The 56,412-nt window shown below is 39.9% G+C and overlaps 2 protein-coding genes across 6 annotated transcripts; one reads left to right on the top strand and one right to left on the bottom strand.

The window, feature by feature from the left end:
• Positions 1-5,599: 5,599 nt before the first annotated feature.
• On the bottom strand, positions 5,600-20,516 carry ALG12 (ALG12 alpha-1,6-mannosyltransferase). 5 transcript variants are annotated; one of them, XM_030960277.1, is made up of 10 exons: positions 20,442-20,516; positions 16,566-16,755; positions 16,288-16,420; positions 15,640-15,813; positions 14,120-14,314; positions 12,693-12,796; positions 12,003-12,226; positions 11,130-11,299; positions 10,869-10,944; positions 5,600-6,917 (listed from the first exon to the last, which is right to left on the bottom strand). In XM_030960277.1, exons 2-10 carry the CDS (start codon positions 16,728-16,730, stop codon positions 6,686-6,688), a joined length of 1,473 nt encoding a protein of 490 aa, XP_030816137.1. In that variant the 5' UTR covers positions 16,731-16,755; positions 20,442-20,516; the 3' UTR covers positions 5,600-6,685. The 5 variants fall into 5 exon arrangements, with proteins under 5 accessions (XP_030816137.1, XP_030816139.1, XP_030816136.1 ...); XM_030960279.1 differs by lacking the exon at positions 20,442-20,516 and adding an exon at positions 18,139-18,910 and having other exon boundaries at positions 16,288-16,436; XM_030960276.1 differs by lacking the exon at positions 20,442-20,516 and adding an exon at positions 17,889-18,904.
• A 355-nt stretch (positions 20,517-20,871) lies between these two features.
• Positions 20,872-35,588, top strand: CRELD2 (cysteine rich with EGF like domains 2). The gene is made up of 10 exons (XM_030960924.1): positions 20,872-21,118; positions 22,123-22,205; positions 23,411-23,521; positions 25,749-25,840; positions 26,856-27,032; positions 28,237-28,335; positions 29,956-30,033; positions 30,780-30,875; positions 31,716-31,856; positions 33,401-35,588. Exons 1-10 carry the CDS (start codon positions 20,948-20,950, stop codon positions 33,457-33,459), a joined length of 1,107 nt encoding a protein of 368 aa, XP_030816784.1. The 5' UTR covers positions 20,872-20,947; the 3' UTR covers positions 33,460-35,588.
• The last annotated feature ends 20,824 nt before the right edge of the window (positions 35,589-56,412 follow it).

Genomic DNA, 56,412 nt, shown 5'->3' with positions numbered 1-56,412 from the left:
TCACTCAAGGCTTGAATGTAAATACAGGCTATGACTTAAAGCATTATGGAGTCACATCAAACAAGGAGGAATGCTGGCAGTGAATAAGCTCACCTGAAAATCACAGCTCTCATCACAGCTCTCAGGACTCAAGAATCTTGGCTCCTCTGAAGGGAGTCTTTGCTGTAGCTCATATCAAACTCCCTGCATGGAAAGCTGTAGTGATGGCATTTTGTAGTCCAAAATCTACTTCTTAGTCATACAGATAATTAATTGTATAGTCGTGCTTTTTGTCAAAACATCCCGAGAACACAAGAACTAGTCACTATTTTTAAAAGTAAAATTTCATCGTTAGTCTATTTATACCTGTGATTTCCCTTTTTCATTTTGGTTTCATTTGGATTTTTAAAGGGCTTAGTTCTTAAGACCGCACTGTTTCAGTGTCAGCTTGGTTAAGAATGAATTAAAGGCTTATGTTAGAATTTTTTTAAGATAATATGCAGGCCCAAAAGACCTTAAAATTGAAGCACTTAAATAAAAATAAGGGAAACTGAGAACATAAAGGTGCTGTTTTCAGTTGTAAGCCTTGATCCTTCTATAGGAGTTACAGGAGCGTCTCCTTCAGATCAGACACTGCAGCCTGTCACAAAAGAATGATTCCAAAAGAAGGGCTGAAAGCTTTCATTGAAGCTTGAGGTAAGTTATTGAGTGACTGTGTTTTATGTTGGGTTTGCCTTATTATTTTTAAGGCAAATTCTCAATGGTTGCTAAAATTTAATGGTTTTACAACCCTTCTTATATTTGTAATAGATAAGATCTCCCCCCCCCCCCCAATTTTTACAGTGCTTTCCCTCAGACTAATAGTGGGAGTTCTCATCAACCTGTGTTTGTGCACCGATCCCTGTGGCAGCAGACAGTTCCCTGAGGCATAACATGGTGACCCTGCAACAGTGATACATAAACAGATACTTTCAGTACATTAGCAGCTTCAGAAATAAATTTAGTAAGCAGACACTTTTTTTCAGTGTTAGCATAGAAAGTAAAGTGTAGATGATACTTGGTCATCATAAAAATCGTAAAGCTTTCGCTTCTTTTAAAAGTAGGCAGGTGTGGCAACTATACAGAAAAAATAGTTTTTAGTAATAAAGGTAGGAAGGGGAAGAAGTTGAGATCTGCAAGAGCCTTTTCAAAGAACTCAGGTCTTGTGAAGGGTATATAATGGAAAGTGTCTATTGAGATGTATATTATGCTTCAGAAACCTGAGATAATGCTTCCCCCACATTTGTTTCTTTTTATATGGGGCCTCTTTCCCTGCTCACCAAGTCCAAGTGAAGGAAATCTGTTTGCAGAATTTAGTCAGTGAGCATTTACAACCAATACTCATAGTTTCCCCTTGCTTCCCAAAAGTAGCTTCTGAATTTATAAAGAACTGAAATCTTAACTAGAGCAGTGTCAAGACCAGTGTAAGGATGTAATTGATTGAATTGATGACAGCTCAGAGTAGGTGTTTATAGTTTTTGAGATTTCTCCCTTAAAGTAGCTATTTTTTTTCCCGCCATTACTCAGAGCTGACCGTATTAAATTTTCATTTCATTACCTCCAAACATAGGAAAATTAAATACACACACACACACACATATCTATAATACACAATTAACAAATAACACTTTCTAGTTTTAGATTATTTAGATTTTGTAAACTAAGCATTTTACTTTTTCACAAACATATTCATCTTTTGCTTTATTCTTAGCAACAAGAAGGAGTGATTCTTTACCTTCTTGGTTTCATTGCAAAGCTGACCCAAAAGTGATTTCATAAAATGAGTATGCCAACCAGAAATAGTGACCACAGTGATGTCCCTGACTCAGGTATCAACTTGGGTTCTAAGGATGGGATCTTTGCTTAAGTTGTCCCTGACTCTTTTATTTAATCTATGAACCAATGCCTTCTTCCAGCTTCCTAAGTTGGCAGTTTTAAAGGAAAAGGTGGACTCCATTTCAGGCAGCAATTTTTATCTTATACTTGGCACAGACAGATGAAGCCTTGGTACAGAACCAAGGACAGCTGTAGCTGAAATAAAGTAGAATTGGTGAAAGACTGCCTATAACAGTAAGATGCAGAATTTCGAAAGAAACACTGGCTTCCCTTTATATCATAAAGGTATGAAATGAGCAACCAAAAAGTAGTTATAGTTGCTCATGGTTATCTAAAGAGCTGATCTAAAGTAGCAGCATACAAAAATGGACCAGTTACACTTTGAAATCCTACATATATAAATAGGAAATGAAGAAAACCTTTGTAGAGATATTTGTTATTTAGCATAAGGAATTTTTGCAAATATCCTTTTAATCTTTGGTGTCACATGTTAAGCAGGTAGTGATGCATTTCATGTCTCACTGTTTAACAGCCTCTTAACATTAGTTTTGGCATAGTTGAGACTAATTATGTAACCAGCTCACTGAGATAGTTGTGGCTAAACACTCTTGCTTACATCAATGATAAGCTCTGCTTGATGAAAAATTTTCTTTTCTTGCGAACAGAAAGTGAAGTCACTTGTAGAAGAAGGACCCTTTGAATACTACAAAGGAATGCTCTTTGAGGGTGGTGCTAGAATGGGAGTATGTAAGTCTGAGCACATGTAGTAAAGGCAAGCAACATTAGGCTATGATTTCTGGAATTTCTGTGTAAGTTATTAAAAATGCTGTCAGATGCAAGGGAAACACTCTCTTTTGCATTGAAGTTGATACAGCAAACCAATGCTGAGAACTTGTAGCCATTTCCATGTTTCTTAATATTAGAAGAACTAGAAATATCCAGGAAAATAAGAATGGTCCTGGAACAACTGTAACTGCAGGAGCAGCAGCACAATCTCAAGCTTTGTTCTGAATGTGTAACCTGTATCACTAAGAGGATGTGTGAAATGGCCAGGGAGCAAGAAAAAGGAGTGTGCTCAATGTTTCAGAATGCATTGCACAAATAGATTGCATTGAGGTTGTGTTCTGATGGATAAACAAGGTTAGAACCTGAGATGTGATCTGTTTTTTTCCTCAGTGGTAGCAGATAAATGTATTTGATGTCAGATCCAAGACAACCATTCTCCATGTCTCCTCACCCCAATTTAGATCAAGAAGAAGACCCACAGCAAGTACTTAGGGCAGGTACAAGATATATATAGTCTGATTTTTTCCAGCTCTTGATATTAGAGACTTTGTGAACTGCAAGTTGTTCCTTGATCTTTAGTTCTTCTGATTCTTGATGCAAGAGTCACCTTTGTTTTGAAGCAGCTTTTACTTTCAGCTTCCAGAAATGTCCTCTATTGGCAAGTTCCACAACATTTTTTTCATGCAATTTCTTTATTTAGTTTTATAACAAGAATGTCCTACATCTCAGGCTGTAAGACTCCGATTATTCACCTTCTTCAAGTGAAATGGCATGGTGACATATGTTTGTCCAAATAATCTGTTGGACTTTTATAGGAACAAGCATTGCTTCCAAGAAATTAAATCAAACTTGAAAGAGCAATGTATGATGCTACACAACATTTGACTCTTGGGGAGTTTAAACAACACACCCTGAAATAAATCTCATTCTACACCAGCATTATAGATTAACTGTACTATCTTATTGCTTTATTTAGGTTAATTCAACCTTCAGTTACTTCAACATGCTCACCTTATTTCTGTTTTTATTAAGAAAAGCTGAACTTTATTGTAATCAGTCAAGTCAAAAGGTGTTTTTCTTTTAAGAACTTAAATAAGCATGAGAAATTTATTAAAGTCCTTTCAAAAATCCCAAGTTTTCAGTCACTGTCCTCCTACCTGCCCCATTCATTCTCTAACCTGATGCTTCCTCCTGATGCAGTCACCCAAATGCAGAACTTGTACTACCCCACTTCAAGTTTGTAGAAGGAGCAGGAGACTTCCTTTATGCCTTCTTGTATTTAAGGGAACTTAAACTCACTTTTTTCTTCCATGCAAGTACACTGAATATTAATTTATATTAAAGGAGAAAAGAAGCTCTGTTTTTCTTGTGGAGCTAAAGAAAGGCAACACAAGACTTGGAGATGAGAAAATTAATTTAAGGAGAGATGGCTTTAGTTTCTGTTCCAAGGATTGCTTGTTTTATTCAAGCAGGCTTTAGGGAAAAACTGCAGTAATCTTCATCCCAGTTTGCCAGCTGCCCCTGCTTATTCCAAGTGAGGGCCACCATGATAGTCATGGCCTGTGTCTGAGGCAGTTACCCATAGAATCATAGCTAGAAAGGAACACATGACTTGGAAAGGACACACAAGGATCATCAAAGTTCACTCCTGGTCCTGCACAGGACATCTCCAAGAGACACACCATGTGTCTGAGAGTGCTGTCCAAACACTTCTTGAACTCTTTGTCAGGCTTGGTGCTGTGACCACTTCCCTGGGGAGCCTGTTCCAGTGCCCAGCCACCCTTTGGGTGAAGAACCTTTTCCTATAATCCAAATTAAACCTGCCTTGATACAATGATGTTACAGAGGTCATACAGCCACAGGTACTGTGGTGTTCCATGCACTGCCTGGGTCACAATCTAGCCCTTTTAGCTACAAAACCAAAGTTGCAGATTTTTCAAACTAAGCACTCTCAATAACCACAGATGGAGGACAAGATGTAACAGTACACAAATAAACTTCAGACACTCTTCAAAACTGCAATTCAGTATCTCTTTCCTGTCTCCTTGTATGTATTTTATCTTTCTCTACCCCAAACAGAGTGAAACAGCAGTTTGAGCTGATTGCTTCTATTTCCATGGGTGATGAGGCTGTGAACAGTAGTAGACCTGAGCTCCACAGCTGATCACTATCACTGGTTAAAGTCCCACAGGCAGCATGCACACACCAAAGTCTGTGGAAGGATTCTATGATGTGAATATGAAATTCAGCAAGATGAAACTCTTCAAATACCTCGTGTACATATTCAGTGCCACTTCAGACAGTAGCTTCAGATGCCTATTCTGCAAACACAGTGGCCCTAGTTTTTCTCTGTAGGTGACAGAAGCAAGTTACTGCAGAGGGATTCTGACAGCCAGAGATTTGGAAAGCTGGAGCAACCACACAGACATTTGTATACACCTGGGCAGAATAAATTCAAGTTTGGGTTCTTGAGTTGTGGATTCCAGTGTGGGGGAGTTACATAAGTCAGTGATTAGCCTTAACATGAAGACCCACCTACGTCCTTAAACAAAATTTTCCTTTGTGTGGTTCCAAATTTGCAGCTATTTGCACATGTATTTCCTTCTGTCTCTTGGGAATTGTTTGATGTTTAAACTGGCTCTGGAGGAAGCTAGGTTTTCTTCCAAAGACAAGTCAAATAGATAATACTTGAATGATTTAAATTTCAAGAGCGGCCAGAGACTGGACCAACAAGTTCTGCAGGTTGCTTTTGCCAGATCTGCTCAGGCCAAGGAAGCCTGGGCAACAACAGCCACCCTCGAGGGAGCAGGCCCCACCCCACCAGATCAGTTCCACTGATATGTAATCTAGATGACAAAAAGAAAACATGGTCCTAAAAACTGAAACTTACACAGGTAAAGGTAGTTCCTGAATCAAGCAAATTTAAGAATAAAAAGAAAACAAACAAAACAAAACAAAAAAAAACCAAACCACTTTATTCCATAATTATATTTTACTCAAGTATTCAGTCAGCAAGGAATAGTTTTCTGCCCATGATACTTTCAATGATTCTGACATTTTACACTAATGGAACTTCTGTCATATTACAACTGGCCCTAACCAGAATTCTAACCTTTTTTCCTTGTTCCATTCAGCAATCTATGCAGACATCCTTAACAAAAACATCTAAAAAAGAAACTACAGAGCATGCAATCTTAACCTAGTTTATATAATGCAGCACATGGCACATCAGAGTACTCCTTTCCAAAGGGATTACTTAATAAAAAAAAAGGAAAACAGCACGTATCTTAAAGTGGGCATTTTCATAGGTAATTTTTACACTGCAAATTAAGATACCATTACAGCAGAAGAGGGGAAAAATTATTTTAAAGATTCTTTTTTTCCAGGAAATCCAAGTTACTGCTTTTACATTAACTGTTGGAATGAAGATAATCATCCTTAGTACTCAAATCTGTTATGAAACAGTGCTTGTCAAGAGGTCCAACTGCTTTTTAAGTGAATGTTTCATTAGTTTGGTAGCCTACAGGGCACAACTGGGTATTAGGATGAAGCAACGATGAATATGGCTTTCCTATGTTTATAACATGGTTGGGTTTCACACTGGCAATCTGACAGCTGAGGGGGTTACAATCCTGCAGATACATAAAGTAATACATCTTTGCACACACAGATTACATATAAAATTATTGCCCTAGCACAAACCTGTTGGTTTTGCATCTTATACAGGACAATTAGGACATACCTGTGCTACATGATGAAACAGACTACCAAACCAAGTAGACAGGTTTTACTTAATACCACTAAAATTGTAGGCAACCTCTATCAAACATACCTAACGATACAACTCAGTATACTGAGCATATACTGACTGGGAATGCACTGTATTATTAGTAAGAAACAGGACGGAGCTAAATACCAAGTGGTACAGAGATTTTCTGTGCCTCTCCACAGAAGCTGAGTTGCAGTGCTGGAATGACAATTTGCTGCTGTCTTATATAGTTCAATCATCAGCAAAAGCACATCAAAAGACACTTAAAATTCACAGTCAAGATGATAGAGGAAGTTTTTCCAACAGTACTAATTTCGGTTTCAAGTTTAAAGTAAAAGGAGGTAGTGCAGTAAGGTTCAACCCAATTTTACTGATGCCAGGTATATTTGCCAGTGGCCTGTGGGTTGTCTTGTAATGTGATATTTGAAGAGGATTTGTTTCCATCAGTATATGTGTGTAAGAAAACATCAACTGGTCTCCTGGTTTAACATCTTCTCTTTTGTCATACCTGTAAAGAACAAATAAGATTTATTTTTATTCCTTGCTTTATCTATTAAAGATGGCTATTATTGCAGAGGCATCCAAGATGAAACACAAAAATAAACCAACATTCTCAGTTATATCTCCTGACGAAATAGTACTAGAGGAGGAAATAGTATTTTTGAAGAATGTAAGGACTCAGTCATTCCATGCAAGTCTTTCTGCTGCTATTGTGATATAAATCACGACTCCTAGAAAACTTCTTACTAGTTCCCTATTTCAATTTAGTGGAGAAAGGACTCCAAAACCTAAGACTGTAGTTAACTGGACCAATTTTTACATTTTACTCTATAAGAATTGCATTTGGAGAAAGGTGGAGGTGGTTTTGTTTTGTTTTGGGTTTTTTGCTGCTTTTTTTTTGTTTGTGGGGTTTTTTAGTAATTCTAAAAAATACCTTATGTGGTACTTAAGCAGAAACCTTTTTCTTCTGGTAGTCATACATTAGAGTAGGAGCCTCAGAGAATAGCAGGAGAAGACCTCCTTGAATGCTGGAGGAAAGAAGGAGCCTGGCAATTACAGTACTAATTTGGCACTTGTTATTTCTAAGTTCAGTTCCCTGATCTACTACATGTTTGGGCAGGTCACTTTGGGCCAGCTTTTATAAACTGTTTAAGTACAAGAATACATATAAATTATATATAGAATTTTAAAAAAAAGTAACTACTGAGTTCTAGGACTATTTATTATGTACACTCAGAGTTATTTCTTAAAAGGATTTATGTTCAATCTAGCTGTTGAGGGAATTTACAGGATGAGAAAACAAGTGACTTAGCCATTTGGCAGGGATGTGAAAGATATAGTTTCAGCCAGTTTTCATCTGGTCTAAGCCCAAAACTGAAGTTCATTATCTCTTAAGAGCTGTATGAGCCCCTTTAATCTTCTAGGAATTGAGACAGACCTCCCTCACTGTCTCATGAGGACATGGTTCTACTTTGCAATAGTTATTTGTTCATTCACTGAGGAGAGTCAGGTGCAATTTATATCTTAAAGGTTAGGATATTCATACTGGACATGGCAGCCTGATCGAGTCCTCAATCCAGCAACTTCAAAGTAGAAGAAAGAGGTAAGTTCACTCCAAAACACTCCATAAACCACTGTTAGGCTCTGTAACTCAGTGAAGAGCAGTGCCCCATTCTTCACCTTTTCTGTTGCCCTGTTCTGTGAACTGTTTTCTACCAGCACTTGGAGCTCCCATTCTTAGGCACCTGAATCCTTCCACACATTTCACAGGCATCTTACTCAGGCCATGACTTTCCTTGCAGACATGGACACAGGTAAGGAAGCGGTGCAGTCCCAGCCCTACATACCCTTAAATCCACCTAGGATTAAATCCACCCTGCATCTTTGCAGGCCTGGCCTCTCATCTGCCTGAATTCCCTGAAAAAAATCTCTACTGACATTTTTATAATGCTGCCTGACAGGGAAGTCATTAACATTTAAGATATTTGAAGGAAGTACTTCACAGAAAACCAGAGGTATTGTGTGAATTGTTAACTAAAATTTTGGCAACTGAGGAAGGACCCCAGGCTGACAGAATTCATAAGTGTCACTAAATACATCATATAATGCAGAATTAGACTGCACACTGAACAGGTGTTTTCTACTTTTAAAACAATTGCATGCTAATTTCACCTGCTATTTCCAAAAATATCACAATAGCCCTTAGGTTGGTAGATATATCCAAACTGGCAGAAGGAACAGCATTACTTTGTAACAACCTTACCAACTACTAATTTCACATTTTCTTCATCAGCAAGTAAAAGGCCTTTCATCTGGCTGCATGCATTTCTAAATTTTATTATTTTTAAATACTTTAAGCTTACATAGCATATTTATTCAGGGTTCAAAGAGACTGCACTAATTGAAAACAAGATTGTAACACCTGTTCCGTGTAAGAACCTGCATCAAGCTCCTTTCAATCACCCTTTGAAGAAAAATAATACATTGCTTGCATTTTTCTTGAGGCAAATAGATCTAATCTGAGCACACTACTGAAAGCTGATAACTTTAAGACACTTTCATTTATGGACTGCAGTTATCTGATGAATCATCAGCCTTCACAGCAACCCCATCCCTAATCAGTTTCCACCTGACGTATACTGTCAGTGAAGAGGTTAAGTTAGTTTTCACCCATCTGAAAGGATGTCACTTTCTTGGACAATGAGAAAATGGACAGTTGGTGCCAATAAACTTTGCACTACACTGTGCTGTCAGACCAAGTGGTAGTTCTTTGTATGATGCTCAGTTGTGGATTTTGTCTGATTTTTTTAATGTGAAACTTTATGCTGAATGAGCCCTTCCTTTAGCCTTTGTTTTGCTGAGTACAGTTAAAAGTGAGAGAGAAACTGCTCTGTAGCTGTTAACACCATGAAACATTTATCAGTGACAGGGATATTATTCATTCACCTTCCAATCCTACCAGGCTTTACAAACCCAAAGCAATCCAACACTCACCAACTCAAAAAGCTCATTGGAATGAAGCACTACTGAGAGAGGAGAGTTGTATTCAGAGTAGTGTGTGTATTTAAAGTATATTTTAATACCCCAAATATTGAAACATTTTAGCTAGCATGCACATTCTATCCCTTGTACTCTAACAGCTTAATGTCTCCTCCCAATTAATGGTTTAAGACTTTCTCTAGATTCAGCATACAAAAAACCAATTTGAAATAAACAGTGGATCAGTAATTGTGAAGGCTTTTAACAGTCTGTACCATCATCATGAGAGTGCTTGGAAATAAAAAGGCATAGCAAGATCGATGATTTTTTGTAATTCCCCTAGAAGCATTTTCCCCTTCTTCTGCTTTACTTCCAAAGTACTTTTATCTCTAAACATACCAGTAATTAAATTATGTTCATCTGATCCTGAATACTGTGACTGGGGAAAAAGAACTCTAGGCTCAGAATACTTCTTAAATCAAAATCTGCTTGTATTGCTTTTGTTTTGTGCAGTATGAAGGGAGGCTTTGTGTCACCTTCTAATGAATCATTTTCATTGAGTTAATTTTCATTTAAATTAAAACCTTATGCCTCAGCTGAAGAGGTAGGCTTAAAAATCAGAAAGGTGCCTACTTTTTGGTTTTCATCCTGAAAAGCAAATGATGCCACCTCACAATGTCTCCTACTATTCATTCCAATATTCTAACTCTTTTTAAAAAGTGTCTGGTCATAGTAACAAAGCACTCAACAGCCTTCCCTCAGAGCTAATGGATGTGTTCACAGCAGCAGCTTCAATGCCATCTATATGAGGGATGTTCCACATAAAAACTGACTTTCAATATTAAAATGTACATGAGCCTCACATTGCCACACATTATTCAGACAAATAATTATGTACACTGTTCTGCCAAGAAAGCTCTGTTTCACAAGGTCTAGTGGGGTATCAGACCTAGCTGCATTAAACACATTGGTATAAAGTTTGGTAAGCTAACAATTTTTGCGCTGTTTCTGATGTCTTTAGAATCACAGAATCATTAAGGTTGGAAAAGATGTCTAAGAGCATCAAGCCAAATTGTCACCTTAGCACCACCACCACATTCACCGGTAAACCATGGCCCCAAGAGCCATATCCAAACTTTTAACACTTTCAGGGATGGTGACTCATAACCCTTGCCATGAAGAAATTTTTCCAAGTATCACACCTAAACCTCCTCTGGTACAACTTGAGGCCATTTCCTCTTGTCCTTTGAAATATTCTATGCTATACAGGCAAAACAATGAAAAAACACTGCAGTGCTTTATTTCTGAAACGGCAGCACTGCAGACATCAAAAATTCTCTGAAGATTTATATTATTCTTAAGCTGGTTTAATAAATATGCTGGACCAGAAATTGTGTTTGCAGTGCTTGTCCCTGTGCATATGCAAAAAAGAAAAAGCAGGCTACTGTCCTCAGACGAAAATACCTCATTCAGAACATACCTCCAATCGGAATTGATTTCTAGAAACCGAGAAACTCCCGTCTGCGCTGCAGCCACATCAATGTGAACAGAAACATCTACATAAATAAAGAAAATAGAATACAGTTTCAAAATTCTTCCAAGTACACTCTGATTAATAATAAATTAACAAAATATTAACAAAGAAGATGTGTGTACCTAGTTTGAAGAGTAGTATTCAATACATGAAAAAATATACTGAAATTAAGATTAGGTGAACATACCTCCAGCCAGCTTTACATACCTGCTGTTGAAGGTACCAACTCATGCAACTTCTGAATTGCCACTCCTCCAGGATAATTGAAATGTGAAACGTACAAAGATGTTCCTGAATAAACAGCATTGAGTAGAAGATGCATTACAATAAAGAATGATCCAAGTTTGTACAGCCAGGATCTCCGGTAGTTATTCAGACTGTTGAGGAACAGAAAAACAAGGAAGAATAAACTGTTATTTTCTTTCACACTGGTCACTGACTACTGTGCACAACTGTTACAGAAACTCCACTTCTAGATAATAAAGATTAACAGAAATTTTATTAACTCTGTATGGCATATATTTAATACCAATTTCTAGAAGATTAACTTCTAGTGACATTTAAATTAGAATACTCTCATTAATAAAACTAAGACAAACTTATCAATAAAGCTATGTATTTCTGTGTTTCAGCTATGAATATATTCTCTTTTAAAGAAGTTAAACTCTGAACTTCAATTTGTTTACTCAATATACCCAAACAGAAATATTTAATTCCATGTTTCACAAGCCTCGCCTGTGTGTTAAACGATCTCCTCAGGTAAACTGTGTTAACAGCTCAGGACTACTGGAGTAAGTCTTCTTTTCTGGTAAATAAACTGCATTGTAACAACGTAACAGTAAAATTAGGGCTCCATTCTCAATTCTCCTCCAGACTTCCCAAATAGTTCCACCAAAGCATTTGACTTTTCTGTGTTTCCACTTTTCTCTGCAGTCAAATGGGTATGAAGACCTCAAACTCCTTTCTACAGCATATGAATATTTCAATATGATCCAGAGGTCAAGATGAAAAATGGTACTAATAGTTTTCCTTTTGCATTTTCAGAGGGAAAAAAAACAACGAACAGGATTTTGAACTTACATTCGTGAGCACATTTTAGCAGCCACTATGTTGAAAACAGGGAAAGTGTAGATGATGAAACGCAGCTCTTTGTGTGGGAGAAACGAGTACAAGAAAATAAAGCCCAGTGCTGGCAAAAGTAAAATCCGAGTTCTCTTTTCTGTTACCCCTAAAGGTACAAATATTATGCTGCATCCCAAAGCACGAGGCAGGGCTGAATAGAAATACCACAAGAAGGGAGAGGTCTTCAAGGTGAAAAGAGTTAAGGATGCTTTCACGGCTAACAAGTAAAGTAACTATTCTTCAGTATTCTTAAGCAACATTAGTACTCACAAATTTTGCAAATATGCAGTATACTTTTGTATACACATTCTTCCAGCCTTTCATTTTCTGTCTCATCTTTGGAGAACTAAAAGCAGTTGCTTAATTACACTCACATTACCTAACAGAGACGCATCAAATGACACTAATGATGGGCAACATGAAACACACCAAGGGGAAGAAACCTGGCTTTATACTGGTAGAACACCAAGAGGTAAGAAAAAGCAGAGGAGACTTACAATTTGCAGAAACACCTAAGGGACAGACACTCTCTTGTAAGTTTTAAATAATGAAAAGTAGAATGTAACACCCTGAGTCTCAGGAGTAAGTCACATCAAGTCTTTGCTTTGGCTGGTAGTGTTCTTTTTCTCTGGATGTTTCAAAGGATACTCCCCAGTTGGAACTTTTGTTTAAAACTGTGTTATACCAGAGCACTTTCCCCTCAGGCCACACAAGCTGCCTCCAAAATAGAGAATCCACAGCAACTGTTAGCCCTAAAAGAATTAAAGAGATACAAATCTGCATGAACTAAAAACCAGGGAAAAGCAAACTAGCACATCCAAATAGAACATATACAGCACATTGAGACCAACATAAACTGAAACATGCACTGTAAGCCTCACCCAAAACCACAGAGAAGGCTGAATATGTCTGTTATGCAGGGAAGGGAGGCACTTCTGAACAGAGGCCTTTAAAGAAGCATGTTAGACATGAATCCAATTGGGATTCACCCCACTCCAACCCCAAGTTTGAAAAAAAGGGTTTAATTGAGATTTGTTTTAGAAGAGTATTAAGAGCATTAAATGTAATGAACAATAAGAAGCTCATGTTATCTTCAAATAGTACTAAATAAACTTTTATTGCAAAGCGACAATTGTTTTTTATTAAGTCAAAAAAACAATGACAAAGTTTGCTATTATTCGTTAGGTGGAGGGAGAAAAGGGGATAAAAGGCAAAAAGAAAGCAGCAAAACTGTCAGCCCTATCTCCTCCACTCAGCTCTGTGCAAACTGCTCTAGTATTTAAGGATTTTGCTCAAACAGGAAAGGGGAGTGCCAGTGGTTAATTCCCACTGGACCTCCAAACTCTTACATCATGAGGTGCCTCCAAATGCATTTGGCATAACTGTTTAGTGTTTCTATTGTGCACTCTGTGCAAGGGACAGCATGCTGCCAGGGGTCACCATCACATATCTGACAACAGCATTTTTAATTAGGTGGGCTGGTGGAGCAGCTTAGAGTACTTATGTGCATATACACGAGGTCTTCCATGGATGGGTAGACACAAGGGAATTTTTCAACCTCTCCAGCACGGAGATCACTTAAGCTGTTAAATTTAATAATGGAACAGAGCTGAACTGCAACTCTCCCCACAACCCTCCTGCTTGGTATCTCTGTCTGTCACACAGTTGTATTTTATCCTGGGACTCAGCCTATCACCATGGCAATAGATATTACAGCTGATAATATGCACAAGTAGCTACAGACAGGTATTAATTGTACTGAAGTCAACTTGCACATCTCAGCCTCTTTAAGATCAGGACATTACACTGTAAGCATCTAAAGACAGAGGCCACAGTAGCTTTCTCTGCTCTGCACACTTCCATAGAAATTTTCAAAGAAATAAAAAATCTTGTCATATTATTAGCAAATAGAATCAAACTGAAACAATAACAACTCACAACACCCCACTTACCCTCTCTTCACTGCCAATCCCCCCAGAAAAACCCTTTAAGGGCCACTCAACAGATAAATCAGTCAAAACTCCATACTTCTCTTGAACTTAATGTAATTTGCTTTCTTCCAAGCAAACACTTACCCAACCAAAACATTCCAGCAGGAACAGCATGGGAAAGCACCTTGAAAATGGAGATTCTTTTAGTTAATAATGTCATCAGGAGCATGAGGCCTAAGAATATGCAGAGCTCTGATCTGAAGACTATAATCGCCAAAGCTGAGAACCAAATGAATGGCCTTTGCTTTTGCTGTATCCAAAATGTCAATGCCAGGAGCACTGCAAAAAAACCAACAAAACAAACAAAAAAAACCCAAAACACATCACTCAACATACTGAACTATTTATTTTCTAAAGGGTAACAATCAATGCTATCTTCTTGTTCCTCTAACTTCCCAGCAATCCTCTCTTGGTCTTCCCACCATTTCTAGTCCAGAAATTCTTCCTTGGTTAGAGAAATGTAATTTGGAATAAAGCACAGCTTTATACTGTTGATGCTTAAGTAATTAGGAAAAGTGTAACCACAAGGAACAGATGGAAACTCTTTCTAGGCAGTATATTTAACAGCTATTGGTGGGGGGGAAAAACAAACCTTAAGGGAGTACTAAAAGCTTCTCTAACTACAATTCATAATTATTATTGCTCAGTATTAGCTAGACAGTTCGTTTATTCTTTTGGCTAAGTATATTCATGATAACACAAACCCATTTCAAACACATAAATGAGACTACAGACTACTGCTGAGGGAGAAAGATCTACAAATTCATTTACATGATTAGGTGGGACACACCGTATCTCTACAGATGAAGTTGTCTCTACTTTAGCTTAAATCTTGACATAGTAACGTGCTCAGGATCCTAAGGAAAACATGAAATACTAAGGTACAAAATCATGAAACAACTTGTATTTTTGAATATGCAAAAATTATCTGAGACATTACTAGACACTTTATCTGACAATTCATCTGCTTTTGTTTATCGTTTCTCATCTATACAGATTCTTACATCAACCTCACAATGTTATTAGCTGAACAACTTGCACTGAAGCATTTAGTGACTCAGTAAGTATCTGTCACGTGATTAATTTGCCTCTTCATCAGCTCTGGGGGAAAACTGCATATGTAGAGAAGGGCTTGACATTGATTTTTTAATTTTTTTTATTTAAGTATAGAAATTGCTGCATTTGTAGACAGCTTCAGAAGAGGAAGGTGAAGATGGTGCAGCTGGAGTTTCTTCTACAATCCCATTTGAAAGTCCTTTCCTGTGCAGACCAAGTTCACAGGGTTTTTTTGAACTGCAGGTATACCTCATCCCTTTTCATAGCTCTATGCTTTATGCATTAGACATGTGAACCCAAACCTCTAGCTAATCAAAGCCACCGGACAAAACCTACATGTACTCAGATTCAATAAAATTTGATTAAACAGTCACTGTAAGCATACATGGTAAAAAGAGAATGAAATCTCAAGCTTTTTAGTCTTGTTATCACACAATTCAATCAAGCAGATATGTCAACTTGGTCTGACCATACTTTTCCTGTGCTTTAACTACTGACACGTTTGAAAAAAGTTCTAAATTTTAATTTTTTTCCTATGAAATACCTACCAAATGGAAGTGCAAACACATTAGGGAGAGTTCTTGTACAGTAAAACATCAAATGAAACTGAGTAACCGTGATGAGACAGAAGATTGATGCTGTAGTTGCTCCAAACTGTTTTCTAACTTCTTTCTGCAGTTTCCATAAGGTGTAAATCACACTGAGCCCCAAACTTCCTCGGACTATCAAGAGAATAAAAATGAGAATCAAAGAGTAGTATCAGATGGATCACTGATGAATAGCCATGTTATATAATGTAATAGAAAGACGTTCTGAAGATTAATATTTAAGATACCACAATATAACTACCTTCAAAGAAACAAAAAGCCAAACAAAATTCCATTTAGTTAACTTTGGCTTCCATGCCAAAGTTAACAATCCTTTCTGAAGTGTACACGGGGGGGAACTCTCTGAAGAGACTCGAGACACTTGTTTTTTCTACACTGCCTGACATTTGTTAGTACACACTTTCTGTGTGCCGTTAGTTACTCCCAAAGAGGGAGCTGAATGGCCATGCTGGCCCTAAGTACCATAGCATGGGTTTTCCTTCATTGTGAAAAAGAATATCACAATTTAACCATTGGTCCAAATATAGCAACAATGTTTTAACTGGTGCTCTAATGGGTGACAGCTCTGAGGATTCAAAGTTCTCATACCTATCAGCTGAGAATAAAACTTGGACATTCTTAGCACAGAAAGTATGTAGATAGCCGGGCTGGAAAGAGCAGCAATAAAAATTGGTCCAAGGAACGTTCTTGGGACAACTCCAGGAAATTCATGATGGTCATACTGCAAAAAGGAGAATCTACTTAAAATAAGCAAATTAGAAACAAGGGAAAATAAATCATATTCACACTGCATTTATCCTAAAGATACTGCAGGGAATTGCCATCTTTAACACTGTACAAAAATGAAGTTATTATTTTCAATTTACCTTATCCAAGTCCAGCTGGTGGTACACCACATCATGGATAGCTTGCAGGTTAAAGCTTTCCTCCACTTTTGTAAAAGGACAGACAGTTAAATGAACAAAGGCCACCACAATCAGAAGCAGCAGCAATGGGAATGACCTCCCACTCGAGCTCCTCTTCTGAGCCATCTTGGGTTTGAAATTCAGATATGTTCTATTATTATTAAAAAGAAAATAAATCGAAATTACATTAATAACATGGCATGAAGTGTACAACCAAAAAAAATGATTGATGATGCAAGGAAAATGTACTAGAGCAGTTGAAAAGTTCAAACACAGACTAGTAAGTCAATAAATCCAGGAATTTTTTTACTATATTCAATTAATTAAGGTAGTCAAAAATATATTCAGAAGCATTTCAGAATTTATGCCCCCATCTGTAAATATAATTAATTTTCACCTAAAAAACCTCAAGACAACATGGACCCTACCTAAGAAAGTATATCCCTTTGCATTCCATACTGCCCCAGTGCTGAATGTCAGCTCAGTTATGTCTGTGATTTGTGGGATAGCCTTGTAATCTACCCTCACTTTAACTGCACACTGGGCTGTCTCTAGAACATACTCTCTTGTTTGTTCAGGGCTCCAAAAACAGTGGGAGAGGATCCACGAGGAGGAGAAATTCTTGAGAACAGAGTACTTTGATCTCCTGAGTTTGCCAGCAGCTCAGGCTGGACTTGGCCAGAGAAGGACAAATCCCCTCTGGCACCCACAGGTGTCACTATGGCAAGAGACATTCTGTACCCCTGCTTCACACTTCTACCCAGAAATGAAGGGGCCCTCTCCCTAGTGCTTCATTTCACAACACTGCTGAGCCATTCTTATGGAAGTATTTATGTTGTATTTTATCATTATGATAAAACCATGTGTCCAGGTGATGCCAGAGCAAATCTATATCGTGTTCTTTCAATTTAAACTTCCCAATTTTTTTTTGAAGTTTACAATTTAATAAAAGACAAGAGATTTTGGTTTTTCTTGCTCTGTTTTCACAGAAAAAGAAATTCTAAACCAGCACTTTTAAGATACAGCTGGGGGTTTGGTTAGAGATGTTTTCTCCTGTGTTTTGGTCTAAATATGTCCATCAAACAGATGTAAGATACTTGGCAGATTTCCTGGGATCACTTAGCAACTGCCTCCTAGAGATACCTTTTCCTGAACTGATGTTTGCGCTGCTCATTAGTAAAAATGAGTGACCTCGTGTTCCTTGGATTCACAATGAGCACCAATAAATCCTGAAATTTGGGTACTTCCTGTAAATGGCATGTATCTGCATATTATTTTAAATACCTCATTGACTGCATCTCTTTTTCTGATGATTGCTTCTGCTGCAGACTGTAACTGAAGCTCTAAGCCTGAGCTCAAAGACAGAGCCTTGTCAGGAGACTAAACAAACTCTTCACCACAGGAAGTGGGAATAGCCTTTTTAACTTGTGCCTAGTGTTACTTCTTTACAAGAATGGATAACCATGGTTCATGCTACAAGAGGATCTTTATCCCACGGAGTAGGAAAAGAGGCATGGGACTGACACCAGGATACCTCAGAAAGTGTCTGGCAATTGACATTGCATAAATTCTTGCTGAATTCTCCCAATAAATGCAGAAGAATTTCATTATTCTGGTCAAACTTAACTGAAGAGAAAAACGGACACCGCAGGACCAATCCACTGCTGCACACAGCAACACGACACGAGCAGCTCATGCATCAGGTGAAACAGCATAGTGACCTGCAAGGTAGGTACTCCTGACTCCAAATTCTCAGCTTCTTAACACTGCAGGTATTCTAGGACCCAATAAATCCTTATAAAAGAACCCAAGTGCCAAGAAGCTCTATTTTTTTTTCCTTTTTAACTACACCATCTGCATAACAATGAGCTGTTACCATCACCTATAAATACTGCACTCATTATCCTCTGACCGATCTACAGCACAGCCTGCTCCTGGTATCTTTAGCTGATAACCACATGAGTTATCAGTCCCCAACTTCCTAAATCAGAATGGAAGTGAAGCTACATAGCCCACACACAGTTTATCACAAGCTTTTTTTTTTTTTTTTGAATCTTGTTGACTCCAATCCTTTTGTATGCATGAAACAAGTAAGCACGACAGCATACTTGTACATCTTGGAGATAATTATATGCATTATAAATACTGAAATTCCCTGAAGGGAAACATGCTAGAAGATAAAAAACCAAAGCATGAAGACAACACCCAGGTTTCTGAGATAAAGCCTAATAAATTCAGTGGTCTTGTCAAGACCCAAGATAACTTGCTTTGTTGAAAATTGATGCTGACAAGCATCAAAATTCAAGAGGAATTTATCAAGACAGGTAAACACTGAATTTGATTATTAAAATAAATTTGCTATATAAAAGCAAATACTTGCAATTACAGTTTTTTATTTTTTAAATGCCAAAACCACAGAAACAGCTTTTCACTTAATAAAAATAATTTAATAACGAAGCTTAGAGGATAACCAGAAGCAATACACATAGGTTTGTCCATTGATTACATTCTGGCAATTTCAGAAGAATCTTCCCCAGGCCTCTATAACATAGCCACACTGACTCCCCCCCAGGAATCTACAGCAAGATTGAATCATAGAAGAGCAGGGGTCTTTAACACAAAGGATTCATCTTTTCCTGGGATTAAACTGGGTAGGGAAAAAAATTGGATTTTCATTAAAAAAAAAAAATCTGAGGTACTTCCATCAAAAACGGTTTGTTGCTGTTTTATACTTTTTCAATGGAAGTATCATTAGTTCACATAGATTTTTTACTCTTCCCGTGAAAAACCTACCACATTTAGCTCACTTACGTTTTTCAGATACGCTTCGAAGAGCTGTGGTAGAGTTTGGCAGCCTAACTGTGTGTTAAATCTGTCTACAGAGTCATTTCACTTCCTCACACGGGGGAATCTAAGCAGAACCACCAAGCGCACCCCAGCATAAGGTTTTGCCTCTTGGGCTTGATCTAGCTTTGGCAAAACCCATTTTGTATTATCTTAAATTTCAACGGTTTTTTTCCTATGTTTGAATAGCTCTTCCAAGTTTGATCTAGAGTTAATACCTCAATGAGGTGTGATTTAAACCTTTTAGTTGCTGGGATTGCTTTTTTTTTCCTTGTATTGGGAAAAAACTGCAGTTACTATTCTTACATACACTTCCTCATGAGTTTCGAGACTGGCTAAAAAAAACCAAAACAAAAAAAAAAAATCCAAAAAAACTAAGAGGGGAAAAACAGAAGAGAAGGTTGAGGCAGCAAATACAGCGTGGGACGCTACCAGACACAAAGCTACGAGGGAGAGACAGAGAAAGAAATGGCACTCTTGGGGCCGGGGAAGAAACCCAGAATGCTCTCGACTGAAAGCTCCCCAAACCCAACCCGACCACCCTCCCCGCGCGCCCATCGTTCCCGGTCCCAGCAGGGGCACCCGGACCCCCACCAGCCCAGCTCGGCCCCGCAGGTGCGAGCCGGGGCGGGTTTGAAGCGCCGCCCGCGTCCGGTCGCTCCTGTGAGGGGGCTCCATGAGGGCTCCGGGCCGAGACCAACACCACCCGCCGCCCCTGCAGCCGCCCGGCCCCCGCGGCAGGGCCAGGCACCGCGCCCCGCGCACACTCTCAGGAGGCGGCTGCCCGGCCGTGCTCCCTCCCTCCCGCCGCGCCACAGCTCCCGCGCCCGGGAGGCGGAGAGCTGGGGCGGCCGCCTAGCAGCGGCGCTCCCGGGAACGCCCTCTGGCCAGGCTGCAGCAAAGGCACGGGCAGCTGGCGGCTCTCCCGCTGCCCCGTCCCTCCCTGCCCGCCCCGCCGGCCCGGGCAGCGCCCGCCGCCGCTCCCGCACTCACCGCGCGCGCGCCCACGTGGCCGCCCCGCAGAGGGCGCCGGCAGCGCGGGAGCCGCAGCGCCAGCCCCGCGAGCACGTGACCACCTCCCCCGCCGGCCATCTTGGGTGAGGGCAGGGCACGCCCCCGGCAGCAGAAGGTCTCCGAGGCGGCTGCCGAATACAAATGGCGGGCGGCTCTGAAGCCCCTACGGAGTCCCTGCTTGCCCTTTCTCATGATGGCGGTGGCGCTCCATCCGACTGCTCGGCCCCGCCCCCCGCCCAGCTCTCTGGGCACGCGGGGGGCTCCCATTGGTCCGGAGCGTGGCGGGCGCTGATTGGACCACGTCCTTTCCCTCCGCCGCCTCGACCAACGAGCGCCCTCGGCCGGTGCGCGCGTGGGGTTGACGCGGAAATCTGAATGGAGCTCGCGGGCCGGCGGGGCCGGGGCGGGGCCAGCGCGGCCGCCGCTGCTGAGGGGGCTCGGCTGGGGCGGCCCCGCTCCGCGTCTAGGGGTCCCGCGGCCTCGCCATGGGGCCCGGCCCGTCTCCGCCACCGGGCCCCGCGCCACGACCATCCCGCGCGGCCTTGGCCGTGCTGCTCTGTGCCGCCCTGTTCCTGTTGCTGCCCGTGAGCGGCGCCGGCGAGCGGCGGCGCTTGGCGTGCTCCACCTGCCGGGGCATCGTGGACAGGTTCAACCAGGTGGGCCGCGGGTGCGGGCGGACGGCTCCGCGGTGGGTCAGGGGTTCGCGGGGGCTCCCGGCGGGGTCGAGCAGCGGCGTAGGTGGTTACACGCCTTGCGGTGCCGAGGGGCAGCGCCAGCCCCACGGCCGGGCAGTGCCGGCCGGCTCCGTGCCCAGAGGCCGCGCTACGGGAGCGCCTTCGCCGGAGCCGCGTTCGGGGCGGCGCCCGGCCCGGTGATGGGGCAGCGGCGGATCCCGATCCGGCAGCGGTCGCAGCGCTGAGGCGGGTGGGTGGCAGAGCTCCTCAGTGTCTGCCGCCAAAGGTGTTTATGTGTCAAAAGGCTGGCTCCGTTGCAGCGTGTCCAGCTCCGTGGGAAGTGCTGGTGGAAAGCTTCCCCAAACATTCACTATCTGTCGCCACTTGCAGCAGCCTTACGCGTGGCACAGTAAATTGTGCGCCGGCAGCGAGGGCTGCTGCGCCTGGTGACCGGTGCTTTGTGCTCTCCACACGCGTATCGGCTGCTGCAGGCTCGCCAGGGCCCTTCAACTGCGGGGTGTTCTGCCAGGTGTCGTCTGGTGGCATCGGCTGTGGCTGGGGACAGCTGTGCTGTTCGCCCTGTTGTACGGTTGTGTGCTTCACTTACAACTTGGTGCAGACCGGGCTGTTATCAAAACTGAATGAAGTAGAGGTTCTGTTCAAATGATACTAAATAATAAATTTCCTGAGAACTTGAGGGAGAAGGGTGTAAAGTTTCACATGCGTAGGGCTTTTTTTGTAAATCAAGACTGTAACATGGCTTTGTTTATGCATTAGGAAAATTTAATAATGTTATGCTGTAACGTACACTTTCTCACTTTTCGTGTTGTCATTAGCTGTTGCTTTCACTCAGGACCTTGATCAGCAGCTTGAGAGCTCTAGTTTATGCATGGTGCTTTTCATAATTTCTATATAAGCATTTGTTACTGCCCTTAATTTTTGCTAGAAACAAACCCTATGTAATTCCTGGTACCTTTTATTTGTAGGGTTTAGCAGATACAGCTAAAAAAAACTTTGGTGGTGGAAACACTGCTTGGGAAGAGAAGACGCTGTCAAAGTATGAGTCCAGGTGAGCTGTCTCAGTGCTTCTCATTCAGCTGAGTTTTGTGTTCACTGTGTGTAACTTCACTATGCCAGTGTTTGTTTGGAACTTCAATATTGAACTTGGCAGCTAATGTTTCTCTTGTTCAAACCTTAAATTCTTAATGATTTAAATTACAATGTTTCATAACATTGTAATTTAAAGATTATAGTAAAGACTCAATGCCTTTTTATTGCCTCTATTCATCTTGTTTCTGAAAACTACGGAAGTTAATTCAGTTACTGTTGTCATCTTATTGCAAAGCTCCCATACCTTCTCAGTGATTCCTCATGGGCAGCTCCTCACAGCATTGACTCTTTCTTCTTCATAGCACAGACAACAAACTCCATCTCTCGTCACAGGACAACCAACAAACTCCATCTCTCCCCTCACCCAGCTAACCCACTCTTTTGTAGCACTCATCTTCTTATTGGACACAGCTGTGGGCTATTAAGGGCAGGCCTGTTACTAATCTTTGGTGATTAGTACAGCTGCAACTCCTCAGCTGTGAGACTGCCTTCTGCACTATCTTTATTTTCTTACATTCTCTCCCTCCACATTTATTAGTTATAGTAGGGTTTTTTTCTATTTACCTATTAAAGTCTTAAAATAATGAATCTAGTAATGGTCAATATTTTATTGCTAATCATAAAAGGTACAGACTACTGAAATACTTGATTTAGAATTGAAGCAGTATCTTCTCCCTAGAGTTGTCACTGTTTCACTGCCAAAGAGAAGGCAGATTACTGTACACATACCAAGTTAACCATGGAGAAAAGTAACCTGATACCTTTCTCCTGCATTTCAAATTCTTTTTTTTTCTTAGTTGGAGCACTGAGATGTTGCTGTGAAATTCACAGGCTCATGTCAAATAAAAATACATTAAATTTATTGTTGAATATTAAAGTACTGCACTCCAATTTTCTGGGAAGCTAAAAATCTATCAAACCTATAATCTAAGAAATATAGTAAATGCAAGCAAGTCACAAGATTCTTGTGGTCATTATTCTGGGTTTGGGTTTCTTTTTTGTATGAAATAATGTTTATTAGTTCTTTACTCTGATGTTTTGAAACTAATTCAGGCCACCCCATACACTGAAGAAATATTCTCACTGAAGTCTGACTGCTCCGTCAGGTCTTGAGTTGTATTGAAAGTTTAAATTAAATTTACAGTTTTCCTTCTCTGCTTGTAGTGAAATTCGTCTTGTGGAGATCACAGAGAATCTGTGTGACAGTAGTAACTTTGAATGTAACAACATGGTAGAAGAACATGAAGAACTGATAGAGAAATGGTGGTTCAAATTGTAAGTATCATTTTCTTGGTGGAGATCTTTGTGCGAATAAATTATCTAAGAGGATGAACTAATAATGTTAAATCTTGTGCCTGAACAATAGCAGTATGGGTAATTATTCATTGTCTTTCAAGAGCTGACATTGGGTACAGCTGGTTTCAGGCTCACTTTTAGTATCATGTGCTGCTGTCCTATGTTCTTTTTGATTTTCAGTTCCAGCAGTGTTGCACCAAAGCATCTACACTTGTTTCTTATACACTGTCTACTTAGTAGTAGACAGTAGTGTGTCAAGGCAAGCTAACATTGGAAAATTTTGAAGTTTAGTCCCTTACGTTTTCCTTTGTCACAAAACTGCAAAGGGCTCTTTGGTTCTTGTGGGTTTTTTGTTTGCTTGCTTTTTTTTCCCTGAAACTACATTTTGTTCTCCTGGAAATCAAAGGAATAGTTGGTGCTAATCAGGGTAGAGGTTGAATCTCTTGCAGATGGTAGAGTAGCAGCTGACTTTTCTACCTGCAATTTAAGCTAGACTGGGATTGTGCTATAGCTAAGCTTTTTGTATACCAGTCTTAAATATAATTAGTGCATGAATGACAGTGTAACATTTAGATTTCTTAATGTTTGGGGTTTTTAGTTCCAGATCACATTTCTTCTAAGTATTTTTCACTAATTTAAACTGTCAGCCCTCCTAATTAGCTAGAATTCAATAGGGTGAACTGCCATTATAATGTTTCATAGCTGGATAAGGCTTTTTGATACTCTGCTTTCCTCTAAATCATTGCTTTATCCTTTTACCTAACTATACAGGATTGTATATATGTTAACACATAGTGAAGGGAATAGAGTAGAATAGCAGAGCAGAAAATAGAGTATTTCAGTTGGAAGGAACCTAAAATGATCACTTGGTCCTAGTGCCTGACTGCTTCAGGGCTGATGAAAAGTTAAAGCATGTTGTTAAGGTCATGATGTAAACACTCCTAAAACACTGATAGGCTTGGGGCCTCCACCGCCTCTCTGGGAAACCTGTCCCAGTGCTTGATAGCCCTCTTGGTAAACAAATGTTTCCTGATGTCCAGTCTAAACCTCTCCTGGTGCAGCTGTGAACCCTTCCCCTGTGTCCTGTCATCAAATACATCAGAGATTGGCACCTCCTTCTCCCCTTTCCCTCCTCAGGAAGCTGCAGAGGGCAATGAGGCCACCCCCTCCACCTCCTTCTAGACAAGCGCAGAGTCCTTAGGTGCTCCTATTAGGACATGCCTTCCACAAAGGTAAACTATGCAACCCAGAGTCTTTAATTTGGCTAAAATTTGCAAAACTGGTCTTAACTAGAAAATTTGGCGTAGTAAACTTCCTAAAATAATCAAACAATTCATAAAATACATTGGGTTTTGGAAAGTGTCTGTATTTAATAGACCTTTTGAGTGCATGCAATTGATTGCTTGCCTTCCTTTCTTTAACCTCCAGTATCCAAATGTCATTCAGTTTCTGTGGTAGTTTCCAAAGACAGTTTCTTTGCCCATGAATACCTTAGGCATTTTTTACAAGTTGTTCCATAAAGGGTGGTCAATCACTGGAACAGGTTCCCCACAGCACCAAGCCTGTCAGAGTTCAGGAATGATCTGGAGGACTCTTCCTCACACAGTTTAGTGTAGGAAGTCTTGTGAGGAGCAGGGAGCTGGACTCAATTAATTGGGGCTGTATGCTGATGCTCAAGTAGCACATAACTAACCTCTTAGTTTTAAACATGTCTTCTAAAATAATACTCGATCAATGCTAAAAAAAGGAGAAATTTTAACCCAATCATCAAGTAGCGAATAATCTCTTTCAGGCTATTTTCTGTATACTTAAGATTAAGATACAGCAAGTATCTATAAGAGAAAGACATAATTAAGACTGTCTAAACTGTATCTAAACCTTCCCTAAAAGTAAGGTGTTTAAAAAAGGGGTGTGTGCATATATGAAGAAGATTTGATTTTATTTGTTGCTCTTATTTCATTTTTTCCTGAATATAATTTATAAAATTTGAGTAGAGCTTGGTAATAGTATTGTATTTTAAAAGGGACATTTTCAAATTGGGGGTCTTCTTCTAGAAATTGATTCCTGAAATCTTCAGAAGAATTAGGTTTCTAATCTGCCATGTGCAACAGGTTTCTCTCCTGTGTTGTGCTGGGTCAGTTGTGTGAGCTGGCTTTTAAAGAATCTTTGTTCTTTTTGTTTGTAAATTAATATCTTTCATATACAGAAAGAAGAAGTATCCAGATTTGTTTAAGTGGTTTTGCATTGAAACAATAGAAGTTTGCTGCCCTGCTGGAACTTACGGACCCGATTGCCTTGGTAATTTTTCTTCTGAAAAATTCAGTAGCAGATACAGCTTTTTTACCTGTTTGTTTCAGTCTTTACTGTCACAGACAAATACATGATGTATGATATTTTGCATGAGACATGGGCTGCTGTGTAGTATGCACCTGCTTGCTGCCTCATAGTTGAGTGGCTACCTTGGGAATATCCAGCCTGAATAAAAGACTTCTGGTCATGTAGTAATGTACTGAGCTGTCAAGGGTACCAAGATGTGCAAGAACAATCAATCTGATGCTAATATCCACACCTGACCCATCCTTAAAGGCTCTCTGTAACATGAAGTCTGTTGTTTAGGTGGCCTTGCAGAATCTGTGTAGACAAGAGTCCTTGACCAGTTTCAAGAGTAAAACAACCCAAATGTTGCTGGGGTTTAAATGAAGAAACTTGCAACTGAGGATCAGTTAAAAAGGCAATGAGAAAAATTGGGTAAAAGTAGGTGGGAGATGAAAGTAAGGTCTTTGCAAAAGTGATGAGGGATATCTTGGCCTCTGAAGCTGGTAAAATTTATAAATTTCTAAAATTTGCACCTTATTAAGAATCGATTTTGGCCACTTAATATATTGGTTAAAATTAAGTCTCCATTCCCTGTATTGATCTAAATGATAGCTGGTAGATTTTTACAAATGTAATATGAGCCTTCTCAGAGGTACAGAAAAAATAAAGATACCAATTTTATCCAGGAAGCTAGGAAAATGAATAAAATTTTGAGCCATGGTCTTTATCCAAAATTAAATTGATAACTGAACTTTGCTGGAGATTGCTTTGAGTTTCCCTTATACTTGAATATATTATTAAGCTTTGCCTTATTGCGAAACTTTTAGTTACTCTCAAGGGTGAAAAAGGAAATTATATCCTACTTTAGTGTGACAATTTAAAATTAATTCTTATTTTATTTTCTGTGAAGAGGGAAAGACTTTGGGTGCTTGTGTCTGAGAGTAGAAAGTTATTTCCTTAAACATCTGATTTAAAAATACTTTTGATCCTTTTTTAGCTTGTCGTGGTGGATCAGAAAGACCTTGCCATGGAAATGGCCACTGTGATGGTGATGGTACCCGAGGTGGAGATGGCTCATGTAGCTGTAAGAAGGAGTACACAGGACAATTTTGTTTGGACTGTTCTAGTGGTTACTTCAGTTCCTTGAGAAACGAGACACATTCTGTTTGTACAGGTAACAAAGTCTTAACACTTGCTTATATCTTTGTGTTTCTTCTTCAAATTTTGCAAGCAAAACTAGAAATATTTGAACCTAACAAATGTAGAAACAAAACACAGATTGGCCTGCTTTAAGCATAAAAGACGTCACTCACTTCAGTGGAATTCTAAGATTTTGCTAAGTCATCTTTCCACATTGACTTTAATTTTTAAATTGGTTTTTTTTCTGCTTTAAGAAGAATTCGTAAATGTCTCTGCTTCTCTACTTCCAAAGTACTGCTGAAATCTTGAGCTGAAGTTACTACATAGTGGAGTGCTTTAAAAGCTAGATTTTCCTCATGTCTCAGACAAGCTGAAATTGAATAAATGGAAACAGTAGATCTGTACTGCAAACTACTTAGATTCCAGTTAAATATGCCTAAATTTAATTTTGAAACAAAATCAGGTCATAGGAATAAAATTTTGCATTGGTCAGATTTTCAGTTCTTCTTAGACCCTTGATGAGATTCTGCAACAGCTACATCCTGACCCTGGGATCTAATAAGATTGTTTTTAAATAGTCTATATTGTTGTTTTGGTTTTTTAAAAAATCTGGTTGTGTAGTAATTCTTCTCTATGATTTGTTTTAGATGACAATATATAACATACAAATGTTACATAGGATGTGTTATATATGCATCTTATATATATGTATACAATATGCATATACAGCTGGATTTCTAGTATAGTTCCTTCTGAATTCTTCAGAATTAAATCACTTCACACATTGCTCTCATAGCTAGTTGCAAATGTAAGTTGTGTGAGGATTCATTAGATAGAGAAGTTCAGAGTTTGATGTTTAAACTCATGTCCCAGCCTTGAGGGGCTGAGCTAAGTTTGCATTCCTGATCTCCTCTTTCCAAATATTTTAGAAATTGGACCTGCCACTTCTAGTCACTAGAATCTCATGGCAGTGTTTTCAGTGGTGCAAATAACTGTAATTGCTAGGTTTGGTTTCTGGTGGTATTTTGGGATTTTTCAGTTGTTTTGGTCAGATAACTGCATGTTTCTAAATTAAATCTTGATCTTATGGAGGTGCTGTCTTGTGAATGGGAATTTCAAGCTACGAAAAAATGATGGCTTCCACTGAATCCTAAATAAAGTTTTCTCTGAGAGTTTGTGTGCCTGAACTTGTCTTGGGATCTCTCAACAAAACTCACATTGAAGTTTTCTCCTCTCAGCTTGCCATGCCGCCTGTAAGACTTGTACTGGTTCAAGTAACAAGGACTGCCAAGATTGTAAAGAAGGCTGGATTAAAAATGAAGATGGAGCTTGTGTGGGTGAGTAATGCTTGGCAGACTTCAAACAGGTTTTGCAGTAACACTGGCTAGTAAGATTAGATGGCATCACTTCCAAGTTTTATTGTATTTTATGGAAATGATCTGTCAGTTTAGATTTCTACAGTTTTGTTAGTCTCTCTCTTCCTCACTTATTTCATGTTGCAGGAAAGCAGTATTTTCTCACCACTGATTGCCTGGTGATGATAGTTACCTTTATCATACTGTTCTGTATGTCTTTTTAGTTTAATGGGACTCATAGAGAAGCAAGTGGGGTGTTTCTTTTTAGACATGAGCTTTCTTGGTGTTTATTTGTATGCTAAACAATATCCTGCTTTTGACTTAAACTATTTTGTCAATTAGTAGAAGATTCATATAAACTTAACTACGTATTTTTTACTAATTGCACATTTTACCTTCACATAATTTTGTCATAAATGCTCAACTCTAATAGAGTTCAAACACTTCACTAAAAGTCACACATGCTGACTTTTCCTGTTGTTGGACAGACATACTGGGAGATGTCAAGATCAGTGCTTTCATTAATTTCTTACCTGTTTCTGTCTTAGCATTTAAGTTGGGTTACGAGATAAGTGTGAAATACTTCAGGAAAAATTCGAACACTAAAAATACTCCCAATGCAGGAATGCACTGGGGAGAGTAACACATTCTGTTTAAGTGGTTGAATTTGACCCTTTAAAGACCTCTAACATAGTGCCCGGAAACAGTGTCTTAGAAATTATGTGAACACTGCTTCCTTTTCAAAATGCCAGTGGGAGCTGGTTTTAAATTACAGCTCTTGCAATACCTGCTTAGGCAACTACCGAGCACTCCCAGGGCATTTTTAAGATGCTTTGGTACTGTCTTCTGTACAGCTGAGTTTTTAACAGGTAATTATTACTACTACTAATGAACTATAAATCAATTGAGTAATCAGTAGGAATGATGAATGCAGCAACAGGAGGAGAGTGACAGCAATGACAGGAAGAGAGGGACTGAAATAGCCTTTCTTTGTTTGAATATTTTAATGAAATACTGTTGCATCCTTTCCTCAAAGTCATAAGGACCTGCATGTTTTAACTGTGCCGTAGAATTGGTTTTCAGCTTGACTGATCCTAATCATAACTTGGTTTGTTCCAGTTTGCTTTCTGTAGAATACTAAGAGGTGCATGTATGTGCAGTAGTATACGTTTTTTAGTAATATAAAAAGCTCTGTAACTTGGTAATGTAGGAGTACAGGAGAAAATAGTGTTCCAGAACAATAGTGTGTATGCATGTTTGTTATGATATCTGCATAAATGCATGACTTGAAAATGGCAGGGATTGGCAGGTATCCTGGAAGTTTATCTAATTTGACCTCTTGAATTTCTGATACATCTCTTATTGTCATCACAAAGTATATGAAGATCAGTTTTGATTTTCTAATACAGGTTTAAGCTGAACAAAACTGCATCTGTTACCATGCTAATTCTGTGTATACCATGTTGCATACCTGACCCCAAACACATTGCAACAACTATTCTCAATGCAGTCAGTTTATAGCATTCAAGAATTAATCTGTCTATTAAATCTGTCTATTAAATAATTACTATTTTAGGTAACTTGTCACTTTTTGTCTTTCAGATTTAGATGAATGTGCTGCTTCTCCTTGCAAAGATCACCAGTATTGTTTGAACACAGATGGATCTTTCTCATGCAAAGGTTTCTTTTCAATATTCTGTTGTATTGTACTGTCTAGAATCCTAAACTAATGCTAGAGGTAATGCTTGGAAAATGCCTGACAGGTATTTGGTACAGTGTGGTCTGATCCTCACTGGGCACATTGTATGAGCAAAACAAGAAGTCTCTGGTTATTTCTACTTGGCTTTTGTGAGACCCTCCAGCTGTGGGGCCTCCAACATGCGGCAGGCATGGACTTGCCTGAGTGGGTGCAGAGGACAGCGGTGAAAATCTTGATCAAGAGGGTCACCTCCTCTATGAGGGCAGGCTGAGAGAGCTGGCATTGTCCATTCTGAACAAGAGAAGGCTCTGAAGCCTTTCAGTACCTAAAGAGACCTACCACAAAGGTGGAGAGGGACTTTCTACAAGGGCATGTAGTGGACAAGGGGGAATGGATTCAAGCTGAAATAGATTAGGTTATATATTAGGAAGAAAATCTTTACTGTGAGGGTGTTGAGGCACTGGACCTGAGAAGTTATGAATGCCCTGTCCCTGGATGTGTTCAAAGACCAGTTGGATGGAACTCTGAGCTACCTGGTCTAGTGAAAGGCGTCCAACCTGTGGCAGGGGGGTTTGGAACTAGATGATCTTTAAAGTCAACTTCCAGCCCAAGCCATTCTATGATTCCTTGTGTGGGTAAGATCTTACCACCCTAAGATCTGATTTTAGGGTGGTATTTTAAACCCCAGATACAGAATTTTTTTATGCATTAAATATTTTGTCTTTAGCATGTGATGCCAGCTGTGTAGGTTGCACAGGAGAAGGTTCTCAACAATGTAAGACCTGCGCATCTGGATACGTGAAGGAAGATGAGAAGTGTACAGGTTGGTGGATTTAGCAGTACCTGGTAGAATGCTGGTTAGCTCACTCTTGGTTAGCCATGCTGAGGAGTTCATAGGTGCATTCACATTTGTGTGCTTCACCTTTCATGCTTGTCAGAGTGAACCCAGTCATTCTCATATTAGCTGCAAAGACATTCTCAGTAAATTACTTTATATTACTGAGCTGATATGCTTGACAAGACTTAAAGTGAATCATTGGTACAAAGGAACAAGGTATTTTATAGTAGCTTCAGGAAACAGCTACATGAGTCTTTTGTCAGTTACTTACCACTTCATCAGATCTGTGTTTCTTTTCATTTTGTAGCAGAAAGGCAGGCATTGTGATAATCCATCAATATCCAAGTTCAAATTATATTCATTCTTAGTGAATTATAATGTGAAATTAGACTTCCTCTGTGGAAAAGAACAAGACATATGCATAATCTGAAGTAGCTATTAGCTGTGATGATGTAGTATTTGCAAGCTCTGTTCCCTTTAGCTATACTTTGATGGCATTAATAGAAAATGACTGTGGGGGAAATGTTCAGTAGGTTAAGATGAATTGCCTAATTGTGACAAACATAACTACTTAATACATTTCTCTGTACAGGGACTTGCAAAACATTAGAAAACAGCAGTACTGGGTGTTGTCTGAACAACTTTGAAACAGTCCAAATCATGAAGAATTAGATTATTTTAACAGATGTTACATTTGTTGCAGCAGCATTCTGTTCCTCAGTGTTTTTCATATTTGAATAGAGTTTTGTTTATATGACTGAGCACAAATAAGGCTTATAACAAAATAACAGCAGTGTACTCTTTCTTTCCCTGTGCTGTCTCTAGATATAGATGAATGTAACCTTCCTGAAAAGGTCTGTGCAGAAGAGAATCATGACTGTGTTAATACGTCAGGTAGTTACAAGTGTGTGTGTTCAGAAGGGTTTGAAGATAAGGATGGAACATGTGTTCAAACTGTAAAACCAGGTAAGTAGCTTTTCAGAGACAATTTAAAAAAAATATGCTGTATCAACAACTTGGAGTTTTATGTAAGTCTAAGGGTCTAGTTACTTGTAAATACCTCTATATTATTTCTCATCTTCACACAGCTGTGGTCTATATCAATAGTTTATAGTTTAGGTCACACTCTGATGTGTGGTTTTTTTGCCTAAAGATAGTTTATGTTTTTAAACAGTCTGTTCTTGTGTTGCTACATTTTTGCTTAAGTCAAGGTTGTGTTTTTAAGTCACTTGAGGGTTTGGCTTTGTTACATAAAATGAGCTAGCAAATTTCTGGTGTCATAAAAATGAGCATGTCTGCCCCACTTCTTTCCTTTATCATTAATTATAGTGACTTAAGGGTTTATCTGATTGCATGCAATTTTCAGTTCATTGAAATATCTGAAAATTACAAATTGAAAAGAGTTACAAATTCTTTTTGCTGGATAAAAATGCTGAATTTCTGTATTTTGTGATCATGTAAGTGCCAGAGCTGATGTTAAGATGATAATGGGGAAGACATCCATCTATCAGTCATAGGGAACAGTTCAGCTTCACTTAAATTATAACTTCAGTCAAAAAACTCAACTATCATTTTTTCTAGGATGTGTTGACCCATATGGACAGAACTACATTCATTAAATGTTCTGTTACTCCATCTAGGCCTCTTTTACAATTCCAAAGAGAAAGATGGGATTATTTTGCAATAACAGCGGTAGGAGAATAGATGAGAGACACCTAATTCCATACCTTTTCTTTCTACTTCATAGCTTGTTTGGATGGTTTTTTTATCCCCCCATTTCTATCCCCAAGGCTGATTTTTCCTCTTGTACTAAGAAGTTGTAATGATGGATGCTGTATTGCTGCTCAAGGCCACTCAGTTCATTCCTTTTACTCTCAGTGCTCACCATTATTAGTCCTTTAGAATCTTCTCTAATACAGCTATGCAGGGTACCAGTTACAACCTTTGTTAATGTGGTCTGACATTTTGAGACTAAAAGTAAAATAAAAGGTAGACAAACTGACTTAGGTTTTTTTGTTTAGATAATGCTTTTCCCAATATAGTAAAATTGCTCTGCTTTTTTAAAAGTTGTTTTAACATCTGAACTGAGCAGTTTGTACTATAAAAACAATCATGAATAAGACTTGCCCTACTTTTTCAAATACCAAAACTGCTACTGACAGGTTGTGTGGAAAGGAGGAAATTCACTGTGAATAGCTGAAAACAAAAGCCTAGAATAGAAGTGCCTGTACTGCTTTTTTTTTTCCTTCCACTAATAGTATAATACTAATTCATTTGAAAAATTTTGTTTTCATATAGTAAAAAAATAAATACAGGCTTTGGTTAGGAGAATGGTGCAAGTAGGTATTATGTATGGCTTAATTGCTTCTCTGGTCTTGATAAATATGTTAATTTGGGTTTCTCTTTAAAAAAATCCTAATTTCAAAAATCACAGTTATATGTCTCTAATTAATTATCTATGTATAATTGATAATAGATTTGTATTCTAACTGTGCTATTTGACTTCACAGGAGAGGAAGTAGAGAGTGAAACAACTGAGCCTTCACATACTGAACATGTTGACTTATGATCTGCGTTCAGAACCAAAAGACATTCCTATCTAAAGTTTTAAATTATTGGACTAAGCCTCTGCTAGCTGACATACTGTGGAAGTGGTGTGAAATATGCAGGTTGCCATTAAGACTTTTTTTTTAAATTGTGACAACCTGCTCTTTAAGCTGCATTTCTTTATTCTTAAATCCCACTTTTTATATAATTCTTCAAAAACAACACTCTAGAGGGGTTAGTATAAAATTTGACTGAACATAACACTGTACCCAGCAACTGTAAACAACTTGCAGGCTTCTCATTCTAGTGCCTACTGAAAAGTGTTATCTTCTGGAAGAATGTAGTTGCACTTCATAATTTAAGGAAAATTTAGACTGAAGTTTGTTGTTTCTAATCATGAGAAATATTTCTGTAATTGAAATACAGCTTTTGGAAATTGTCAAAGGGAATCTCTTTGGGGGGGAGGGAAGCAGCGTTCCCTTAAACAAAATAGAATGCCTAATATTGCATTCAATAAAAATGTATTTTGTTGGAATGTGCCTTAAAATTTTTAAGATGTTAGTACCTTGATGTGTTGTCATGCCTATTTTTCTTTTAAGTCAGTGAAAACCACAAAACCACAAAAGCAACCCAAACAACCCCCAAAAAAACCAAAACCCCAGAACCTTGTAAACCATATTTCAGTTCAGCACCGAATTCAAACACTCAGTTGTGTTGGAATATACCTGAAATAAAAACCCCAACCCAACAACATCCTCTCACACACACTTTCCTCTAAAGGAAGAATTATGTCAACTTAACTTTTCAAAGGCAGGTAAACAGGTCTTTCTGCCAGATACTTGCATCATCTATGTAAACTAGTTTAGAAGGTGATGAAAATTAGGTTTGGCTAACACATGCCTGCACTGGCTCATAGTTATTATATGAGTGCTGTCTGGGATTGATGAATACAGGACTTTGACTACAACCTACTGCTGTGTGGAATAGCTTCCTGTCTACTGCAGAGCAAGCATACTACAGTCAATTTTTCATCTTGTCTCTTGTGCCATTTCAGAGGGAAAGCTTATAAGCATAGCATAGATACAACTTCCTATGCGTTGTCTCTAAGCCTAAAGGCAAGTATTAGAGCTAAAATGGATATATCCTGTAGGACTATTTTTATTTACAGCAGTAAATAAAATAAGGACCATCCACGTACAGTCTCTGGATGGAAGTGAGTAAAGTTGAGGATACATTGTGATGGTGGATACAAGGAGTTGTACAATACAGCTAAGAAGAGCACTGTTTAGGCTTGACTATGAAGAAGTTACAAACTCTGAGGTAAGGGGACATAAAAAGGCTACGAATAGGATTGACCTATTCTGTTGAGCAGTAAAGATCAGACATCTTCTATATACTTCTGAAGACTTTTGTTCAAGCTAAGTCTCAGTTCAGTTAGTGAACAGTGCATGAAGGATTTGTATGTGTGATAGATACCTAGGTGAATATTGTACAAAATTCTTAGGTTAAAAGCTGTCTAAGCTGATCTTGTGCATGGTAGTTTAAATACCTAGTGGTGTTAAGGTATCTGTAACAGTCTTCTTTAACTGTTATGTTTAGATGTTCCTTAACTTCCCAGTCAGTGCTTTCTCAGCTGTAATTGTCTAAGATGGGCCTATTTGCCACAAAAGCTTGCAAGTTGAAGGGTAGACATTGTATTTAATGAGTACTAAATCAAAGGGAGGAAAAAGTAGGCAGTTTGGGAAGCACATGGAATGCAACTCAAGGATCTTTAGGGTTTTTAGTGCAGGTGTAGCCAGTTACAGTAGTATTAGCCCCTAAGGTTCCTGCAGTAGTGTAGCTTGTCTATGTTACTACTCACTCACTCACTCACATTTAACCCCTTGGTGTTGCAGGTTGTGGTATGAATGGTCGTTAATCATAACAGGAAATGTTGGTTTAGAAACTACCATCAGTTCACACTCAAGGGAATTGTCTGTCCAATACAAACTCTTCTATTAGTGTTCCAAGCCTGAAATAGTGCTTCCCTATGAAAAAGAACTTGCTACTCTTAAGTACCTTTCAACTTACTTGGGGCTCTGGCGGATACCTGATGAGGTTCTTAACTACATTGTGGAAGCATTGGCTTCCCACCAGCCAAGGCTTTGGACAGAAAGCCTTAGCTAAATTGTCTTAGTTAAGCCCAACTCTGAGATGAAGTGATAAAACCAAAAAAAAATCAAGATTTGTTTTTTTCTGTGGTTATAAAGGGGAGAAATTCTTCCTTGCCTGACCTGCAAAAGTAATGAGTAGTCTGATACAACCAGACTGTTTTTCAGTTCTGGAGAAAAATGCTTTCAGCTTTCCATTACCAGAGTAGAACCATCAATCAGAGTGTTGTTCCCTACAAAACATACAGATGTAGTACCTGGGTATTAGGAGTCACTAATATTCTATTTTCCTCCGTTCTCCCATTCTCCTGCCACCAAATATAGGCACATATTGCTCTGCATTAAATTATTGTGGGGTCTAGAAAGGTGAATTCAACTATTTTGAGCTTTCACTGAAGGAATATAGGCCAAGGTATGTATGTGATAAATATTTAGTAGTATGCTGCTGTCTTCTGCCCTTTTGATGCTAGTTTTGAAAGAGTTAGTTCCCTTGTTTTGTTCTGTATTCTCCTTTACTTCTTCAGACTGTAATTACTGCTCCATTTTGGAAGTTGAAACAAAAAATTTTTTTGACTGAACTTAATGTTTTTTCCCCTCTCTGCCTTGAATACAGTGGGAATTGGATTCTGAGTTGTCTTGGGTTTTGCCCTTTATAATCAGAATGGAGGGGATGGAGGAGTAAGATTTGAACTGGTTACCAGAAACTGACCATGAAGGTAAAGTGCATTTTGTTAAGCCAGTACAGACTACCAATGCTTTCTACTGTATTTGTTAATATTTTGGTGCTAAAAGAAAGCTGTTTCCATTAAATTTTTCATTGCATTGTAAGGACATCTGGTTATATGGTACAAGACTTTGGACTTAGGGTTGTCTGGAAGTAGAGGTCTCATGTCCGACTATACAAGTATGTTGGTAAATACTTCAGAAGTGATCTGAGATAATCCAACAAACAAGATTTGTGCCTCTGTGAAGTGTTGGTTAGGTACTTCTGTCATAAGTACCAAGGTGAACTTCTAGACCCACACCTATTTTGTAAACTTCTTCATATTGTGATATCAAACTGGAAGCAGCATCCGTTTTCCTAGATTGTTTTGCTAGTACTTGGGAGTTTCTTGACCTAAAACTGAGTGGGTTTTTTGCCATGAGAAATAGTACTGAATAGTGTATCTAGGCACTTGAAAGGACAGGATTCTCTTGAACTCCAGAAGGTCCAGAAACACTTGCCAGGAGCAAGCCAACTTAGAGATCTTCATGTTTCAATTAAGGCTCTAAATAAGACCAGGAAAGCAGTGTCAGGTATGCAGCATCCATACAACAATCCTGCAGTGCAGTCAAGGTATGTGCTGAAATGTTTTCAGCTGAACATTGGTACATAATACTGAATATTTTCTTTGATGTGAATTCCCAACATGTCTGTAATAGACACTGAGTTCTCTTCAAAGTATAATACTATCCATTCCTAAATAGGGCAAATTCTCTTTTGCAGAACACCTTGGCGACTTAGGTAATTCAGGAAGTCAGCAATCACCTTAAAGGGTTGTCATGGTTTGACACTGGCACAATGCCAGTGCCCCATGAAAATATACTTCCCTGGTGTTTGCTGTGAGATGTGACCAGGAAATAAGCAAAGCAGGCCTCTACCTTAGAAAAAAAAAGTTTATTAACTAAACTACAAAAGGAAAAAAAACCACGCACACACACACCTGGAAAATGAAAACTCCACAAAAAGCATTTCCTCCTCCCCCCACCACATTTCCAATACATCTTCCAAATTTCAAATCTCCATCCATCACCCTGTAAATACTCAATTCCAGTCCATCAAGAGGAGAGGAGTCCTTCTTGGGGCCATGGTGACCTCTTCCTTGCATGCCCAGCGCTCTCACCATTGGACAAGGAACAGAGCTACTTCAAGGGTTATCCTTTTAAGGGTGCTTTGACCAGTTCCAAAAAAAAGCAGTTTTCTCTCATCTCGGGACCTCTTGTCCCCCCCATACTTGTCTACCCCCTGGGGCCGGGGGGTCTCCAAAACTGAACCCTCTCAGTTCTGAGCCATCGCCTCCCCCCTGCATGCAGCCTCTGTGTCGCGAGGAAGCATGGTTCTGTCCATGGCTGTACCAAAAAGAGTCCAGCAACCAGCTACTCCATCATCTCTTTCCGGCCTCTTCTTTACTCTCCCAGCCTCACTCACTGCTCTGACTGTCATTCATTTGCTCATTTCTTCTTTATCATCCACTCCATCTCCCCTCCGGGAAAGGTCCAAATGCTCTGTGAGGTCTTCATTGTCCAGAAAGGGGTTAACAAACTTCTGCACGCGGCCAGGCTCCTTCCCTGCTGCTCTCCCCCCTTCCCCCTCCTTCTTCACAGGCCGATATCACTTCAAGGCCACAGGCCCGTACCAGCTTTCTCCTCTCGTCTTCTGGCTGGGGGGGGGCTGCCCAAATCTTCTCGGGGCCTCTCTCCCTCTGTCTCTCCTGGGGGGGGCTGCCCAACGCCTCCTGGTGCCCCCACCACCCTTCCATCCTGAGGGGTCAGGCCTACCTCTGCCGGGCTGCAGGTTTCCCCTCCCCCGCCCAGCTCGAAGCCGGGCAGGGGAGGCCTTGGCTCTTTGCTGGCCGGAAATCAAAGAGGGAGCCCAAGGGAGTGCTCTGCTTCTAACCCCTGTGTTCTCAGAGGCGCATCCACCCTCAGTGGCCAAGCCTGGTGTCAATTTAGAATCTGAACACCTATTGGCCTCTGGCCACTCCATTCCCAGAAAACCTGCTTCCTGTAAACCCACGACAAGGGTTCAAATCATAATCTTTCTCAGGAAAGGTGCCAAAGTCCGTAAGTTATATACAAGACCAGGACACAGGTGACTGTAAAATATATGGTATATACTGTATGAACACAGGACCTTTTATGGCTGATGAGAACTGATCATACATCGACCTAACGTGTATGGGAGAGGTACTGCTCAGTCAGGCAGTTGTCAGTTGAAGAATAAAACAATGACATTTGCAACTTCCAAAACACCAAGAATGTGAAAATCACCAAATCATACTTCTAGCATAAAGTTCTTGGTGTATGTGGCACTATGTGGATATATGGAGACAATTCTCCCTGATGAACAGGATGCACCCTGCCCTTCAGGTTACTTTCAGACCATTCTTAATATTGCGCAAAGTTAGGCACACAAATAATTCAAATTTGCCTTAACAAGTGACTAACTGAAAAAAATGTGCTGAGAGAAAAATAACAACAAAACCCCCAGCAACAAAATAAAAGCCTTAAAAATCCAAGAAGTCTTGGATCATATGTAGCAATAATATAAAGGACAGTTGTCCATAATGGTCCTAGCTGACCTCCTGATACCCCTCCCTGCCCTCTGTCTGTCAGACTGCTATGGATTGTTGCCTGAGATTGTATTTTATCTGTTCTGAAAGGAATCTTCTGAAGTTATTCAAAGCAACTGCCTATGCTTCCTCCCCCCCCCCATGCCTTTCCTTGCATCAAAATGGAATTTTTCTCATCCCTTTCAGCTCCAACTTCACACCTTGTCTAATTTCATGGCTTCATTTGCTGCAGACATACCTACAGCAGCCCTTAATACTCTTCAAGTCCCTTGCTGGTTCTTCTCCAAGCAGGCTTTGAGTTTCTTGATTCCGTTCCTTCATGCTAAGACAGTGGCTCAGTATTCCTTCTGGGTCACTTGCCACTGTTTCCACCTTTTGTGTTCCTTTTTATGGCTTTAGTCAGGAGCTCGTTGTTCATGCTTGTCAGCTTGTCAGCTTCCTGCCACCTTTGCTTGATTTCCCACACATCAGGATTGGGGAAAGTGATCACTGAAAATCAACCAACTGCCTTGGACTCTTCTGTCTAGGGCTGTCTGCCTTAGCTTTCCTCTTATACTGATCCCTGAACTGCCCAGGTTTACCACTCTGATATAAAGGGTTATGGTCCTGCTACTGCTTTGAAGGCAAAATGGTACTTGGTTACATTTCTTGATCTACTGCTGAGGTAAAAATATTGTCTCTCTACTTAGTGGTCCTTCTTTGTTGAATCCAGCACTTCTTATTGAGTCTTAGTCAGTGGGGTTGACTGAAGGCTCTTTGGGACTAAGGGTTATCTTTTTTATGTTAGAGATATGCCCTAATCTTCACCTCCCTCAGTTTGCATCACAGCATTTGATGTGTAGGATTCACATCTAGCACTGCATCCACCAGTGCAGAAACTGCATGAGCAGTAGCTGGAAAGTTGTGCAGCTAGAAAAATGTGTTTCTGTTGCTGAGTTCTGTATTCACAGTGCACAGTAAATATAAGAGGGAAGAAAAAAAGAAAACAGTTTGATCTTTAAATACTTATTGGGGCTGCTATTTCAGTGTTTTAAGCATATTGAGAAACTATGGATACTTTGGTGGTAGTGCTTCATGTTTTACAAATTGTGATGTCTGTATAGTGTATCAGATTATAGATTGTGTATTCGGTAACCTCATAAATCTTTCTGTATCTCTGGGGGAGTTCTGATAGATATCATACTTGGACTAGGCAAATTTATCTTCCTTGAGGAAAAAGAAAAAGCACCTTAAATAAAATCAGTTCTGGTTTGCACTTATTCTTTCAGTGGCTTCTAGGAATTTGGTCCAGTTCTTGTTATTCTTGCCCATTCTGTGTACCTGTAAGAAATTCCCTGTAAATAAAAGCCAAACAAACATTTATTTTCTTTAGCATTTCTTAGTTTAAAACAAAGTTTGATTTATTTTTATTTTTTTAATGATATGGAGGAAGAGGGAATGCATACTTTAAGAAATAAAGTGTCCTACTTATTCAGGGGTTTTTTTGTTTGTTTTGTTGGGTTTTTTGTTCTTTGGGTGTTTTTTTTTGTGTTTGTTTTTTTTTTTTTTTTTTTTTTTTTTTGTTATTTGTTTTTTTTTTTCCTCATATATAAGAATGGCTGCCCAAAAAAGGGATATGTGAAGAAATTAGTCAGTATTCTAACAAGCAAGACCTTGTGGGTTATCTTACTCTTCCCTCGTCAGTGTGGAATTATTCTCTCTGTGCCATTTGGAAATGCAGTATCTAATTAAAAATTTGCTGAGGTAATGTATTTTCCATCATTCCACACTATTTTATCTATCACAATATAATTTGATAGTAATTCTTTTTAATGACTAGCACAATAAATAAGAACTCTTCCACATGCAGCTGTGATTATGCCTCATTTGTTTGAGGTAATGCACAGACACAAAGGATAGTTCTTTGCAAAGGTGGAAGAGGAACCTGTTCAGGGAACTGAGACTCAACTTTGACCTTTAGCATAAAAAATATGCAGCCTTTTAGTTTGCTTTCAATTTTTTTTTGTTTGTTTCTGGAATAAGCAGTGTCACATTTTCAAGCACTAAAGCAAAGATCAGAAACTACCACCAGAAAGGGATGGTGAGGTATCCACCTTCAGTTACAATGTCTTGGAGCTCTTTAATAATGGGGCCAAGAGCCTCGACTGAAGCAGCAGCTTCTTAGTATTTAGGTAAGGAAATAAAGAATTGTCTCTACTCCCTGTTTTCATTTACTCATCTTACATTGAAATGCTTATGTTCATAAAGAAACACTTTCATAGGTAGGTATATATAGACCTGTGTGCCATAGATAAACAACTGCCAATTGAAGTACTTCCTAACTTTTTTTTTTTTCTTATGCATCATAAGATATGCAGTGATTAAAATAAATTCTTCCTACCTGATGTCAAATTTTGCAACAAGAAATTTTATTGCAGTGTGTCCTGTAGAAACTGGATAAACTCTTCCCATGAGCTTGCAAGGGAGAAAAGATGAGTCATTAAGACACAAGCTGTTGTGTCTTTTAGGACATAATTCTGTTATCAATTAATTGCACACTGTTCATGTTCAAAACAGAGCGTCCCTAGAATATGTTTTGGTTTAGGCTAAAGCTTTTCACACAAATGGCACTTTACAGGCTATTTGACAAGACAGCGATTCTAATGGGACAGCTCTGGAATTCCAGTTGTTTGGGAAAGAGCTCTGTGGCCTGTGGTGCAATGTTGCTTCAGGCATTCCCTTTGTAGGTGATAAATGCTACAGCACAGCTGTTTGTCCCATGCAGAGATGCACAGCTGTGCTACTCCGAGAAAGGAGTTTCTCTCTGCCATGCCATTTCATTATATTGTGCTGCAGATTTTCTCAACTTCAGTGTTAAGCCAGCAGAGGGTACTCTTAAGCTTCCCACAATAGGTTACATGGGATGCCTCAGGTGGTTACTGCCTCAGTTACTGTACTGAGGGGAGGCGCTGAAAATGTGAGCCCTTAATTATATGGGCCTCATTGTACTTAACTAGAAGTGTTGAATAAACCTACACTGCTGTTTTTCCAAAAGCACAGCAAACCAAGATCTTGTCAGTATAATAATCTTAAAAACGGGAAAATTCAGGCTTGAAGGTACTCCAGGTTGTTTCTCATCCAAACAAATGCTGAGGCAGGGTTGCTGTGAGAGCTGAGTAGTTGCCTCACCCACTTTTGAAAACCCATAAGGATGTAGACTGCACATCCTCTTTTGGCAGCTGCTCTCGCAGGCAAAATGTTCATCTGTGTGTTCAGGTTGAACCTGCTGTGTTCCAACTCACACCTGCTGTTTCTTGCCCTCTTGCCATGCGCTGCTGTGAGTCCTTGATCTAGTGGTTCTGCTCCTTGTAATGCATCCAAAAGGCTGCTGGCCATCTCTGCTGCCAGGACACTGCTGGCTCACATTCATCTCACTGCCCACTGCACCCCCAGGGCTTTTGTACACAGAGTTGCTCTCCAGCTCTCAGTCCCCAGATGGTGTCACTCCAAGAGGATCTTCCTTCCAAAGGGCAGCAATTCGGGCTTGTAATTTTTGAGTTTCATAAGGCACTGTCAGTCCATTCCTGCATCTCAGCTAGATGCCATTTTTCTATGAAGTATTATATTTACACTCCATTTTCATTAAAATCAACAGTTCTGCTGCCTTTAATGGAATGAATTTACTAGAATCATGTAGGAAGATTAAAATTTGTAGGCTTGTGGATTACAGATTCGTACACAATGTTACTACAAGTTAAAATACAAAATTTGATCATGGATTTCTAGTCTATTCAGAAAATAACAGAGGAACAGAGTTTTATCTTTTCTTTGAAAAATAATATGTCAAGAAGAAAAATAGTTTTTCATATATATAACTTACATATCTCTCGTGTGATATGATAGTCAGGGTACAAGGCGCAAATGCACATTTAACTTGACAGAGTGATGAAAACCTTACTTATAAATATTACTTTTATATTTTTAAAGGCTCATACTCTTTCTCTAAAAATCAAATATATTTATGTCATTACTCATGTGTAGAAACAGAGATTATTAAAGCACAACTGTTGCTCCCTCACTGTTCTTCAGTCCTCTCCTCTGCCAGTCAACTATATCACCAGTTACTCCTGCTGTCTACAACTGTATGTTTTCTGCAGATCACAAGCATAGCAATGAGGTGGCAAGAAACACCTGGGCCTTTTCAGAATTCTTGCTGGTGCATCTGGAGCTCAGGATTGTCATAGCACTGAAACTAATGGAACCACTTGTATGACCAGTCTGCAACCTGGCACCACATGAGCCAGATGAGCTGATGAAAGCTGGGGACTCATTAGGGGCAGTATAGCAGTGCTTTGTACAAGACCCTTCACCTTACACTACGGTCAATTAAATTCTACCTATTTCTTCCCAAAACCTTGTGGAAATGTACAGGGTCAGCAAAAAAAAAAGTATGGTTTTGTAAAGGTCACAGTCTAGTGTACTTCTCCTTTCATTTCATTTTTTATGATTTCGTGGTTGGAAAAAATGAGAGATTAGCAAAGAGGAAATTAGGTGCTGGAATATGTACAGACCAAGCAGTTACCATACTTGTTACCTGACGAAAGGTGAGGTTAGTCTTTTGTTACTTGTTTCATTTTAAGGTTATGAATAAACTCAGTCTGTAACTGATGGATTTAAATTTAATAGGAAAGGGTTCAGCATCAGCCTGGAGGGTTCACTGCAGAGAGAGAGGCCTGCATGTGGCTGAAATGTTTCCATCTAAGGCAAGGGTCAACAACATAAAGTGACAGAAGTGGGGGAGAGGTCATCCCTTCAGATGCAGCATTTTCTAGCTTCCACTGAGCTTCTTCAAGTGCACTTAGCCTCTAGTTGGAGAAAAAAGGTAGTCTGGCACAGTGCACTTGAAAAGATGCTGACCCCTGTTCTACATCTCACACTTCCATGGGAAGCATCCATGGTTGTTGAGTTTAGCTATATCAGAGCATGTGTTTCAAATCCTGTAAACTTATGTGTCTGTTAACAGCAATTTAAAAACCTGCCAGCTTTCAAAGAATTCTATAAACAAGAATACGTAGTACTTTTGAAGAGTTATCTGCTATTACTCTGAAAATAGTCTGATATTTACCAGGGAAAGCATCACCAGTGGAGGTACATGCTCCGTATTGGCTTGCATTCTGTATTGTAATAATATTTGGACTTCCCTCAATATGAAGAACACAGTGTTTATATGAGTTAGAAGCATAGTACTGGAAAGAAGCAGCTATATGAGTTAGTGTTCTTTGAATAGCAGTTGAATAAACTTTCATGGGAAATTTGTTTATTTCTGAACTTAAAAATGGTTCCAGGAAATACTCATGCTGTGACAAAAGGTTTCACTGTTCTTTGGAATAGGCAGGGATTTTATCACAGGATCATGGGCTTCTGAGTTTACCAGTAAAAGAATGGGCAGGCAACACTTCTTGAGTCCTCGTATTTACAAATATAAAGAAGGAGGAGAAAAGTCATAATTCTGCAAAATAAGCATGACAACTGTATTTAAGGAAATACAGGAAAGCCTGTGTTTAAGAAAATACAGGAAAGCCTTAAACCTCTTACAACTCCTAGTAGCAGGTTGAAGGAAGTGATGATGGGGATTTGTTAAAATAAGAAGTTGTGAGAAACAGTCACTGGTGAGTTTTGTCATTGCTAATATCACTTTTAATCCTGCTGTCCTCTATGAATAAGCAGCAAGCAGAAGATTTTTAGCAAAGCATGCAAACTAGGTGAGCTTCAACAATACTTTTTTTAAAAAACTCAGTAGGACTATAGGAAAAAATAGATGTGATGACATGTAGAACAAAATACAGAACCTTCTGAAAACCAGGATAGTCCAGAACATATGGTAAAGGTGGCACCAGTGGAATGGAATGAGCAGGCCCTTGCCACCAAAGCCATTCCAGTAGCACACTGACATTTTACTTTAGTCCTTCCACAGGAGGAGCTGTGGAACACGTCTCCAAAGCTTTTTGACTTAAACTGTCAGCAAGGACTGATGACCAATGTGTATAATGGCAGCACACCAAGGTGTCAGTCAGTTGCATCCTGCAAGATTTCAACAAAGAGTTTCTCCAGGTCCACCTTTGAAGTACCTTTTTTGAAGTGTAGGATGTTCAGATAACATATCCATAAACAAATCCATGGTGGAGTGCAGACAGGGATGGGATTCCTGAGTTCTAGATGTAGCCTTCCTGTAAATTATTTGTGTGATTTTTGGATCATTTTCTTCATTGAGCTTTATCCTTTGTGCAGGCCTGTACTTAATGAACTGGCCTGGGCAGTGTTATCCCAGTGTGAGGTAGGACAGCACATCTCTTAATGCAGAGGGTAGAATGTCTCTGGTGCCTCTCATTGAATTTGATGGCCAGACTCAGGAATTAAAAGCATTGACCTTAGTTTGGGAATTTAGTGGGCTAAGTGGCCACACATAGTCATTGTTATTCAAGGCATCTGTAGGTTATCTGACTTGCTCTGGAGAACCTGACAGGGCTATGGCAGCCTGGGCTTTGGATGAACTCAGTGGTATCTGGTGCAAACCAAGCATCTCTAGTGAACACAGGAATCATAGTGCTTTTGTGCTTTCTAGTGCTTCTGTGACATTTGTATCACCACAGAAGTTGGAGGACCACTCAAAAACTCCAGTATGAAGTGTCCAAAATGATGAAACAACTCCAGGCTTTGGACTGTGGAGCATAACACACATCAGTTCAAACAAATCTGAGAATTAATGTAAACTTTGTGAGGACAGCCAGCTGCAATTTTGGCCAGAATTCAAGGAAAATAACAGGCAGAGAGAAAAAGTTGGTTTTGATTATATGGGGTTTGGTTGTATGGTCATAATTGGAATTCAGACAGCCTCTTATTCAGGGAATCAGTGCTGCTCTATGCCCACAGCAAGAACAGAATAGATCAACAGAAAATTATAAAATGCATCATGACAAATGCATATTGTCTCTATCTCTTCTTTTTTAAATTTTCCCCTTTATTTTGCCGAAAAAGTACCAATTCTTACAAAAAACAAAACTTTTTAGGGGATGACAATAGCAGCAGGACAAAATGTTCTTTTTTATTCACAGAGGCAATTTTTCTTATGAGGTCCTGTTAAGAAATAAACTTCATCAAACTTCTTTAACCTCTCATTCTTCCATAGCTAGTGATGTGTCTTGTGATGACAAGTCATAAACTATTTTCTAGAATACTTGTTTCTACTACTAGCAGGAGTCACAACATGTTTTCCCACATAAAAGCTCTTAGATGCAGTGATTAGTGTTTAAAGTACGAACTGATTTTCAGAATTGATATTGTAGTGGAAATCAATGAAACCAGACAAATGAAATTATTATTCTTTTCCAGCTGCAAACACAACTTAAGTTATTATATTTAGATGGCCTTCTCCAGCTTCAAAGTGAATGACAAACATCTAGCTAATTAGTAAAGTTGTGCATGCAGGCAGGGAGAAGTTCAAGAATGCCTTCCAACAAGGAACAGATTTTGGAGATGGCAGGTTATACTGATTAAGTGATGCTAAGGATCATTTTGTTTCAGGCTAACTCCTTGGCTTTCTGTGCCCCTCCCTTCCCCACCCACTGCATTTCTCCCTTCTCCCTTCTTGGTTTTATCTGCTGCCAGTCTCCTTCCTCAGACCACAGCTGTCCAAAGGCCTTTGCTTGCTGCTTACTTTTTTCCTACACTTGGTGTTGTTTTACTTCACTTCTGTTGGTATCTAAAGAGAGGGTTGGGATGCTTCCCTTTGCCAGTAAAAACTGGGGTGATCCACAGCAATTCAACACCCCTGAAGGGATGGAACTAGTCAGCCAACCTGGTCACTTGGGGGTATCTCTTTAAGTCAGTTACCATTGCTGTGAGTCAGTGGGAGACTTACCTGGGGTTTTTAACTGGACCATGGCTGAGACCTTAGAGCACTGAATGGGTGAAACAGAGCACTGAATGGGCAAAAACAGAAACCTTCCTGCCAAAGTTCTAAAGAGGTCTCCTTCAAGGAGAATACCCTAGTCATTGGATGGGTACTACCTCCTTGTATTAGAGCTTTCAGAAGGGAACAAAAGATCAAAAGAGAAGAAACATAAATGTATGAACACTTGAATTAGATAATTGGACAATAGCATAACAGAGAAAACTTTATTTATTCTGGATCTCTCACAAAGAGAAATCTCAGCTCCAAAGATACACAAGAGTAGAGGCTAAACAGAGGGATAAATTGAATAGCAGATGGGTTTGCTTGCTCACATGTAAGAAAAAGCAAAATACCTTTATAAGCTAGTCCCTCACATGGGAAGTTCTTGCAAATAAGGACCAAGTGTGAGTGGAGCAGTAATTTGGGTGACACTGGTAGCTGCATCTCTGGGCCTGCTGGTGCAAAATGCCTCTTAAAAAGCTCCTTCCAGAGCATTGCACTGGGCTGGAGTGGCTGAAAATCTCTTGGTACTATGCCAGTCCACAGTAGGTGCTTCACACAGATATCACAGGTTGTTTATTATGACTGCAGATTTCTCTTCAAGTGGTAAGCAGTACTGAGTGGGGCTGGCAACATGTTTATATACCTTTACCAAAACCAGGTTGTCTGCTGAGTAAAACTGCAAGTAGAAATATTTATGAAACAGCTGCCCAAGTAAAACACAGATAATATTTCTGAATACAAAAGCTAGTACCTCTTGTGAAAAAAAATGCTGCTATCTTGATGATGATTCTTGTTCTGGATGTGTTGGGAGACTTAATGCAAAGTCAGACTATTATATCCCCAGTGAAGCTGAGAAAACAATATCACTCAGCAAACAAAGTCAGTCCCTCCTGGCATAGGAATTAATAGTCTTTTGTCCTGCAGGGAGGCTTAATTTGGCTTGAATTAGCAGAAATGTCATTGAAATGGGTATGCCATGATGGAAATCAAGCCTGGCTCTGAAGTACTGCACCATTTTGAATGCAGGTTATCACAGGCCAAGGATACAAATAAGGCTTGGATCAGCATACATTTTTTCAAGGCAGATCTGCATTGCAGTTTCACCAAGGAAAAAAAATTAGAAAAATATGTCCTTTTTTAATTGGAAAATGTTTTCCTGACAATGAATATCCCTCAGGCAACTGACAGACATATTTTATAACACCTATTTTATCACATTGATAAAAATTTATGCTTGCAGAAGTTTTATGGTTCATAGCAATGATAATTAATCCCAAATCACATCAGCTGTATAGTAGTTTTAGTGTTGTGCTATGTTATTAATAAATAACATGCCATTTCTCCAGGGTGAAGCTTCTCATGCAAGGAGTATATTTTCAATATAAGATTCTATTGTTATATTGGTTATGTCTCTCAATTCAGTAAACTGTATTAATAATTTTCCATTATTATTAATGAAATGATTTTCTATTCAATTATCAATGGTAATAATTGTCTCTGAGAATCTGCTTTCTGGACCAGATTTGTAGTTTCTCCAAAACCAACAAAAAATGTAATTACAATAGGATAATTTATGACAAGATGATAAATGCCTTGAGTATCCTTTGGGATCAGACCTATATGTTGCAATTAAATTATTTGGTATTTTTGATAACACCTGCTTAATATCTTCCAAGTCTTCTATTAAAAAAGTATGAATTTTCTTTGTTCAGCTTTGTGTCTACAAAATTTGTGGTACCCAGGAGTGATGGCTTTTAGGGCTACTTAGGAATTACCTGTTCCTCTATCAAGTCTTTCCAAAAATGATTGAAGTGTTGCTGTCCTATCTAGTTTACAATATCTTGGGTGCACTGTGGGATAAGCTGCCCACTGCCATAGCCCACAGCCATCCTGCCAGGGCTGTTTGAAAGGATCAAGACGCGCCCAGGGACTCCTCTGTGTAGATGTGTTGGCTCTGGATCAGCATTTGTGTTTGGCATTGATTCATCTGCACCCTGGGCTCCCTTCAGAGCAGCATCATGGGGACCTCAAGCCAGCTTTATCTGTGCACAGCAGCTGAGTTTGAGAAATCTTCACCTGGGTGTTTGTGGACCTCATTCAAAACCAAAACCTTTGGGTTCAGAAGCTCTAGGCACTTCTGTTGTCTGTGTTGCACTTAGCTCAGGACAAGTGGATATCGCTTTACCCATCAGGGCAGACAGTGATTCCCTTTGAACAGAAACCACCAAAATTGGATTAATACAGCATAGCAGCAGGAGAAGTTTGTTCCTTAATTAGAAACATAACCCTTTACTTACTTAGCAGGTCTTGCCCTGCTAATTTGGAAGTAACGTATGTGCTGTTATAAACTCTGGTAGGAGCCACTTTGACCTCTGGCTGGGCTAAAGGTGGTGGGAGAAGCACATCACTGTTCTCCACGTGCTCAAGTCTGCCCACTCCTTACATGGCAAGAGGAACATTTCCTCAGAAGGCCCTGGATGAGTCAGCCAAACCCCATAAATGGCCCCTACGCACACAGGCATCTTCAGTCAGAAATAGACCTCTGTCTTGCACAGCTGTTTTCAGGGTAGCTTTAGGAATAGTTTGACCAATAAAAACCACCTGTGAAGTGTTAGAGGCTCATTGCTTATACTGAATCAGAGCAGGAAATTACTTTCTTCTTAGTATATGCTCCTCTCCTGCACTTACAACTAGGCAAAGCTATGGTAGGTGTCTGCTCAGTGAGACAAGAAATTGATGAAATTACAGGAGAAAAGGAGATTCCTTTCTCTCAGAATTCAGAGCAATTAAACTACACTGGAAAAATGCTGTGTTCTTGTCATCCAGGACTTGCTGAGTGTTCATTAAAAAAAAGAACAGAAAGAAAAGCTTATATTTTTAGAATACATCATTGTTGTGTTGTATGTATGTATGTATTGTATTGTATACATTGTATGTTGTGTTATAACATACATACAATACTTAGAGTTTTGCAGAATACATCAATTCATCAAATGTAACCCACAAAATAACTGAAGCCACCTGTTTCCACTTCCTTCCTAAGAAAAGGGAGATCTGCATTGTTTGAAACACGGAGCAGTGAGTGCAGCAAGTCCTGCAGATCACTCTCAGCAAACGAATCAGACAAAACATTTTTAGCAGGAAATGGCATATGCCTCTCTTTTCCACTTTGAATCCATGCACTTGTGTTCATTATCTTTTGTATAACTTCAGCCTGCTAGATGATAAGCCTCACCTACTGTAACCTGGTGTCAGATTATCTGCACTGTAGAATTTTGTTAGGTTTTAGGATTCCTTCCAGGCTTTATATTAGTTGGGTTGTGTTTGGTTTGGAATCTAATTATGAAAATGGTCAAGTGTTATCACTGAAGAGCTCAAAATAAATTTCATTCTCACTTCAGCTGAGGAGGTAATGACCATGACAAGAGCTTTACTTTCTTGTGGTCTCCTGCTTAGGTACAAACTTAATACTGTTGTTAAATGGTGCTTTACCTTGTGACTGCCCCACCAGTGCATGTTGATCTCATCTGTACTGACTGGGTAATTAGTGCCTCTGGTCAGCAGATGATGCATTCATCCTCTGTGTTCTCCCATCTTGTTGACTGATACTGAGGTGTTTTGAAACTTTATTCTCCTCACATCCTTTAAAACACTATAAAGAACATTTTCAGGCGTTTAATAGGTAGCTGTCATTATTACTACTGTCCTTAGCAAGATGATTCAAACACTAGTTTTCATAAATACCAGGTTCTGATGTTGCACATCACAGTTTTTGCCTTATATACATTAGGTGTCTCTGATAGGGTGCTCCTAAAGCTGCAGCTGATTCTTGCCCTAATGTTTGAAACCACTATGTCTCCAAATACTGAGTTCCATAACTTAGACTGTTTATACTTTGGTATTTTATTTAACCTAATGGAATGGAGTAAGTAAAAGAAAAACATAAAACCCCTTTTCATTGCAATTGGGCCAATCATTAACTGGAAAAACTGCAGCAACGTTGCATCAGTTTATAGGATGTATGTAATTGTTTGCTGTACGGTAGCTGCTAATTGATCATTCAAAAATTATGATTAGCAATTTAGAAATCATCAAAAATGTTACACATTTGCACTTCTTGATCTTTCCTTTTGATTGACATTCATGTTGTCACTCTGAAGCATGCACAGTTACATAAGCATTAATGTTACAAAATCTGCTTTTCATATCTGCTTTAAAACCGCAGCTATCCCTCTTGCTTCATAGCTGCGGCACTGGAGCCTGTTGTACTGGATGGTGGAATGAGTTTGTGATTTGATTCTCCAGAGATGGTTTCCCTTTATCCTCCTGTAACACTCAGGTGACTCCACAGTGAGCGTGGCCAGCACAGCTTTGCAGGGTGTGTTTGTTTGGCGCCTCTGTGCAGTCCTGGTCAGCTTTCCCTGTCCCTGGGGGGACAAAGCAGTTCAGCAACAACAGTGAAATGACATATACTTGAACTAGGAGCACATGGCACCAGTAAAACTTCCATCCTCAGTGGTTTGGCAGTGGATCATTTGGGAATTAGGGATGAAAGCAACAGATGTTATGCATTCAAGCACCTGGATAAAGAAATGAAACTACATATATTAAGCAAAATGGTGAAACTTGCATTTGTCTGTGATGTCCCATTCTACTCAGATAAGGTACTGTTTGTTTTTAAATGGAAATATGGCTTGGCATGACATGACAAAACATAAAGGCCCTTGTAGCCATGTTACATCTGGGTCAGATGTATTTGATGTTCTTACTTTGATCTCCTGTCTAATCAGTGTGTTTTCAGCTTAGATCTGGAATCCATGTCTCTTGTAAACATGAACAATTCCCAGACCTTTTGATCTGCAAAATGACTCATTCTTCCACAACTCTGCTCCAGGACAGCAGAGAGAAGTGATTCCTCTTCATAGGGGTTCTTTGGCAGGCTCCCCTGAGACATATAAAACTCTCTCCTAATAAAACTGAAGAAGCTAAACAAGGTCTCCTCTGGATCTCCAGGAGCTTTTTCTTTGACATTCTTCCCCTGGCTTTCCTGAGGACTTAAAAACTTGGGTAAAGTTTGCTATGATGTTTAGTGCATTACCTGGAATTTGTTGTATAAGGAATCTGGGACTGTAAAGTAAGAAATGAAATAATGCGCAGTAGAGAGGCTGATGAATTCTGAAGGAAGCAAACGAACAGTAAGAAAGTGCAAGACCATGAAAGTGCAAGATAAGGTTGGACAGAGGGAGAACAGGGACAGCAGAATCAAGGCAGCAGGTGGAATTCTGAGGTGGGCTGGGCAGGGGCACGAGGGGAAGGGACTGAGGTGCCCCCAGCCAGGGTCTTGCAACTGGCTGAGGAGTTTGGAGAAGAAATCAGAAGTCTGTGCTCCTGGGATCCAGACCTGTGGGTGGAGAGGAGTGATGGGAGGTGAGAGTGGAACCAGGCTTCCTCCACAGGTAACTTAACCCCTTACTGCCCAGACTTCTAGAAGGGAGAGCAGGACCAGCCTAGGGAGAAATTAGGAGCAAACCAGAGGCAGGGATGCGGAAAAGACAAGACTGAGGCCAGCCCAGATGGACTGGGAGCCTTAGCAAAAATGGGTGAGAAGTGGTGACCACTAAAAACATTCTTCACCATATGACTACTCTCCTGACCTTCACCATGCATCCTCACTTACCACTTTTTGTAGTACGAACTGGTCCTGTTTCTTTCAGAGCTCATGAAAATTTCTTGCTCTCTTCTATAAATTTAAGGGATTAGGTTTTATATTAAGCACACTCCCCCCCATTAGTCATAGTAAAAGTGTAAGGGTTAATTTCAATTGCAAGAGCAATTTTTCTTTGGAAGCTTACAGCCATTTTGGAAAAACAATTTTTCTCACCTGTCTCCATCTCATTCAAACTGCAAGTACTAAATAAGATATGAATCTTACTAAAAATAGGATGACACCGTGTAAGGAAAGACAATGCCAATGCACTTACAGGAGCCTGAATTACAAGAATCCTTTTCACTTTGCCCACGATTTCTATTTCTGTGCTGCTTCTATTGTGTGATATATTCAGAATATGGGTAGGAGCTGTGAGCTATTTTTGGTATGTAATACTACACATGCAAGGAATGGATCACGTTTATGAACAGAGGATTCTGGACAAGATGTCTCATTAGCTGCTATTAAAAGTATGTAACTTAACTCACAAATAATTTGAAAAGCAGCAGCCTTCCAAGACAGCAAGGCACAAAACCTTTTTGTGTTGTAAGCAAACAGAAACAGAAAGCAGCATTTTTAATTGATGGGTGCAGTCCACCTTCTAAATTGCTTATTTTGACAGAAAGGCACTACAAAGGCACAAAATCTAATTTTTTACTTCAGTTTCCCAGTTAAATTTCTTTCTGTTCCTTTTCTTCAACTAGAGGAAAAGCCAGTGTTTATGTGTTATTTCCTTTATGTGCTTTTACCTGAAAAGCACTTGCTGAGCAGTGCCAGGAAGGTATGACGTGTCATCCTTGAATGTTTCAGCATCTGCGTATCTGGAACCTGTGGCATCCAGGGGGTGGTAGGAATCTAGGCTGATGAGTTTCCCTGGCATGGTTTTCACATCATGCACAAATCCATGCTTAAAATATGCTGTGTGGGCCACGTCAAGGCACCCTTTCTGCCATTTCCCTTACTGAAGGTGCCACTTGCTAATCAGGTCATTTTTAGCTTTTGGCTGGAAAACTGCTGGGCTTACTGAAAGGCTCGGGGAGTTCCCTGGGTGTTTTCCATTGGAGAAACCTACATCCTGTTATTGGGGAGCTTTTGGACTTCCCTTTGCAAAGCGAAAGAGGTCTGGGAATGCAATGTTTATCTGTTCAGATCTCTTTCTGGCTCATGTCTGTCTATGAACAGTAAGTGCCTAAATAAAAAGGAAAATCTATCTAGTAGGGTGCTGATTTAAAAACCAACACAGATGGAACAGCACTAGGAAGTCTGTATGTAGATGTAAGTATATGCATGCGTATAAATGTATTAAACACTGTGTGTGACGGATCCTAAAATTATCATCCTTCGGGCCAAAACCATTTACATTCCTGACTGAAGATTTCTTGCATGTGCCTATCTCTACCTCTGTCTGCACAGCACACACGTGGGTATATCTGCCCGTATAGCTGTGTCACACACACCTGCGGCGGGGGGAACCTGCCCTTGGATGTTTTCCAGCTGCTGGGAGGTCCCCAGGCAGCGGAGCAGCCGCTAGAGGGAAGCGCGGCTCCGTGCCCGGGCAGCGGCATTTAGGGGCTCACGAGCACGGACTTTTTGTTGCTAATACGCCTTTGTTTAATGTTTCGTTGCCAGGCCTGGCCTGTGTCTGTGATAAGTCCGCAGAGGCAGGAGCAGGTCGTGCTTGGAGCTTTCCCTTTCACCCAGTTGGACAGCGGAGGGCACGGACGGGGATCCCGGAGGGAGCTGCTGCCCTCGCACCAACTCCTGCCTGCAGAGCAGGAGGGCAAGGGGGTCCCAAAACCCCCTCCTGTCCCCTCGACACTTGGCTCCAGAGACCTGCAAGTGCTCCCGTGGAGTTCACAGGGAAACCTGCTGAGAACCTGCTAATGAAATCTGGTCAGGAAAAGTTTAACCCCTGCACATCCCCATCACTTCCATATTGCCAAGACAAGTATATGGAGACTTGGCTTCACAGAGAACCCATCCAATGATACTTCTTTAAATGGTAAAGAAACTGCTATTTTGGTTTTTATGGAAAGGAGAAATCTTCAAATATGTATTCATTATCTGGATATATTTGGGATATAGCATTCCCTCATGCAGTTATGATATTTATTCAGAAACAGTGGATAAAGTCAGCTTGGATTCTGGATAGAGCTGGGACACCTGGTTTGTGTCCACTGTTGTTTTCATGTCCCGTACGTTTATTAGAGAAATGTGACAGCTTAAAAAAATAAACCCACATGGATGAAATCCTTTGCTTCCCTTGGGGCCAAGAGAAGGGTTCTGAGCACAGAGATAGAGTCGTAAAAACAATAATTCCTTTTCCATTTCTTTTCAGGGTGAATGCTACCATCTTCCCCCTTTTTTGTGGGATATTTTATTATGGCTGAGTATAGTGCCAAGTCCCTGGCACATGGTCCAAAAATGCCTGAAGTCTTGTCACCTTCCCAATTCCTCACAGCTTGCTTTACTGTACTTTTTTGGTGTATTGTTCCCTATAGCTCCCCAAAGCTCTAAAACTGCCTTGAAAACTTTTGGGAATAGTCCAGCTTACAAACCAGTGAGTCAGTTAGGAATGTTTCACTGATTTAAGTTAATCTGAGTAAACCTTCCATCCTGCTTTAAAACTTGTAATCTTTGTCTTATGTTTTTCAAGCATTTGTGAGATGGAGAATCATGCTGATGGCTTTAAAGTATTTAACTGTCTCAGCACTCTCAAAATCTCAGCTGAACAGCAAAGCCAAGGGCTAGGCACCAAGAGCACCCTCCCTGCCCTCCGATCATACTAAAGATTTGTTTGTTTGTAAAAATCAACTGGAAGGCTTCTTCATCTGAGCTCTGGTTGAGTTTGACCTATGTGATGGGTGAGGTGTCTGACTGTGAAGCTTTCAAAGGGTCTGGCATAGCTATGGGAGCTCAGAGTGTACAGTGGTTCTGGGCTGGAGGCTCCCAGTCAGGAGCTGGCTGACAGGTGGGAGCCTCTCAGCTGGGGTAAGGGACCAACAAACAGGGACTCCCATTCTCTCTGGTTGTGCAGTTCTAATCTGTGGGTTATATTCAGAGAACCAAAGCTACTGGAGAAATCTGCAAGATTGTTTAGGAGCTCCTCAGGAACCAGATGATATAAGAAAATCGGTTGGAAATCCCTTTTCTTAACAAAAGAAGAAAAGAAAAGAAAAGAAAAGAAAAGAAAAGAAAAGAAAAGAAAAGAAAAGAAAAGAAAAGAAAAGAAAAGAAAAGAAAAGAAAAGAAAAGAAAAGAAAAGAAAAGAAAAAAAGAAAGAGACTCCAAGTCAAAAGTGCAGTGTCATAATAGGCAGCAGTGTGTCCAGGAAGGGGAAAGAGAGGACAGCCTAGGATCAGGTCTTATAAAAGCAACAGGAGAGGGAATCCCCTGAGCTCCAATTTATATAAGGAAATTCCAAAAGGCAGGAAGCAAACACTGTGGTTCAGCCACAGTGAGAAATAGGGCTTCTGTGGCTTTCTGTGGCTTTCTGTGACTTGGCATTTTAAGTACTGATGGGGATTGAAGTGAATCACCCCAGGTAGAAGGGGAATAAAAACTCCATAGTCACAGATGCAGACCACATCCTGGCCTCTTGAATCCAGCTGGAAATATGCTACTTCTTCTACTTTCAGGGAGTCCCAGATATCGTCATTTTCTCTTTCCTGACAGTGCTTCAGAGCCATCATCAAGTGTCATGGTGGCTTTAAGCTTACACCAACCACACTACAAAACAACTTCTGATATGGTAGAATATGGTAGGATATGGTAGAAATTCCAACCCCTGCCTTTGAGCAGGTGCTTTATAGCCTGTGCTATGCACATCCTACCCCATCCTACTCATATCCAC

The sequence above is a fragment of the Camarhynchus parvulus genome, chromosome 1A (genome assembly GCF_901933205.1).
Source record: "Camarhynchus parvulus chromosome 1A, STF_HiC, whole genome shotgun sequence".
NCBI classification, from domain to species: Eukaryota; Metazoa; Chordata; class Aves; order Passeriformes; family Thraupidae; genus Camarhynchus; species Camarhynchus parvulus.
This window is presented reverse-complemented; position numbering and strand designations above follow the sequence as displayed.

Excerpts from the sequence above, each read along its gene's own strand:
- CRELD2 (XM_030960924.1), top strand. The coding sequence starts at position 20,948 with ATGGGGCCCGGCCCGTCTCCGCCACCGGGCCCCGCGCCACGACCATCC. Across the intron at positions 23,522-25,748 it reads GAGAAATGGTGGTTCAAATT|AAAGAAGAAGTATCCAGATT; the intron begins GTAAGTATCATT and ends TTTCATATACAG. Across the intron at positions 30,034-30,779 it reads TGGATCTTTCTCATGCAAAG|CATGTGATGCCAGCTGTGTA; the intron begins GTTTCTTTTCAA and ends TTTTGTCTTTAG.
- ALG12 (XM_030960275.1), bottom strand. The coding sequence starts at position 18,212 with ATGAAATTCTTCTGCATTTATTGGGAGAATTCAGCAAGAATTTATGCA. Across the intron at positions 16,421-16,565 it reads ACCAGCTGGACTTGGATAAG|TATGACCATCATGAATTTCC; the intron begins GTAAATTGAAAA and ends TCCTTTTTGCAG. Across the intron at positions 12,227-12,692 it reads ACAAAAGTTCCAACTGGGGA|ACCTCTCCCTTCTTGTGGTA; the intron begins GTATCCTTTGAA and ends TTCACCTTGAAG.